We start from the raw sequence: 72,089 nt of genomic DNA on the forward strand, positions 1-72,089 counted from the left end.
GCACAAATAATGTTGTTATGAGCATTGTTTAGCAAGTGTTCTTGTGGTATGATTGAGAATCATTTGGGTATACTGGGTCTTAAGGTAGACTAATTTCCATTTTTTGTGAAACCTCCATATTGATTTCCAAAGTTACTGTACAATTTGCAGTCCTATCAGCAGTGGATGACTATTCCCCTGACTCTACATCCTCTCCAAAATAAGTTAGTTGTCCTCAGTATTTTTTATCTTAGACATTCTTTTTTTTTCTTTTTTTTTCAGTTAGACTTGTTTATTTAGGTATCCGAAAACACTCTTTCCACTTCCTCCCCTCCTCCCAATACCCTCCCGCTCCCTCCACTCCCTCTCCTCCTCCCTCACCATTCCCAAGAACAATCAGGGTTTCCTGCCCTGTGGGAAATCCAAGTTCCTCCCCCCTCCCTCCAGGTCCAGGAAGGTGAGCAACCAAACAGGCCAGGATCCCAAAAAGCCAGTCCATGCAGACGCAACAAGACCCAGTGCTATTGTCAATGGCTTCTCAGTCTTCATTTGGACCTTGGGGTCTCAGTCAGCCCCCATGTCAGCCACATTCAGAGAATCCGGTTTGATCATATGCTCGTTCAGTCCCAGTCTAGCTGGCCTTGGTGAGCTCTCATTTGATCTGTCCCCTTGTATCAGTGGGTGAACGCACCCTTCGCGGTCCTGACTTCCAGTAGACATTCTTACAGGTGTCAGATGGTTTTTCAGAATCATTTTGAGTTACTGTTCCCTGATGATTAGGGATGTTGGGAAATTCCTTAAAATTTCAGTCATGTGAGATTCTTCTGCTGAGAATTCTGTTTAGCTTTGTAACCCATTTTGTAATTGAATTATTTTGATGTTAATTTCTTGGGTTCTTCATACATTTTGGAGATCAACCCACTGTCAGATGTGAGGTTGGTAAAGATCTTTTCCCATTCTGTAGAAGATAATGATCAAAGGAGGAGAGAGATGGAGTAAGGGAGCATTGAAAGAGAAGTCTTGATAGAGTCACCTATGGGGTTAGGAAGAACCCCTATGGTGCTAGAGAAATTCTCAAAATCCACAAGAATGACCCTAGCTAGGACTCCTAGTAGAAAGGGTGCCCAAACTAGCCTTCTTATATAATCAAACTGGCAAATATCTCAACTACCATCATAGAGCCTTCATCTAGTAACTGATGGAACCAGATGAAGAAATCCATAACCAAGCACCAGGCTGAACTCCTGGAATCCAATCAAAGAGAGGGAGGATGGAATATATGAGAAAGAGAGGTCAAGACCACCATGGATAAATCTACCGAGACAGCTGAACCAAGCTCATGGAATCTCATGAACTCTAGACTGACAGCTGTGGAGCATTCACGGGACTGAACTAGGCCCTTATATACGGAAGACAGCTGTGAGGCTTGGACTACCTGCAAGGTCCCTGGCAGTAGGACTATAATCTATCCTTGGTGCATTAACTAGTTTGCTGAAGCACATTCCCTATGGTGGGATAACATTCTCAGCCTTAAGGATGTGGGATTCCCCTCTGTAGGATGTGAATATGTTTTATTACCATTAGTTATTAAAGAAGCTGCTTCGGCCTATGGCAGGGCAGAATATAGGTAGGCAGGAAAACTAAACTTAATTCAGGGAGAAAGAAGGCAAAGTCAGAGAGACACCATGTAGCTGCTGAAAGAGAAAGATGCTGAAACCTTATATGTAAGTCACAGACTCATGCGATACATTAACGAAAAGAAATGGATTAATTTAAGATATAAGAGCTAGTCAGAAATATGCCTGGATCATTGGTCAAACAGTGCTGTAATTAATATTGTTTTGTGTGATTATTCTGGTCAGGTTGGTCAGAAAATGAAAGAACAGTTCCAGATTACAAATGATGTGCAGTGTCTGGCATGGATTCACTTAAGACCTAAAAAAATCTTCAAAAAAATAAAAAGAGGGCTTCTAGACCCACAAAAATGGGAGCCACGTCAACTTCTTGGTAGCCACAATTTTAAAGATAGGCTCTGTTTGATGTTGGAGAGCAGAGGCATGGCTCATTTAAGAGAAGTCTTCCTGACTCGGTTTTAACAGCAAAAACTGCAAGGCTTCTTTAAGAGACAGCTCCTCGGTCAGAGAGATGTCATGGAGTCGCCAGAAACAGATGCTGGGAATTTTACCTGGTAAGCTGCTTCCACGTGGTGATATACAGATTAATAGAAATGGGTTAAATTAATATGAGTTAGCCAATAAGAATTTAGAACTAATGAGCCAAGCAGTGATTTAATTAATACAGTTCCTGTGTGGTTGTTTTGTGGCTAAGCTACCTGGACGGCCAGATGAACAAGCAGGCCCTCATCCAATAGGCACAAATGGCTCTTTTGGGAGGTCCTTGAATGGAGTTTGTGAGCAGCACACTACTTGTTGCTTAATTACTACAGAGACCCACATCATTCCTGGAGCTGGAGAAATTAGTATGGCTTGCACAGGATGTGAACATGCCTCCACTGTGTTAGATGAGGCAGAGTCAACAGGAAGAACCACAGAGTTAGTCCTAGCCACACCTGCTGCACATTTTAAAAAAGCATTCCTGGTCAGAAAAGAACTACAGATACACAGTAAAGACAGATTCAGACAAAAAATAAAAACAAAACGAGCCAAAACTCTAAATGGATCACAGTAACTTTGATAAATGTGCATGGGCTTAGGACAGAGAGGATACAAGACAGACAGAGTCATAGATTAAAAAAAAATAATTTAAGGATATTAAACTGAAGTTATTAAAAAATAGAATAAGAAACATAATTAGCCAGGAAAAGATGGAAAATGCACTAAGAGTCTGGATTATGTATATTTTGTGTTTTCTTTGAATTTCTTTACTGCAGAGAAACATTTGATTCTGGTGGCTACTAAGCTAAACTACCATATAAATATTTTAAAGGTATCTTCACTTCAAAATTTGACTCTAAGGCTATTTTAATTTGGAAAAGAGGTTCTGCTTTTGTTTGTACAGAAAATGAGAACCTGTGGATTCCTTCCAGACTAATGTGGCTTGGTGGAAGAAGACACAAAAAAAGAGCTCCATGAACACTAAAAGTAATTCACCCAATAAACAGCAGGAAGCAGCTTGGAGAAAAACTATGCCCAAATTCCCAAAATGATTATTTACAAATATTTTCATTTAAAGAAGATTGTTTATAAGTAGTTAATGGTCACAGTAAATCTCTTTCTAAATAAAGGGAGTATATGAATACTGTACATTGGTATGGACTTTGATTTATTGATACAAATTTAAGGCCAATTTTGTTGCACTGTATATATGTATTTCTGATCTTGTTTAAGGTATTTTGTTTGTGCAGTTCATTTGAAAATGTAGGGTATAATTAAGAAATACAGATTATTAAATAGTCATCTTTAATAATCACTCTCTTTTAACAATGTTAGCTAGGTTTTCTAGATATACCAGATATAACTTCAGTTAGGTAGATAATCTTCAATACTTCAAATACCTATAATATATGACATTTAAAATGTTTTAAGAACTTTTGACTTTCCTTGACAGTGAGACAAGTCTGCACCAATCACTTCAAAGAGGTTGATGGTCATTGAAGAAACTCATTGTGGAATGTGCCTTCAGTGTGACAAAGCTTGTCAATGGGCATAAAACTGTTCTTACCTGGACTGCTTAACAGTAAGCTGTATAAACTGGGCATGCAGGACTCACAAAAAAATGACTGATTAACTTGCCAAAAGAAGGTGTAAAAGTCCTTCAGTGTTCCTGCTTCATAAAATGAGTATGCCAGACATTCTGCAGGACACAGAAGAAAGTGACTGACAAATGGTCATTATAGGCTTTATGGAAAAGTCTGGCAGATACTATGGGCCTGTAGACTGAAGATGGATGCCACAATATTACCTGTACTGGCTGACTTTTTGGCAAACTTGACACAGGCTAGAGTCATCTGAGAGGGAAGAGAGAGCCCCAATTGAGAAAATACCTTCATAGCATGGGGCTCTAGGCAAACCTACAGTATATTTTCTTAATTGTAACATGAGGGGGGCCTGCTTGTTTGGGTTTTCTGTCCTGCCCAGTTCCCACAGCTGTTTAGTACCAAAGAAAATCGCACTGAGGTCTCCATAAGTTATAAGCTGATTGACCCATTAGCTCAGGCTTCTTATTAGCTCTTATGACTTATATTAACCCATTATTCTGATCTATTTTAGACATATGGCTCGGTACCTTTTTCAGCTGGCAGGTCACATCCTGCTTCCTTGGTGGTCTGCACAGGACTCAGAGGAATCAGCTTCCTCCTTCCCAGAATTCTCCTGTTCTCTTTGCATCACCTCTACTTCCTGTCTGGTTTTCCTGCCTATACTTCCTGCCTGGCCAATCAGCATTTATTTAAAACATGATTGACAGAATACAGACAATTCTCCCTTACCATTAATTAAACACTGAGGTACGAGCACCAACCCTTTGTGGATTAAGCCATCCCTGGGATGGTGGTCCTGTGTTCTACAAAAAAAAACAGACTGAGCAAGCCATGGGGAATAAGCCAGTTAGCAACACTTCACCGTGGTCTCTGCATCAACTCTCAAATTCACGTTTCTGCCCTGCTTGAGTTCTTGTCTTGACGTACTTGATGATGAACAGTAATGTTGAAATATAAGCCAAATAAACCTTTTCCTCCCTGTCTTTCTACTTGTCATGGTGTTTCACCACAGCAATAGGAGCCCTATAGGAGGAGACTCTTCATTACATTTAAATATTGGGCTAATTAGTTTTTTTAAAATTTTAGGTTTTGTTTTATGTTTCTTGAGCCAAAGACACAAAATGAAGTGAAGAACATTAAACTTTTCATATTTTAAGAGAATTTTAGGGATTGGGAAAATGGTGATTGTTGCTTTTTCAGAAGTCCCAAGTTCCACCCCTCAGACCCTGGTTGACAGATTCACAGCATTCTTTAGTTCTAGTTCTAAGGATCTGGTATCTTCTTCTGTCCTCTACACCACAAAAAATGGCATACTCACACAGATACACACTTAAATAAGACTGTTCAAACATTTTAAAAAGAAAAAAAATTATTAAATAATTTTAACTTACTACATTTGAGCACAAAGGCATATATTTTTTAATATATCAATAAGTAAGAAAGCATGCTTTCTCCTTTATAACTATAAGTAATTTGACACTAATTTGTATAAAGAAATCTGTATTCTGGCAGTGCAATATACACTTCTATAGACAAAATGGTAATTTTCTCCCATCTTTCCCAAGTTGGACTTTGCTGCAGTTGGCAGGGGTTTTGTTGACCCTCTTATCTTTTGCCCCTGGCTAGCCAGCCTTATCTTAACCTTTCTGAAGTTGCCAGTTAATAGTCCTTAAGATTTTGGCTCCTGCTCCTACTTAACAAACTAAGTACATATCATTTGTCTTCTTTCGTCAAGGTGCCACTTAAAAGGAAGAATCAAAACTTCTTTATCCTGCACCTCAAATAAGCTGAAGAGGAGGTAGCAGCCTCCATGTTGAAGAGTTTGTTATGTTCCTTCCCGTTTGTTATGTTCCTCGCGATTAGCACTCTCTAGAGCTTTCCATCTTCAAGATGTTTTGCAGGCATTAACTGCCCCCTTCTCACCCCATCAATATTTTCATTATTTTTCAAGAAGTATGATGGATCTTTAACTCCACATGACCTTTGAACTTTTAGAAAGTGAAGTTATTGATGATGCGTACCCTCCTGGGGTCAGTTTTTTCTGTTGGCAAGAAGCAACATATGTCTTGAAGCTCAACATTAATAAAAAATAAAATGCTCTCCAAATGGGCTTCAAGAACTCTTTATAATACACTTTCCTTCCCTCACCTTTTTAATCACCCCACTTCAGCTCTGTATGACAGTGTAAACATATCTCTTTCTCCAACATGTGTGGCAACACAAAGGCAGTTGATCCATTACACCTTAGTGCAATCCGATTGCTGGGAGAGCACAGGAAATTCATTGAGATGTTTTAAAAATTGAAAGAAAATACTCAAACAAATAAGCAAAATCGTATAGGATACATTAATAACAGAAAATGCTGTCTGTGGAGACAGCATGTTTACACATGGGGCACAAACTCTGTTAGTAGTGAGGCTGGCTGTAAGAACTATTCACACAGGAGAATTAAGGTCCAGACATGAGAGATTAACCTAAAAGATATACGTAGAGTAGAAACTGAAACCATGTTTGGATCTAAGAGAACACCTAAGAGGTATTACTGAAATATGAGACACTTTTACTTTTATTATAAATGCTACCAGTCAAGCCCCACCTGTTGATGAGTAAATCAAGAAGAAATATGTTGAGCCAAGTGACTAAGAGAACATGAACAGCTTTCATTTACTTAGATATAAAAGTTCTCTGTGTCAAAGGGTATGACAGGTGGAGTTTTACAATAGAAACCATGGTTATGGGTACAAGGACCTGGTCTCATTTGTAGTTTCTTGGTTTTGTATACACGTCTTTATGGGGGATTTGTCCTGCAACCACATAAGACTGAGGCCTCTGTTTTGGAAAAGAAAACTGATCTTTTCTTTTATTTTTCAACTATTTTAATCAAAGATAGATAAGCTTTAAAAAGTTTTGCTTTGAGCACAAAAATTAATACTAAATGTTTAGAAAATTCTCCAATAATGATTTAACTCAGTAAACATCAGTCTTAACTAAGAGTTAATATTTTGTAAAGCTTTATACTTTTTTTCTAAAACACAAATATAGATTTTCATACCCTTTTGCTTCCAGTGTCTGTTTTCTTTCAGTTTTCTATCAAAAATATCAATCTTCTGCCTTTTCTAAAGTCCATCGACTCAAACCTATTTCACACTAAGCAGCTCGACATCTCTAATTATTTCTCAGAATAGATAAATGTTATTAATTTGGTGATGGTAGCAAATGTTTGGCATTGGACTTTCTAGGGGATATTAGGTAAAATTTGTTGGAAGTACGTTTCAGAGTCTTCTCTATCCTTTGCACTGATAACAAAGTTCAGCGTATTTAGGCCTAATTGCTCTGTGGGGATCAAAGGCATATTTCTTTCTCATCTTCTGGTACAGTTAGGGATCAGAAAGAAAAGTAACCTGATCCTCCAGAAAGCTGCTATGGGTCAAAATGGAGTGTGAGAACTCACGTTTGAGCCAGAAAAGAGAAGAAAACATGAACTTCTAGTCCTTTCCTTGCAATGATGGCTTAGGAAATAGATGATCAGTGAGGGTAAAAACGACTGTAGCACATAGTTAACTTGGCAATAACAATCCCTACTTATAGGATGGCACAGAGAAAACTGTCTTTATAAGTTGCATGTGTTAATTGAATTTCCAAACTGAATCATAAGATAAACAGACCTTTGTCTGTATTGTACTCAGTCATACCTACACTTGAACTGCAAAAATCACTTACATGTTTACATGTGTGTGTTTTAAAAACAATATATGAAACAACTTAAAATCATACATGACAATCATGATATGAAATAGTATTTAGGTTTTTTAAAAATTATATGTCTATGTGTTTTGCAAGAATTATGCAATATGTGCATAGCGAAAAAGGCCAAAAGAGGGCAACAACATCCTTGCAACCGTTAATTACAAGCTGCTGGAGCCACTGAGTAGGTGCTAGAAAATCAAACTGAGGTCCTCTGGAAGGTCAGCCAGAGCACTTTACCACTGAGCAGTCTCTCTAGATCTTTGAGAAGAATTTGTAAGAGTGACCAAAATAATAATGAAATAATACATATTCACAATAAATGGGTACCTAGGATTCATTTCATATATCTAAGCTAAGAACACATACACTCTATCCTTGTATATTTACAAAAGACTCTCAGAAATTTCCACTGAATTCTCTCAAATAACACCTTCCAATTCTTTTCATTTATGTCTAAGGGATGCCATAACTTCCAATCCTAGGAAGTAGACTTTCTACGGTATATTATTCCAACAATATATACAGAACAAGAGCTGACATTTACCAAACACCTACTAAATGCCAAGGTTAACTACTTTATTTCTCTTTAAACATGGAGTGCTCATGGGTTTGTGTGTCATATTTGCTTATGGGCTTTGAGGCTCATCTCTGCGTTCCTCTAGTTTAGTACATGTATTACTAAAGTGAGCACACACACACATATTTCACACAAAATCTCTTACCTACAGTTAAATTCTAAGGGATCAATTTCAGTTGAACTCACATTATTGATGTGACAAACTGCCACAGAAGGGTTCAGTGACATGATAAATGTCATCCAAGCAGTAGCACTTTGGAGTATGTGCTCTTGATCTTTATCATGCTACTGATTTCTACAGAATTAGAGTCAAATTTTACTTGTATAAATTATGAAACACATGTAGATACATAGAGTTATATGAGTAGATAATAAATTAGATGGAAATTAGAAAAGATATGATCTCCAACTTCACTTAAACCATTTCTATTTTCATTGATTGCACTTCATTTACTCATTTCAGGTCAGTATTCCTTTGTAGCTCCGTCATTTTATTTTCCTAGATCAAAATGTGCTCTATACCTCAAACCGGACATTGTTTGTAAAAACTTCACTATGTACCGACAAGTATTAATAGAATTAATATTTTGGAAAGAATGTGACGTTCTAGTTAACAGATTTTAGGAAACAAAGGTTCTATTAAGTAACAGGTAGTGATTTTTCTTACTTTTCAAAGCATAGTATTCCCACGGTAATGGTCATTTCTCATTCTCTCCCTTCTTATTCTGTTCCTCTACCTTCTCTCTCTTCTCCTAAAAATTCCTCAGCTGGCTATGAGTTAAGAAAATAAGTCATTTTCCAACATTCTGATGATGTAGAACTCTTATATGCCGACTGATAGACAAGCTAACTAAAGCAATAAAAACACATCCAAAAGAATTATATCAGCAGCAGTTCATTTAAGGTATTTTAATATTTAAAAAGAAAAATATTCAACATATTCATGTAATATATATGCAATATATACACATCTATATGCATTTATACAAACGTATACATACAAATTATACCAGAAACAGCTCAATGTTCACACGTGCACACACACACAAACACACACACACACACACACACACACACACACAAACTATACCATAAACACATCAATGTTCACACACACACACAATTTAAAACCAATCAAGCTTAGGGATATTTCAGTGAGCCATTGCTAGTTCTTGTGTAACAAACTTTGAGTTTTTGCTTATATTTAAAATAAAAGACATTTTAAGAATTCAGCATCTAAATTAATTCCAACTGTCAGTGGAATTAATCCACAGTCAGTGAAAGTGACTGTGCTTTCACTATCCTGTGGGTAATTTTCTTCAGCAGCTTTCTGTCTCTCTTCCTTCTCTTAATAGGTTTAGTGAACCAATTTAACATCTGCTAGATTGTAAATATTTGGAACAATATGTAATTGGGAGACCAGCATAGGGTTTTCCTGATCATAATGAAATACGTTTGATGTTAATAGAGACAACAAAATGCCAAGAAGAATCCAAGGTTGAGGATTTAATCTGTATTGTTTCATAAACTGAAAGGCAAGTGCAAAAGTAAATGGAATGTGAAAAAAGTTTCTTATCACTTTCAAGCTACCATAGTAATATTTTGAAATATTCTGATTTTACATGTTGTTAATCATGTTCAAATCACATCTTCTTTTTTAATTTCAGTAATTGTATTCTTCCATAGCTCCAAAATAGAATACATGTTTTGTAAGCCTACTTCAGTTAGGACCCACTCCAAGACTGGGAGGCCAGTGGAACTTGATTCATTCATGTCTTAAGATTCCCAGAACAATATCTACACAACTTCCAATGAACAGCATGTATTTGAGGAGCATTATCAATTTTAAAAGCTTTTGGCTCTTAGGATTTTCTTAAGATCCTTTGCCTTTTTCTTTTCAAAGAGTTTCAGTATGGGGACCTGATAAAGAAGGATTAATGTAGTTTAACAAAGTGAAAAACTAATTGAATCATTAACTCACCATTCATATTCAAATGTCTTCATCCAAGGCCTCCTTCTCTGTTTACACTTCTGCTTTGCCCCTCTGTTGGATTCCTTTCTTCTCTCTTATTGCGAAAAGTTCTTAGTCTCAGCCCTACCACTGAAAGGTCATGTGAAAATGCACGTGTAACCTGTCAAGAAAGTTGTGACTCAGTGTGCAAGCACAGATCTGTTCTAGACATTACGAGTCTCAAATTTCAGTGATTCCTTGGATAACTTAGAACTCCGTTACTTCATGTAAGCTAACATGGCAATATGCCTTGCTGTCACTCCTTTCAAAAATTAGTACTTGGTAAATCGGAATTACTTTCCCATATTGATTTTTGCATCTACTAGAAACTTCACAATAACTTAAACTTCATGCAGCATACAGTTGAAGAGGCAATCACGTTATGTGATTATGGTATACTCTGGAAACACACAATGCAGTTTCAAAATTCAGTTTAAGTAGCTTTTCACTAATAAGCCCTCCTCGGAACTGTATCTGAAGTCTTTCACTGGTTATGGAGACAGCAGCAAACTCTAAACACTAAGCCCATCCATCACTATAAGTAAGCACTTTAGCATCATGCTCAACAACGTATTTGTGCTAGTCTGATTTATTCTATGTTCACCAAATTCTTTTAAATATAAAAATTATGACCAATGAATATTGATGGCAAAGTACATTTTGCTGACTAGAAATAATCTATTAACTAAGAAAATAGCCCATGATCTTTTGTTTACAAATAAGCAAATTTCTTTATCAGTGCTAGGATTAATAAAATGTAGTTACTTTATCTTCATAAAAGTTGTAGAAACAAATGCTCTACGAAGTTTCTCAGACGTGTTTTGAACCAGAAAGAAGTGGTCCTCTTGAACTTACATTTAACATAAAGTTTACTAGGAGGAATGTTTAATCACTGGAAAAACAAACAGCTGGCTACTTAAACCAGATGACGGAAGATAAAAACTAAGTTGTAATCAAATGCAATTTTATTGTAAAAGCCTACCACTACAAGGCCTGCCAGAAAAAAATGGTTCTCATTTGGTTATTAGTGGAACCTGAACTGACCTGATACTTCAAGATGCTCGTCCCCATTTCTGATATTCTTTCCTTCACAGTTGTCAGGCACAGGCAAACTGAAGTTCCTGGAGAAGGAAGAACTTGAGTAAGTCAGGAAGGCGTGTGTGCAGAGTGCAGAGGAACCACTGAGCTAAGACACCCCACGCCCACACACAAGCCCTGGGTGCAGATTATGAGTGTATCAACTACAAATGATCGATCAGTCTCTAATTTTATTGTCTCACCCCAGAGACCGAATTTACAGCTGAATCTCATCACCAATACTAGTTTTTAGGACAGTTTTTGTATTGGAAGCAAGGCTTCCGATTGATCTACGTTTGTGGGTAACCAGCAGCATCAAAAAGTCTGGAAGTACGGTGTGTTGTGTTTTTGCGTCACTAGAGCAACGAAATTTCTCAACCCAAGGAAATGTGAAAGAAGACTTTTTTATTTTTTATTTGTGTGTGTGTGTGTGTGCTTTGTTGTTGTTTGCTTTTTAAACAAAAAAAAAAGATAAAACTCAATGAAAAAATACAGATTTGCGTCACAGAATTTAAAAAATACTGTGTTCCCACCCCCCACCCCCAAATTCTGTTCCTGTGTAGTGTCTGGCACTAAACAAAGGCAAACTTCTGCATGGCTGGGAAGCCTCAGTGGAGCGTTTTTATGATTCCCCCACACAATGCCAGCTGCTCCAAGCTTTGTGCTGGCACTGAAATCCAGGACAGGCCGCCAGACCAGGAAGGGGCCTTGAGAAGGTTCCAGAGGGTTGGATGGAAGGTTGCACACTTTTCTTTTCCCAGTCCACAGGTTTGCTCCTTCTACGGGTGCCTGTGAGGAGCATTGTTCATACAAATTGCTCTCTGTCCCCTTTCAGACTTGATTTCCTGAATCCAGGCAAAAGAGGACTGACTGGCAGTTTGGATACATCGCCATCATGGCAGAGGCAGATGTCTTATGCACTCCTCTTTAAGGATTCAAGCCCATAATATTACTAATAACTACACAGGCTTGTTTGCATTCCCCATGCCACATATAAATGTCAGAAGCAATGACTTGCAGCTCCGTTTAATCTCGTGACAGCTTTATTATCATTGGTTGGCTGAACTTCAAGAAAAGTTATGACAGTGGCGAAGTTCTGCAAACTGCCGCACATATTTCTGTAATTAGGTAAAGGCGAAGCACTGCGCTTCGAATGCACAGCAAAAATTATTCGCTAAACACTTAAGATTCCGAGATCTATCTGGTTCCTCCCAGGGTAGCTTTTGAAGGATGATTTACAAAGCACTTCTTTTTCCACAGCTACTACGTTTCTCCACGAAAAGCCTTTGGAGCAGCAGCTCAATCTGACAGTGGTTCTTCTGATAAAGGGAATACGACCCTACCAGTGTGAGAAAGTGGAAGCAGGGAGCAGGCAGAGGTGCACGTTCCAATTTCCTGTTTTGAGCTCCATACCCTAAAAAGGATTGCGTCTCTCCCATGAATACTTTAGCATAGAACGTGGGTTTTGTGTTGTTGTTGTTGCTGCTGTTCATAATTCTGGAGTCAAGATGTTCTGATAAGACACCTGAAATGCAGTTTTAAACCCACATAAGCAGAGATATTTGTCTTTAAGTCAAATATCAATAGAGTTCATGCTAATAATTATTAGAAATAGTGTTTTTATTATTTTATTAAAAGGTCATATCCTTCAATAATCACCTGGAGGACTTTTTTCTTCTACTGTAGCAATATCTTGATGAAAAAAAAAAATCCCCTTCATTTGCTTTCATTTGTCGACCAAATCATTAACATCATATGACTGTAAAACCTTGTGACTGAAAACAACACAGCTTTCGTTTGAGGGTTTTGTTTTAGTTTGCTATTTCATTTTAGGTAACGATCAAAGGCTAGAAATGTTCAACCTTAGCGTTGTTTTTAAATTAGTTTTATTTTAAATAGGAGTCAATTTGAATATCATTTCATAAACCATAGAAAATAAAATAACTTTATTTTATAAATAGAGTATAAATCATCAATTCACGTTTATTTTTCCTCTCATGACAAGGTTCTATGCCTCATTTTATTGGGGAAAAGCGAAGAAAATAATCTCATTTCTTCCTATTTTCTTGTTTTATCTTTTGCACTCTTTTACCTTCCTTTCTCCTTCCTTTCCCTCCACCCTCCTATCCTATCTCCTTCTCCATGCCTTGTCTTATTCTTTCTTCTCCCTCTGCACCTTTCCCTTCCTTCCTCCCACACTGTACACCTTGGGGCTTGATTTTAAATAGAAATGCATACGTTATTGAAAAAATATAAGTAAATAAAATTTAACAATTACTAAAAACTAGAAACTGGAGTCTTACAAAACCAATGTCGTACTCCAGCACCATCATGAAGGCTGGCAGTGAGCTGACTTGAAACAAGGTTCAAATCCTCTGTTGGAATTTGTCACCAAATCCTGAATGTTAAGGAGAAAACAGAACCAACACTGGGGAGGAAAGTAGATATTCTTGATCATAGTGAGCAGATTTAATTCTAAGATATTCTGAAGGAGACTTCTTACAGTGCCTTGACCTGAGCAGTCATCCCATTTCCTCATTGTTGGTGCAAGCAAGACAAACCACACATTCCTGTTGCCTGTCTTCTCTATAGGACATCTATAGGAGCTATAGATTCCTGACCCAGTTACTTAGTTACGTCAACCCACAAACATGCTGGTATATTTTAGATTTTGATCTGTCTGGATAACTTCAAGAATATGTGGTTTCCTTCTAAAATTATATGTATACTGTACGTTCAAATGGTCTTGTATCAGTACTGTTTCTTTCCATTATATAGCAAACTAAATACCTGATTCTTTTTCTAATTCTTCTGGTTTAACAGTCATAAGTATATTTTGAGAGATCTTACTTATCCCTCATTCAGAGTTGGTATCTTCTAAAAAAATGAACTTTCTCCTTCATTCCTATTAAAGTTCACCATTTACAAAGTTATTTCATAATCAGTGGTTCTTGACCTTCTTAATACTGTTACACTTTAAAACACTTCATGTTACGGTGAGACCCCCCCCCCAGCCATAACATTATTTTCTTGATACTTCATAACTGTAATTTTGCTACTGTTGCAAATTGTCACAGCCCACAGTTTGAGAGCTGCTACATTAAGTAAAAAGCACAGAAAGAAAGAATTTTAAGTACTTCATCTATAAAGGAAACCAGCAGAACATTTACGTGATTAATTTTACTTCAAATATTATATAAATATTAGACATTGGCTTTAATTTTAGTTATATGTTTGAGATAAAATACACAGATAACATCACTTTCCTTTCACAAAATATGCTCGAAATGACTCTCTACTTTGAGTAAAATGAGCTTCGGTAAGATGTTTTTATTGTTTGGTTATTTGGCTTTCAGAATAAATGCTAGTACAACTCAAATGCAGAAGGTATTGATTGTAAATTTATATCAAAGGCGTATAAAATACTACCTCTGCACAGAGAAGTATTTGATTTCTCTGAAATTCATTTCTCTGAATCCAGTATTTGATCTGTTATTAAAACTCATTAGCTCTCCAGTATTTTTGTTTATATTTCATATTATTCAGAACTAATATTAAAACCCCTCTTGAAAGCTGAGAGTACTGAGAAATTATCAACACAAGTATGGTCAGTAATTTACCTGCCTTGATGTAACCTTGAACCAAAGCGTGCGTGTTAATGAACTTGTCTCTCTCGATCCTTCTAAAAGGGAGAATCTAAAATGCATGAATAGTCCATGAATTTGGGAAAAAGCAATGAACGAAATCAATGGACTTATTCACTTAAGAAGTTATCAGCCCTCACTTGGAGAAACAATTGTGGGTAGCAGGATTTCAAACTCAAAACCAGGAATTTTCTTTTAATTCCATGGTCCACCACACAGAAGGCACTATATTATTATGTGTGACATAACAAATTTGTGGTTTGCTCTGTTTCCCCCTCCATGCCTGTCTTTTTCTTCCCACAGTGTGGAGTAATGTTAGTTTCTCTACTAGCCTTCCTTCTATGTGAACCTGTCTCTTGAGGCTTTGCCCAACTCTCAGTACAGGATATCATTTGAACTAAGCTGGTTACAGACTACAGGCTACTGGTGGATGGAATGTGATACAAGTCACGCCACTTATATAATGGGAACAGGTGCTAAAAATGAACATCTTTCTTCTAACAGCATAGAAAATGAGTATTTACCCTGAACGTTCATGCTTCAATTTTAGATAGCAGAATTTGATATAGTGATCTGTCCTGACATAGCAATGGAATTCTCTCTCTCTTTCTCTCTCTCTCTCTCTCTCTCTCTCTCTCTCTCTCTCTCTCTCACACACACACACACACACAGAGGGAGAGAGAGAGAGAAAGAGAAAGAGAGAGAGAATATGGTGTTTGTAATGGAAATAAATCACTATGGCAATACTCAAGAATAGTTTGCGTTTATAGATTCATATAATCAATGCAATTATTATATTGCAAAGTTCTTAGCCAGCTGAGGAAGTATTCATGTGATTTTGTGTCTGTACATGGGGGTAGCTAAGGATGCTTCTGCTTACGTTAAATAACTCTTAAACTCCTTTCTTCATTCTCCTTCCTTTTCCTCTCCACCTCTACTTTGTTTTAAAGTTTTTCATATTTTAGATTGCATTTCCATGCCTTTTTCTTCACATGCGTAGTGATGTTTCGAACAAAAAGAAGACCACAAATTTTTGTGTTTTCAAGTGGGATTATATATTTGGTGCTTTGGAGCTTTCTTTTCTAAATTAATGTATATATGACTTAATCACATATCCAAAAGCAGAAAAATCTTGTCGTGGCTATTACCAATTCATTCAGGAAGTTTCTTTTTCTGGATATTGAAAATGAAGCTTTTCCTTTCTCTTACAATGCTGGTAGAGTAAGATCTTTATTCACATACAATTGTATGTACACAAGATTACTAGGTAATTGCACATTTATCTGGACAAGTACATGTATAACCATAATACTTACATGATCACAAATATATTTCATTAGACTACTCCAAAGGGCCATTTTTTAAGGATGACACTTTGAAGTTTCATTTTACTATTTTATCTGCCAAGTTAAATTTAAAAAAAAAAAAGAAAAGAAAAGTGTCCAATACTTTGCTTCAATTTGCTGTATCTGAGGTGGCATCTTGTCATACAACCCTGTGATTGCTATTTTGCAGTACTGAAATCACAGCTCATGGATCGAGTTCTCCCTTGTCACTTGATCGAAAAACCAAACTGACTACAAGCCTTATGGGAACTAAATTTAAATCATTTCTTCCACTGTTCAAAAGAGGCAAAATGAGGTGCTACGGAGGAGCGTATAGCTTCTTTTGCCTGTAAGTTTCAATTCAGCTCACAGCACTGACACTGTTCTCTTACGAGGTGCCTGTTCTTCTGAAGGCACAAGCATGTACTGTCGGCCTTCAGACTTGAGACGGAATTGACAGTGTTGATGAGAAGGGTGGCTTTGGTAAAAGGGGAGGCTATGCATATAGTTAGACTAGAGCCCAGCGAAGCTCTTTATTACTGCATTCCTTCCCTGTTAGTCCAGGAGCTTGAGATAGCAGACACATAATTACACTTGGCACTCACCAAGACACAGCTGGGAAAGCAGTGTAGCGCTGGATGTGCTTTCTCCTCTCTTGTCAAAGCAGCCATGCTGGCAGGCAACCGCACGGTGTTGCCTGCCTCAGTTCTCTGAGCAATACAAAGAAATGAGTTTCACCTGCTCCTCGCTACCTTTTACAAGCACAATAATTTCCATGGAACTCACAGATTAAGAAGGATCTTCCTTGGCAAGTGACTCTAGTTGTAACCCAGGGCACAAGACTGTAAGGAATGGCAGTAGCGATTCATGAAAACTGAAGTGGATGAGTTTAGGGTGGGTACTCATTGCTAACGGAGAATGACTTCTGACTCTCTAAAATGAAATGCAAGACACGGGTGAGTGAAAGTTAGAACAATCAGAAGGGGTACTTGGGTCCTAACACTGAGCAGCAGCGACTGTGGTTATTGTCACAGTATACACATCTTAATGAAGATTAAGCTGTCTGCTATAAGAATATCATGGACTACGATAGCAAAATTATTCACTATGAATGCCCTACTGAGCATAATAAGAAAAGGAATATCCACTTTGACAACCTTAATATTAGCTTAGCTGTCAGAGAGTCCTAAATTATAGGAGATACTGTGAAGTTAACTGTTAAAAATTGTAGAAACGAACACCACTAGGTTCTTTCCACCACCACCACCCCCAAATCTATAAGATTCCAATACTCCTCAAAATTAAACATATGTGAAATAATGATTCATCTAATCTCCATTTTATATATCCTGGTAAGCCACATTGATTCCAATATCTGCATGTAGTGAAATACTTGCTTTTAAAATTGTATTCATTTTTATTTTGCTGTGTGTATGGTGGTTGTATGTGTGTGTGCATATATGTATGTGATGTGTACATATGAAGATCCACGGACAACTCTGCATAGTCGGTGCTCATCTTTCTTCTTTATTTCGGTTCTAGAAGTCAAATTTGAACTGTCAGATTTGCATGGCAAACACTTTTACCTCCTAAATGCCATCTTTCATAAATTTCAAGTCACACATCTTTTAAGAACTTATTTTATGCTTACTGTTTGAGAATCTGATGCATGAATATAAGTTTTAATCAAATCTATCCCCACTCGTCCCTCTCCAATTCTTTCCAAACTCTTCCTCCACCATCACTTTTCTCTCTTAGCTACATGTCCTCTTCATTAAACCCACTGAAGTGAACTTAGCGCTGCTAGTGGAGTACACGTCCACTCATGTGTGTGTGTGTGTGTGTGTGTATGAAATAATTTTATATATATATATAAATATATGTATATATCAAGAGGCTCATGAGACGAAAACTGACACTCCATCCCTCAACAGCCATCAGTCGACAATAGTTTCTCAACCAGGGTTGGTACTCATGATCTCCCCACTCCACCCTAACACCATGTGTTCAGAAACTTTTCCTGACTAAGCCACACTTTGTTTTTTTTTTTTTAACAGTATGTAAAGTGCTTTATCCAGGAAACAGTGGGAAGCATCCATTCATATTTCAGACGTTGGAGTTTATCAACCTTAGAGTTACATCTTTAATTCATTTTCAATGCAATATTAAGTAATTACCTTTTCTGAATTTGCATTTCCTTGCATATATTGCATGGTTGAGAACAACTCTAATGCCAGTATTGCAAATTGTTTTGAGGCTATCAAATGTAATGATTATTAAGTCTTAGAACAAGTTGCAAGGCAAGACGCAGCAGGTACCTAATAAATATCAAGCAGGGTTGGACAATATGTGTTTATTGTGCTGAGCCCTCCCATCTCTTATTGCTTTAATACTTAATCACCATGAGTCACAAGCCACAGCTGTGATGATTCTGGAATGTTCTAGAATTTAAGTCAAAGTGACCGCCCCAGTGTAATTTAGCTATCATACTCGCTGTCACTTAGCTTGTGAAGTGTTTCTTTCCTTATACATTTATTTGTTTATTATCCAATCGTTCTCCCATCCATCTATTTAGTTATCATTTTGTTTTTTTTTTTCTTTTTTAAATTGTGCAGTTAAGGGTTTTTCCATCTGTCACAGAAATAGCAGCCCTGTAAGAATGGCAAAGCAACTCCTACCACAGAACAGAGAGCCCCATGGTGACAAACCCAGCAGTGATGATAGTATGTCTTGTACAAAAGCTTCAAAGAAGGTTACAGTGGTCGTGAGAACCTTCAAAATAAGCATCGAATGCTTTCGTGAAAAAATTTGAAATGTGTGGCAACATATAACTTTTGTTTATGCTCCATTGTGTAAAACTTCAAAAAAAAATGTTTATTCCACATAAATAGAGGCTCTCCACAAGCTCTCCCTCTGTCTTCCTCTCACTCTTGAAGAACTGAGTGGGAGACCCCACAATAAAATCATTTACAAATGATTACAAATTCTTTCGAATGTATTTGAACTATTTTTATTGTTTTAATAAAACATATTCTATTTTTCTCTCTATATCTGAGCATCCAGATGAAGTAGCCACCAAAGCAAATATAACACCCAAGTCTGGGACGTACTACTAGTTGAAACTAAGATTTACTTCTGTACAAATGCCGTGTGGATTTCACAAGCTTAGTTTGAAGAAATGATGTGAAATATAGCACTAATTTTCAAGTTCAAAATATCTTTGAATTCAAAATATCTTGAATGACAAGAGCTTAAAATAAGTAAAATAAATTGGATTTTTTGTTTGGAGATACTAATGCTTACATTTTTAAAATGTTGGGCTGGCAATGCTCAAAAACATTAAAATATAACTTATATTTGTCTTTTATTTTTATTTTTCTGTTTATTTCTACAAATCATACTGCTGTAGAATTTAGCATTTCAGGTAAAAAAAAAGGATAGTTTAGAAATAAAACTAATTTCTGCTTTCCATTCTCAGTGTAACAAAATTCTCTTCTTTCTGAGCATAAATAGAAAAACAACATTTATTACAGAAAATTGAAACTAAGAAATAAACATTCTGTTAAAACCGTCTCATCCACCCCATTCTTGAGAAAACAGAATTTTAATAGGAAGTCCAGTCTAAAGAGAAAAGCTGAAATTAAAGAGTCAAAAACCCAGAAGCTCTGGAAAGAAAAGGGAAAGGTATCCCGCATAGTTTCTGGGAACTGATAGCAGCAAGGACAAGAAGTAGCTGGACTGTCTGGCTTCCATGCAGCTATGCCTTGAGTTCAAGATACCAGAGAAGAAACTTACAAAGAAAAAAGACTGACCTTAGTGGATTTCTAGTTGAGACATTCTCTAAAATAATAAACTTTTCAGTCACAAAAGGTACAAATGTAAGCAGAATTTCCAGCCACCTTTGGAATCCCAGGAGGAGTAACGACTATGCGAGAGAAGCAGCAGGAGGTGGCATAGTACTCTTCTATCTGCTTGAGGAAATTAAATTTGTAGAAGGTGGTGAAGCATGCTTTTAATCCCTGCCCTCCTGAGGCAGAGACAGGTGGTTCTCTGTGAATTTGAGGTCAGCCTGGTCTACAAAGTGAGTTCCAGGACACCTGGGGCTATACAGAGAAACCGTGTCTTGAAACACCAAAAAAAAAAAAAAAAAAAAAATCTTTGGAAGAAAATAGTATCATAGAGATTAAATGTTAATAATATGTTACTAAACCCTTTATGAATTGAGAGAGTTTTTGGAAGACACTGAAATTCTCTAACAGAAAAATAATAAAAATATGTGCAAAAAATGATTTTAAAGACTTAATGATCTCAATAAAATATGCAATTAATAAATACCATTCACAGTGAAATGATTCTTTTTGAGGAAGTTGGGGGAGGTACAGGGTTTGTCTGTAGCTTTGGAGACTGTCCTAGAACACTCTCTGTAGACCAGGTTGGCCTCGAGCTTACAGAGGTCCAACTGTCTCTGCCTACCAAGTTCTGGAATTAAAGGCATGTGCCACCACTGCCCAACATGAAATAATTCTTAATGATAGTCTGCTCTAGTCATAGACAGGAGCTTAGCATAAATGTCATCGGGGAGTCTTCTCTTAGCAACTGATGGAAGCAGATCCAGAGACCCACAGATAAACATTAGGTGGACCCTGGAGAATCCTGTGGAAGAGGAGGGAGGAAGGAACCAGAGGAATCAAGAACACCACAGAAAAATCCACAGAATCAGCTAACCTGGACCCAAAGTGGCTCACAGAGATTGAATCAACAATCACAGAACCTGCATGGGACTCATTTAGGTCCTTTCCATATATGTTAAGGATGTGCAGGTTAGTGTTCTTGTGCTAACAGTGAAAGCAGGACTCTCCCTGACTTTTTGCCTGCTTTATGGAATCTTTCTCTCCTACTGGATTGCCTTGTCTAGCCTTAGTAAAAGGGAAAGTGCCTAGTTCCTTATTGCAACTTGATATGCCGTGTTTGGTTGTTATCTTTGTTATGATTGCCCTTTTCTGAAGGGAAAGGAGGAAGAGTGGATCAAGGTAAGGTTGGAAGGGGAAGAGATGGGGAAAGCTGCAGTTGAGATGTAAAAAGATAAACTAAAAAAATAGGAAAAAAAACAAAAGAAATGCCACTGTTGGGCTACAAAACATTCTCTGTGTTTAAAGGTGCTTAATGCTTTTGTAGAGGAGGTTAGTTCAAGACCTAGAAACAATATGACAAGTTACAATCACCTGTAACTCCAGTTATAAGCGTTCCAACACTTTCTTCTGTCCTCCTCTGAGGATTCTTGTGTAAACAGAGAGTGTATTTTTGTTTCCCAGCCACCCAGACCTGAATAATAACACAAAACTTTATTAATTACAACATTGTTTGGCCAATGGCTTAGGGGTATTCCTAGATAGCTTTTATATCTTAAATTAACCCATTTCTACGAATCTTGTATCACCATGAGGATGTGGCTTTCTGGTAACATTCTGGTGTCTTTGTCCTTTGGCAACATGATGTCTCCCTGACTCTGCCTACTCTCTACTCTATCTATCTATCTATCTATCTATCTATCTATCTATCTATCTATCTATCTATTCAGATTTCCCTCCTGGCTTTATTCTGCTAAGTCATTGGCCAAAGCAGCTTTATTCATCAATCAATAAAAGTAACACAAATACAGAAGGACATCCCACATCATTTCCCCTTTTTTGCCTATTTAAAAAGGAAAGTTTTAACTTTAACATAGTAAAATTGCATATATAGAACAGTTATGAAGGAAGAATTATAGTTACAATATTTGGCCCATTTGTATCTGGCAAAATTAAAGAAAATATTCTATTATTCATTTTATCTTTATGAGTCTAAAGTTTCACATCTAATTTGTCTTTCATCATAACTAAGGAAATCTATAGCTATAACTATCTGTCTTCAACTCCATCACGGAGCCTAGTAGGATATAATATTACCTAAGTAAACAGGAAGTGCACTGTAAGCAACTTTCAAAGTTCTAGAAATGACAGAGACATCTCACAAACTGGACAGTCACCCAAAGTTCTATTGTATTTTTGGGGCATCCATTTTCAGCCTATCGACCCATAAAACCTGGCAGTCTTTTCAGTGATACAGAAAATTTGAAGTTCTGTTTTGCTGCAGGAAAATTGTCTGTATTCTGTCAATCATGTATTTTAATAAAACGCTGATTGGCCAGGTAGGAAGTATAGGCGGGTCAACCAGACAGGAAGTAGAGGTGGGGCAATGAGAATAGGAGAAGACTAGGGAGGAGGAAGCTCCCTCCACCATTCCTGCCCAGACCACCGAAGAGGCAACATGTGAGCTGCCATGCTGAGAAAGGTACTGAGCCATGTGGCTAACATAGATAATGATAATGGATTAATATAAGTTACAAGGACTAATAAGAAGCCTGACCTAATGGGCCAATCAGTTTATAACCTAATGTAGACTTTGTGTAATTTTCTTTGGGACTTGCCGGTTGTGGGGTACCAGGTAGGACAGATACCCCAACAAGCTGGCCCTCATGCTACATTTTGCCTTTTACTCTCAAAGTTTGCCAGTTTTTTTCCCTCTGTCCTGCAGAATGTCTGGAAATGTCTTCTGTGAAACAGGAATCCTGAAGGACCATCCTGTCTTTTAGAAAGTGCAGCAGTAATTTTTTTGTGAGTTCAACATATCAAGTTCATATAGCATACCATCAAGCAGTCCAGGCAAGAGAAGTTTCTTGCCCAAATGGCTCTCCTTATCACATTGAAGGCAAATACAATAACAAGTTTCTTTAATGACCATGAACCTCTCTGAAGTAATTAAAGCTGCCAGAAGAAGACATGTCTCATTGTTAAGTCCAAGTTCTAAAAACATTTTAAATATCATAATCTCTAGTTCTTTGAAAGATTTGAGGAATAATTATCCATCTGAAACATATCTCTGTTTGTCTAGAAAATGTAATTTACATGCCATAGGTTTAATTATTAAAGATGACTATCTGTTAATCCATAATTTTTAATTATACATTATATTTTACATGAACTATATAAACATAATACCTTAAACGAGAGTAGAAAAATACACATAACAAATTTGACCTTAAATTTTATCAATATGCCAAAGTCATACCAATATAAAGTATTCATTTCTATATCATATTTCTATTTTTTTCTTTAGAAAGACCTTGACTGTGACCATTAACCATTTATAATCAACCCCCTTTAAATTAAAACAAAGACTTATAAACAATATTTGGAAATTTTAATGTAGTTTTTTAGAAAACTTCCTGCTGATTTAGATGTTGCTAGTCAGCTCTTTTATGGGGCATCCTGTGTAGTTGATCCATCTCATTCAGCAGTCCTGAAACTGCTGTGGATTTTGGAGCACCTAAGCCACTGCTTCAAGAGGTCTTGTTTGATCAAAACATATTAGCCAGTAAGGAATCCACAGCTACTTATCCTCTGCTGAAACAAAAACAAACCTCTTTTCCAAAGTTACATACCCTTATACTTACATTTTGAAATCATAGTATTTTTAAAATACATAGGTTGGATTAAAATTCAGCAGTGTTTATGATCAAATGTCTTTTAGCAGCTGCTACTACTTCCTCAGCATCAGTCACAATAACACACAGTATCCAAATTCTCTGTGTATTTTCCATCTTTATGTGTTTTTTTTAAACCATTTCTTTTATTTTTATTCATAATATTTGTGTGGGTTTTTCTTGAGACAGGGTTTCTCTGTGTGTCTTTGGCTGTCTTGGATCTCACTCTGTAGACCAGGCTGGCCTTGAACTCAAAGAGAACTGTCTGCCTCTGCCTCCCAAGTGCTAGGATTAAAGGCGTATGCCACTATACCCAATTACTCTATTTCTTTTTTTAAGGATTTTCTCTATCCTTTTTCTTTTTTCTCCCAAGATTACATATATTTTTAAACATACTGTAAACTGTTTAGAGCATTTTTTTTTCTGTCTAAATCTGTCTTTACTATATATCTCTATCTTTCTCTGGGCCTTTAATCTGCTAAGTAGTATGGCTAGGATTAAAGCAGCAGCTTTGGTAGCTGGCTCCATCACATTCCTTAACTTTTTGAGAATCTAGAATCATGGTGGAGGTACTAGCAGGAGCTATATTTATTGCTACAACTCTGTGGAGATTTTAGGTCCATGCCACCACCAAGAAGTCTGATGTCAGCTGCTCATGAACACCACTTATGTGTTTGATGGCAGAACCTCTTAAAAGAGCTATGAGGTTTGTGTGTGTGTGTGTGTGTGTGTGTGTGTGTGTGTGTGTGTGTGTGCTAATGTTGAATCAGAAAGCTTTTCTTATAGGAGCCATGCCTCTACTAGCCACCAGCAAACAGAGACTACCAGAAAAAAGATAATAATCAAGAAGCTGTGCTTCACTCTATTATTGTATGTTTAAAATCCACATCAGACCTATATAAGATTAAGCCAGTCAGCATTCTGCCATGAAGAAGGAAAGGAGCCCATAAGACCTTCCCATGCCTGACTGAGCAGTTATTGATGATTCATAGCTTTGGGTTAAGGAGAGTCAGTTTCCTTTAAGGATGTCACTTCTGTTAGGTCAACCACGCTTCAGGGGCGTGACCTAACACCTAAGTGTATGTGGCCAGCAGAAATTATGCTTGGAAAATGGTTAAAAAGGAGAATGAGGATATAAAGTTGAAAAGTGGTAGTGAGGTGGGAGAAGGTAGAAAGAGTTAAAGAGTAGGAAGGGGTTAAATGTAATCTAAATACATTGTATAAAATTCACAAATAACTAATACAAATGCATGTAAATAAAGGAAATATTATTTGAGCCCTACAAGCAGGGAGATTGATAACCAGATGTAATTTATAAAAAGGCATTGCTGGATAATTTTCTCAAACTGTAAAATAAAGCTTACAACACAATCAAGACACACTACATATATAACTAGGATAAATACGAGGATAAACTAGTACATTTCAAACATTAGAAAACAAAACTAAGACCATGGGATAATCTTTAAAACATTGTGATTTTTGGATGAAGGGTAGAAATAACAAGAATATTCACTTTCTTCAGGCAGTCATACCGCAGTTTTTCAAATTGTGAGTCTGGATGAAATTAGTCTTCAAAAGTGGTCAGCAAATCTCTTAATTCCCTGTCTTTGGCAATGCTGCTGCAGATCAAGATATACCTCTTACGACCCACAAACTAATCCACAGAGGGAGATAGTGTGATTGCTGTAACAAATTATAGTCATTACATGGGTGTACTGAGTTAAGTGTGAGGACAATAACTACCAAAAGGAAAGAGCAATAATAAATGGGAACATAGAAAGATAATACAACTGTGGAACCAATTTAAGCATAAGTAAAACTGCCCATAACTTTGGCTTATGTTAACAATGGATAATGCTGGGAAATTCTTTGCAAGAAGGAACCAGTAGAGTAATTAGAATAATACGCATTTATTTCCTGTCTACTGAGGGGGAAATAACAGGTAGATCTTTTTTTGTTTGTTTGTTTTGTTTTTGTTTTTTGTCACTCTTTTCTTCCTTGCTTTTTGCCTTTTTTGGTGTTTGGTCTTTTAGGGGGTGGTCCACCACCCAGCTCCCAAATAAATTCGCAAGACTTGCTATTATTTATAAATGTCTAGCCGTAGCCTGGCTTGTTTTTATCCAGCTTTTCTTAACTTAAATTTTCCAGTCTATATTTTGTGTCTTTAACCTTTTTTCTGTATACCTTCCATTCCTTCTTACCCCATGGCTGGCTGTGTAGCTGGGTGACTGACCCCTGTTGTCCTGCTCCCATATTCTATCTCGCTCCTTCTCTGTTGCTCTTCCCTTCTCTTCCCAGATTTCTCCTCCTACTTATTCTCTCTGCCTGCTAGGCCTGCTTATCCTTTCCCCTGCCTTGCTATTGGCTGTTCAGCTCCTTATTAGACAAGTAGGTGTTTTAGACAGGCAAAGAGTCACAGCTTCACTGAGTTAAACAAACACTGCATAAACAAAACCCTTAAAATAATTTTCTACAACATAGATCAGCCTTACCAAATACATATACATATACATATATATGTATGTATATCAAAACCCAAGTCTTCTGGAAACTGTAAAGAAATATTGCACCGGATTTTGTCCTTGTCTTTCCATTTTTTTCAAACCCATACTGCTTTAACAGTAGCAATACAGTAGAAAAGAGCACCTCTTCACTACAGACAGTATATAAATGTAAATAACAACCACAGAAAAATTAAAGGAGAAAATGTCTTTTATCAAGCATTACCAATAAATGCCAATGAGAAGAAGAAAGAAATGAGACAAACTGAAAACTCCTATATATGCACAACAATTCATATACTCTATAAATATATTGGTTCTATCACTGTATGGTGCCCTGGGAGCCTGGACCATGTGAGAATTTACTGTTCTAATAGCTAACCCCTTTGGACTCAAATACTCTCTGATATCCACTCCCCCATCGTTCATTTATTCTAAAGTTATATATTAAGTACTCATTGTGTGATAGGCACCATTTTTAATATGGTGCCTTAATTAATGAGATGGGAAAAACAAGTAGTGTAAAGTAAAGAAATTAAGCAGAAAGGGGACCAGAAATGAATGACTTACAGGGTTAGATAGTGTAAAGAAGAAATAAAACAATAATGTATAAATAGTAGTGGACGAGGAAAGAGAATTAGGTGATAAGGCAAAAACATGGCTGGTAAGGTCAAAAAGGATGCCGATATTATGGGAGCAGAGGGATCTGATGGAGAATAACAGGAGATGTAACCAGGAGGACGGCTGGAAGAAGATTCACCAAAGTTTTGCTAGAATACTAAGTAAACTTTATTTGAAATGAACTGGCATGTCAAAAAGAATCCAGCAAAATAGGTCTATTTTAGTGGGTGTATCCTAAAGGAACACTTTTAGCCCACCAAGAGGGAGAGCAAGAATGGGGGCATGAGGCTACTAAGCTTTTAAGATAGTGGTAGATTATTTTAGAGTGGATGTTATACTCGTGATGAGAGATGCTGGGTCCTGTAACCACTGTTGGTCTCTAGCAGTCCACTTATAAGCTTCATCCTGGGAATGTGCAGTAGCTGGAGTCAAAACGTTCCATTTTCAAAGTCTGAACTATTCTCACAATAGCTACTTTTGTGTGAAACCAAGACAGATCTCTTTAGAAAAGCGATGCAAATAGCAATCAACACACAAGTCCTGACATTTCATGTAACATCCAAGATACATGAAGCTAATTATGTTTCTCTTACATTCTTTTCAGAATTTCTTAGGGAGCCAACACTAAAGTGACACAGTATAAAAACAGACCATATATTTATATTAAATTTCACTAATGGGCCAGAAGCTGTGTTAGACACTTGTAATTCTAACAATCTGGAGGTAGAGGGGGGTTGAACATTCAAACTCAGCCTGGGCTACACAGCAAGAGCCTGAATCAACAGTGATAAGTGGCCATCTTTGTAAGAGGAGAACAAAACGATTATTGATTAAATTAAAATTGTGAGAAAATTCCTAATATACCCATGAATCAGCTGCTTTCATTCTCTAGCCTGAATAACTTTTATAAAAGTCGCCTAAGGAGCTAGCTGCATTTCCACAGTTGACAAATTCCGTGTATCTTTCTCTCTGTTCTAGAAAGACCAAATCTAAAATGGAAGCAATTTGCAGAGAGAAAACACAGACTTCCAAACTCCCTTGGGTTTACTATTGCTGCAATGAAACACCAGGACCAACCCAAAACTTGGCAAGCAAAAGGATTTATTTGGCTTATACCTCTACATCACTGTTCATCAAAGAATCAAGTTAAGACAGAAATTCAAAACAGGGCTGGAACCTGGAGGCAGGAGCTGATGATGAGGCCATAGGGGGGTGCTGTTTACTGGCTTGCTCCCCATGACTTGGTCAGCTTGCTTTCTTATAGAACTCAGGACTACCATCTCAGGAATGGCACCACCCACAATGGATTGGGCCCTCCCCCACCAGTTACTAATTAAGAAAATGCCCTATTGGCTTCTCAACAAACAGACTCATCTTTTGGAGGCTTTTTCTTAATTGAATTTCCCTCCTCTGAGATGATTCCAGCTGTGTCAAGTTGACATAAAACTAGCCAGCATACAAACCCATAGATTCCTTAAAATCTTTGACAATTAGGATATTATTGTATTAATAGCCCAAGAAGACAAAGTTAAAATGAGATGACTAACAAATCTTCTGAAGTCTGCACTTCTAATCTCAGTCACAGTGTTTTCCAATGTAGCAGGAAGGATTGTTTTCTGCTAAGAGATTCAACCACTGAGCACATACTGAAAATTTTTGTTTATATATTAAATAGTTTATCAATACAACAGTGGTTTACACTTTGACCTCAAATGCTATAATTTTTATCTCATGTTCTTTCCAAACTGTCAAATGGTTTGCATTTATTTCTATCAGTAATTGCAGTAGTCATTAAGCAAAGAAATTTAAAGTACATAAGTATAAATGTCTTTGCAGTATAAAAGATTTCTTTGGAAATGTCATCTCATCTCTTGTTGAGAAAAACTTTATTTTTAGTTAAAAAATAAAAAGAATAACTTTACTCTCCCTCAAAAAGAACTTTTACCATATGAGGTTAAATTAAGAATAAAACCTTTCAGATAGTAGGAGACAGAATAAGCAGGACTCAAGAGGAGGTTGGAGGCCTCACAGGGCCCCTCCCAGAATTCCAAATGAAGATAAGTCACAGAACAGCTAGCTTCCTGTGCCTTGGAGACACCAACATTTTCTTCTTAGTTTAATTCTTAGGTAATGCTAAGGATTAAAATGCCAGAAAGAAAATGAGAGGAGCCTTAAGATAGAGAGTGCTCTGGCCTAAGCTGGGAGGCCATGCATTATCTTCTGTGAATAGCCTCACAGGATAACACCACAGGTCTAGTGGGAAAGAGGCTTTGCACACACCACCCATTGTTCAGGCTTTGTTGAACCAAAATGAGTCGAGACTTTCTTTTGCAGCCATTCAGGGAGGAATGGAGAGAGGAATGCCATTGGCTCCCAGCAGAGCATTCAATGGCTTCATCTTCCAGGATTCCTCTTCTTTAAGAGGAATCTAGTGGGGAGCAGGTGGGCCCGCAAGGGGAGGCGAAGCCATGAACGATGGCACTTCTCTCTTGATGCATGATACAACATTTCTAGTGTGAAAATGTGGTTTTTTTGTCACAGCAGAGCTAACAAAGTTGTGATGGCATCACACATGTTATATTGAAAATACTGGAAGACCAAGGTGAGGAAAACTCCCCAGAAACCATGATATTCTCCAGAGACCTACCGCTCATATTTTCAAGAGCCCAACAAATAGATATGTGACCAAGAGTGTCATATTGTATTAAGGCAAGAATGAAGAAATTACTTAAAGTTTTGAATCCTCGTTTCCAACTTCCATCCAACTGGCCCATCTCCCAGAAGGCTGGGAAAGGAGAAATAAACAGATGAAAACTATGCATGTTTGGGAATGGCTATCTGTTGCAGATTAGCACTTTCCTTGCATGCATGATTTTGGCATAGCTTGCTATTTATAAGGCTATTTATGTATATTCATTTTTTTATTTTAGAAATATGATCATCCTGTAATTTTGAACTATATTCCAGGGATGCACTTCTCAAAGCTTCAAGATTGTGTCAAGCAGCTATTTTACAGCTCTCTGGGTTTCCACTAATCAGCAAAAGTTACTGGCCTTAGAGAAAGCCAAGTTCATTGTCTTGTAAAATACTGTGGGTATTTATATCACAGTGTGATAAATCTGAGAGAGAAAAGAGAGCGGGTAGGAGATTTTTAGATCTATTACACCATTTAACTCAAAGAATGTTTATATGACCCACTGCACAAAGTTTAAATACATGAGGCGGCTTTGACTGTTAACTCCCTGAACTTGCTGGCAGAGCAGAGTGAGAGAAGACCTTTCTAAGCAGGGCACTCTGGTGGTGGTGTCTGCCTTGCTGTGCTTTGTCTTGTTGGCTGATTCAGACATCTGCTCAGCCCTATAAACCTCCCCCCACACAAGCACAGTCATTTTGTTTGTTTAGAGCTGGGGAGCATTAAGCATTATCGGGTTATTAGTTAAGTCTGTTTCCCAAAGTTAGATAAGGAAAATTTACTGATAAAGCCAATTCCCAAGGAAGGGGGTTGCCTAAAGCCACTCGGTGTGTTTCTTTGACAGTCTTCCTTTTAAAAACTGTGCATAAACACAAACACACGTGCAAACACACACACACACACACACACACACACACACACACAACAAACTGTATTTTTTATTTTAAATGCAGGCTTGATAAAATGAATAAGATACATACTAGTGTTAACATACTCCAGGTAGGATTGAGGCCTCTGCTTGCGCCACACATGCACAAAGGCACACAGGCATTTTCTCCCCAAAGACTTGCTGCAGTCAAGGGAACTAATTCTGCTTGGTAAGGAGGAGTCAGGATGACAATCCGGTGCCTCTCCTCCCCAGACTGAGGGAGAGATTGACCAATCAAGCCATGGTTCACGGGAAAGTTTCCACACATAAGGATTCCGGGTTTAGGTAAAATAAATAACTGGTTCTTAAAGACTGCAAGGGCATGCTAGCATTTATCTCTTGGCCTGCTCCAAGTATCCCCCTCAGTGTCTTCTTCTCGCATCCTTTCCCTGGCCACTTTCCATCTGTTCAATCCTTGGCTCCATTACTAATGTTCTGAGGGAAATCGAAGCTTGGCAGAGGTGAGTTCCCACTCAGCCAGGATCCCACCACTGCTAGGCCTCTTTCCAACTCCCTCTCTATTGAGGCAAGTCTAAATTTAGCCTGTTGTTGCTCTTGCTGTTTGTTCAGAAATGGCTTGCCACCGCAGGTCTAGGGAACAGGGCCAGCGCGAGCTGAGGTGTTATTCTATCGGCAATCAGCAAAGGCGCGCGTCCATGATTCCCAAATCCAACGACACAACCCACAATGCCACCGAATCGTGTTGTCATGGCTTGGAGTTTACAGATTTTAAACTATGATGCAGATGAAAGACTTAGAAACGTTTTAGCTAAGTTCAGCCAAAATTACTTTGATTTTAAAAATATGTTTACTTGAAATAATCTTAAAAGGCAAAATACTCTAAGATAAATTAATAGGTTATAAAAGGACAGGGAACCTCCCATAATGAACCAAATTGATACTGAGCAGCCAAAGCTTTTCCTGTGGTATTGAAACGTGACCACTGTGTCAGCATTAATGAGCCTCAATAAGATACGCCCATAGCATTGGGAACAGAGGAAAGAAATGGGCTGTAAATCATTGCCATGGAAAAGAATTTATAATCCCTCGACCAAATTTCTCCTTCAGTTAATAAAATGACTCTTTTCTCTTTTCAACAAAATTTCTCCCTGAAGTTATTGGTCCTTTCTTTCTTGGAGACTTCTCTCCTTTTGTCCCGTGCAAACTTCAGCCCCAGCATTACTCAGAAACTGCTTCGTTCAAGGTTTCTTGTCTGTGTTTCCTTTTGCTGCAAAGAAATAGCAGAAGGTAGGTAATATATGAAGGAGTAAAACTTCTTCCACTTGCTCGCTGTACTAGAAGTTGGAAGTCAGAGCTTTGGTGTTGCTTTTGGCAAGGGCCTCCTACTGCATAATGAGGTGGTAGACAGACTTACCTGGCAACAGCATATGTGAAGGTGACAGACAGGCAGCGAGCAGGTGTATGTAAAAGAGACAAAATGCACAGGCAGCTCTCTTTCAGAGCAACCCACGCTCCTAGGAAAGTAATTTCAACCCTAGCAGAAATCCCTGTGCCCCAAAAATTGACTGTGTTCCCCAAGAAGAGCAATCTCTCCAATTAATCACTTCATCACTTCTCAAAGCATTCCCTTCCCAAACATGCTACAACGTCAATCAAATTTGAATTGACCTTAAGAGCAACCATCGATTCCAGGATTTTGTGTAGTTTGAATTTGTTCAGGTCTTGGGCACACTGCCCCAGTCTCTGTAAGATCATATGTGCCCCTGCCCTTTGTGTCTGGGAGACTCTGCTTCCGTGGAGTCACCTACCTCCTCTGGTCCTTAAAATTTTTTCCAATGCTCTTCAACACAGATTTGTAGAAAGAGTTTGAGAAAACCATCCCATTTAGGTCTTAGGGCTCCAAAGTAAGTATACTTTTCAGGACTTGCCTGAGCATTTGAACACAATGAATGGACTCCATGTTTTCTATATGCTTCTTGTTTTGTTAGTCTGGTATTATTTTTGTCTTCTTAATCTTTGCTTATTTGTTTTGATTGTAAGTTTTTTTATTTGCTTGTTTTGCGTTTGAGAGAGACAAAGAAATGATGTAAAGTTGATTGTATAGGGAGGTGAGGAGGATCTGGGAGGAGTTTGACAGGAGAAATACAAAAATCAAACTGTATTGTATGATAAGAAAATAAATAGCAGAAAGAAAAAACATATTAAAAAGCTACAAGAATATATATATATATATATATATATATATATATATATATATATATATATATCCTAGCATCAGTATCTACATTTAGATTGACAGATTTCATGCCATCATGCCATGTTCTGGACATTCCTGTAATAGATGTGCTAGGGTTATTTTTTCATTCTTTTTGAGGATGGGCCTTTTCAGGATGAAATATTTTGTTTCTTCCTGTAACAATATGACTGACTACTCTCCACCTCTCAAGTCTCTGATATTAGAGGACCACGGTATCTCACTATCCCATAGTTCTGTCTGCTCACCCCATGTCTGCATTCTAGTTAGTGTACAGGCTTAAAATACCATTTCCCCCAAAACAGTTTCTGGCAGTTCTTGAAGTTCAGTCTTGTTTTATTTGCTATGCTGAACCATCTCACTTGAGAGAGAAATGCAGATATAAAAACAAATGTGTCATGAACAGGACTCCGACTGTTTCCTTTAAAATATCCACTCTCCCTGTCTTAACTGTTTTAGTAAGTCAAACATCTAGCCTTGCAAGTCTAGAAAAATCTCTCCAAATCACCATGATTCCTGTTTTACTCAGTCTCTAACTTCCATTTTTCCTGGCAACAGTTTGGTTGTATCCTGAAAATGTATTCAGGATCATACTTCTCATTTCCACTGTCTTCACACCCGAGTTCAGACATCAGTACCTCACCTGAATTACCTACAGAGTTCCGATATTTTATCAGGAATGGGCCATATAAAATAATCCAGACATGTAGGGCCATGTGAATCAGATAGGATCACAACTCTATTTAACCCCTCCACTCCCAGTGGCTTTCTGAACCCCAAACCCAAATTCCCAGCAATGATTTAAAACATACTCTTCTACTTTCCAATTTCTCCCAATTTCTGTAGGGCTCCAAACTCGATTTTACCATAAAACCATTTATTTAGGCTTTTACCCTACTGATTCTTTAACCTAGAATATTTTTCTCTCAGTGAACTACCTGTCTATTTTTCTCTGTGCATTTAGGTCCTAGTTCAGACATAGTGCTGGTGGAAATTTTCAACTTTACACAAACCTTCAAATCTCTGTAAACAGAGATCCTCAATTGGCTCCATCAGATTCTCCTGTAGGTAAGGTTGTGGGGCATCTTCCTCACTAACAGTTGAGATGGAAGGGTCCAGTCCACCATAAGTGGTCCCACCCCCTGGGCAGGTGTTACTAGGATGTATAAGAAAGCAGGGTGACTGATGTTTTTGAGTTAATCTTGTATCCTGCTACATTACTGAAAGTGTTTATGAGTTGTAGAAGTTTCGTAATAGAATTTTGGGGGTCACTTATATAAACTATCATATCATCAGCAAATAGTGACAGTTTGAATTCTTCTTTTTCAATTTGTATCCCCTTGATCTCCTTTTGTTGTCTTATTGCTCTAGCTAGGACCTCAAGAACAACATTGAATAGATATGGAGAGATTGGACAGCCTTGTCTTGTTCCTGATTTCAGCGGGATCACCGTGAGTTTTTCTTCATTTAGATTGATGTTGGCTGTTGGCTTGAGAGGTATATTGCCTTTATTATGTTTAGGTATGTTCCTTGTATCCCTGCTCTCTCCAAGATCTTTATCATAAAGGGATGTTGTATTTTGTCAAAAGCTTTTTCAAAATCTAATGAGATGATTATGTGGTTTTTATTTTTCAGTTTGTTCATATGGCAGATTATGTTGACAGATTTTCATAAGTTAAACCATCCCTGCATCTCTGGGATGAAACCTTGATCATGGTGGGTGATTTTTTTTGATGTGATTTTCCAGGATTTTATTTAGTATTTTTGCATCGATGTTTATGAGTGAGATTGGTCTGTAATTCTCTTTCATAGTAATAACATTATGTGGTTTAGGTATCAAGAAAGGAAGAAAGAAAGAAAGAGAGAGAGAGAGAGAAAGAAAGGAAGGAAGGAAGGAAGGAAGGAAGGAAGGAAGGAAGGAAGGAAGAAAGAAAGAAAGAAAGAAAGAAAGAAAGAAAGAAAGAAAGAAAGATGAACAAACCATGGGGAGTAACCAGTAAGAAGCAGAGTCCTCTATGACCTTTGCTACAGTTGTTGTCTCCAGGTTCCTGTCTTGGTTTCTCTTAATTGTGGAGTGTGTTCAGGAAATAAAAGATAAATAAACCCTTTACTTCCCAGCTTGCTCTTGGGAATGGTGAATTTTTATCACAGTAATAGACAGCCTAAGAAGTCACCCTTCAAAATGCTTTTGCTCATCTCTACTTGAACCACATACATACAACAGCACATTCTTGCTTTTGTGGTAGTTTTTTCACCATTAGATTTAGTATATATTTTACCTATTGATTCCTCCTCACACTCACTTAAATAGAGTTTTCCACGTGTTGGGAGGTGGTGGCACATGCCTTTAATTCCAGCACTTGGCAGGCAGAGGCAAGTTCAAGGCCAGTCTGGTCTACAGAGTGAGTTCCAGGACAGCAAGGGCTACACAGAGGAACCCTGTCTCCAAAAAAAGGAGAGAGTCTTTCATGACTGAACAAGCCCTCTTTTATTTTACTTTTTCCTGGAACTTCACAGCAGAAAATGTTGCCAGCCTCTTAGCAGGAACTTTGTAAACATTTGTTGAAGAACTACTTAAGTACATTAAATATAAAGAATATAAAATAGCTCTAAGTGAGAAATTACACAACTTGAGCCAGGGTGGTTACCATGGATAGTGTGGTAAACTGCAGGGATAAATACTTGCTTGAAAACACTGAAATTCTTGTTGCTGTTTATTTCCTGATATGAATAATTGTATTATATATATCCATTCATTATAACTGAATGCATCAATATGCCGGGACGACTAATATAAGCCCCAACATCCATAAACTTTATCTCCCTTCAATGTATAACTAAAATTATTCTAAACCTAGAGAACTGGTAGTCAGAAAATGGAATGGAGATAGCAGAAAAAAATTACAGAACACTTTGACAAATTTGAAAATAGATAGACAGGGGATAAAACAATGATCCAAGGACAATGTATATTCTAAATATTATGTGAGACAAAAATGTATTAGAGTATAAATATATTAAGTATATATGTATAAATTTCCATATTTAGTGTCTGTTTCAAATTCTAGTTGGGATGTGCCTCAGTTTAATTATTTTGTTATTTTTCACTAAAGATAAACTCACACTTGACCACTGCATAAGTAACGAACTGATGTACATTGCTTGGAAGTTTCCAGTGTGAAAAAACATTCTCTCTCTGTTGATAGTAAGCCAAGAGAGTCCTATCCTCTCTGTAAATTTCTTTTACTTTGTAGTACTAGAAGCTAAAAACATCACAACCATAGTTCATCCACCTTGAAATTCACCTTCGCTCTTTTCTGCACGAAAGAATACTGTTTAGTCTATAGCAATATCAAAGGAGAAAAATAACTATCTCTGTAGGTAAAATAATTAACATTGCATTGCATCTAGTGGAGTTCAGTTTATCTTACAAAGACCTTTCAGCTAGCTTATTAAATGCCAAGCAATGTACGGTGTGTACATCTAATACGATCCCCAATTTTGACTGAACTTAGGTTAAAATTTTCTACATACAGTGCCCAGGCATCAGGTGCACCTTGCCCTTGGCTTTGTTAAGTTAATGTGTAAAACTAGGACAGTGTCACACACAATATGTCACCTTGGATGAAAACGGCACTGTTGGTAACTTCTCTGGGCTACTGTGTGCTGGGTATTTTTATTCTATTTTCCATTTGAGTTCATCAAGATGTACTCATTGCCTAGATAACAAAACCAGAACAGTCGACGACTTACTTCATCTTTTCAATGCAATTCCTGATCTTGCCTTCTTCGTTGCTAGCATCATTCACTTCCTCTAGAATGAGTGATCTTTTCCTTCATTCCACCTGATGAACAAAATTATGGGAGTCTCAAGAAGCTATTTGATTCCTTGGAGTGTTTTACAGGAGTGTATTGAATAAATCATGTCTCCACACAAGTGGTAACCATACTTAACAAGAGGATGAACTTCCAGTCTTTATCCTTCAAGATAGTTTACTTCTCATTGGTTCTGCCATGCCATGCCTGTAGCTATGTTCTGATTTCCCCATGCAACCTATAACTCTACAATCTTCTGAATATTAAATGAAACTTTGCTAAGTTTAAAAAGACTGAAGTTCTGGTGAAGACCTGTGAACTCCTACCACCTCTCCCTCTGGTCAAAATAATCAGGTCTTTACCAGGTTCTGTCGGTATCTGGACATTGCCGGCTAATTTTTTGCAACCCTATCCAATCAAATGTCACTTTTTGTACACCTGTCTATAGTCCTGGCATTGTGCTGAGCAAACCACCTCTCCCTCTGGTCAAAATAATCAGGTCTTTACCAGGTTCTGTCGGTATCTGGACATTGCCGGCTAATTTTTTGCAACCCTATCCAATCAAATGTCACTTTTTGTACACCTGTCTATAGTCCTGGCATTGTGCTGAGCTTTTGCATAGACAGAATTCTTCCTGTCTTTCAAATCCACTTTTGGACTATCTTTCTTCCCCAGGCACTTGACCTTTACTAATGTGAGGCTTCTTTGCTTTCTCTCAAGAGTGTCTGTCACAAGAACCTTTCTCTTTTCTTGGCACATTGCATTGCTCAAGAAAAAAAGGCTTTTCTGTCCCTCTAATTTCTAAGATATAATGGGATGGAACAGGGGTAATTTAGCAGGCAACAACTAGTAAAGAGGAGAGGAGGCAGAACAGTTTAAATATAAGCATAAAGAGAGGAAAAGGATTTCAGAGCAAAGTGTTTTATACAGACCTGACAGTGCCCATATATACATTCGCATGTGCTTTAGAGATGAAAGGGCCTGTCCTGTATGTCACATCGTTCACACTCTATTGTGTTACAAATACTCAGCAGATGGCATTGCCATGTCAGAGACACAGTCATGATCCTAAAGTGTTCTCCTTTATCGGCAGCACGTCTTCAAGGAATCCCTGGCCCTGACTGAGAAGGAGGAAGACAGAGCAAAGTAGAAGCTTAAAACAACCCAAATCCATCCAAGGGCAGAACTATGAGAAACGCCAAACTCTTCTATTAATGCCTTTCAGAGGATGTCTTAGGAAACAAAATAAATATAAGATTATAAAGTCTTCAGTGACTGAAATCTCACAGTTTTCATATAATCACACTAAAGGAGTCAAATGAAGGATACGTTCAGAAACTAATGGACTTTATAATTTGTTCTTGCCCTATATATTTGGACCACATTTTTCTTTCCAATTCTACATAATTTTCCATATTTAATCTACTATTTATCTTCCATAATATTGCTTCATTCATTTTAATATTTTGAGAATGTTAAACATGAGAATTCCATTCTTTTATCTCAAATATCTTCATTGTTTCTTAAACATTTGTCAAGATATATATACCTCAGAAAATTGCATACACTACCTTGTTCCCAATGATTGCCCTTAATAAATATTTAGTTGATGACTACATTAGAGAAGTCACAATGCCAGGGCAAGAAGCCTCCTCTCCAAACAAGGTATTGTCTTAGCTCCCTAAGCAGATGTGAACTCTTTCTCAACTCTTTTTAATTGTATATGTTGGCTTCATCTGAAATACCCTTTCAATCCTTTCCTTCCTTCCCAAATCCTATTCATCTTCAAATCCTTGCCCAAATTCCTTTGGTTCTGTGAACCTTTCACTTGTGCTTTTAATGTGATATGTTTAACTCCATTTATAAACCTTCCTGCCACCTTCTGAATTTAGCACTTAACTATATGCCATCTCCTTTTCTTCTCTAAACTTTCAAAAAGAGCAATGAAAGAAACAAGGACATCTAATTCAATATCTTCAATCTTTCTCAAACATTTCCTATCATCAAATATTTGTTGATTATTCGTGAGATAACTGCAAATGATGGAGTCACTGAGGCCATCAATGTTGGGCCAGTAAGGAGTAAAGAAATTCAGTGATGGGTAATGCACTACCAGTGACCTCAGTGACTCAGGGCCAGTCTTTGACCAGATAACAAGAAAAGGTAATAGTCTGGTGCTTTGCAAATTGCAATGTCCAATAAATATTTATGAATTCATATATCAATCAATTAAGTCCAAGCTTATTCCCATGCTTACTAACAATAGCAACATCTGTCTTAGAGCTATTCAAACAACGAAGCTACTGCATTTATTTTCCAGATTCTTGTTTTAGCCTTGTGAACAAACATCATTGAAATAATGGCTTACATCAAGCTTGTTATCAACATTATATAAAATCCTGGAGTCATAAGAAATTGTTTTTATATAATAATTTCTATACACGATTTTATTTATTTTCCAGACTCTTGTTTTAGCCTTGTGTACAAGCATCATTGAAATGATGGCTTACAACAAGCTTGTTATCAACATTATATCAAAATCCTGGAGTCACCAGAAATTGTTTATATTTAATAATTGCTATGCACTGGCAAAGCTGGAAATGCATCAAAATATATGTAAAAGTAGAAAATAAACAAGCGTGTCATGGGAGATGACAGAATTGTCTTATTCTTTGGAGAATCGACAATAACTTGGCATGTCTCAGTGAACAGAAATCATACTGACTATTATGTCAGAGATGTAGCTACAGATGCAAATCAAGATAGAACATGTGGAATTCAGTGAGGCATCTAACCACAACCGCACAACACCATTAGTTCATTCCTTTTTTCCGAATGGCTGACCACTCTGAACCTTCTTAAAAGATAAAAAATTGTAAATGCTTTACAGCTGTTTTCTTTAGTGATGCACTGTGGCTAATTTTACAGTTAGTGAACCACGAGCTGAAATCACCACTCACTGCGACCTCTCCCTAGACCACGTTCCTACTATTCATTATTGCTATGCTTCTTGCACACTTGCTATGGCAGCTTTATTGGCAGTTCTCCTCACTTGGTTGTTATCTGTACACATGAAGGACACAGAGGTATTCTTCATCTACAGTTAAGTCTTGAGAGTTTGGCGAGACCTGAAACATCAATCATCAAGGGTGTATACTAGATTATGACTTCCCCACTACTGGAAAACATGTTTAGAATTTCTTAGGAGTTCATCATGTTTGTCTTTTAAAGTCAACTCCTGATGTTTAAAGTCCACCATGCTTCATGAGGAAGTAAAATGTGAAGCTCTGTGAAGTCCTCACTTTCCCAACATTTCTCTCTCCAAATAGTGTCTGAACTACAGGGTGCAGGAAATGATGAAACTTTTCTCCACATTGCCGGTGCCTCTACACACTGCACAGCACTATTGTGTTGTCTGTAGAGAAGTAACAATCACAGAAGTTAACTACTTACATTCAAGCATTAGCCATTTGCATCAGCATAGGACCAGCATTATTCAGCTGAGTTCAGCATCTTGAGATGCCATTTGCCACAAGTGTACAACGTTTCCAGAGCAAATCTGCACTAAGAAAGTACTATGCAACTTTGTGTGAACTTTCTATTGCAGAGTCCAACTACACATCTGATAAAGAGCTAAGATCCAAAATACAAAAAAAAATTAAAAATTAGATATCAAGAAAATGAATAACCTAATTTAATAAAAATGGAGCATAGATCAAAACAGAAAATACTCAAATGAGGAAATTCAAATGGCTGAGAAACACTAAGAAATGTCAGACATCCTTAGCCATCATGGAAATGCAAATCAAACTAATTTGAGATTTCTTCTTATACTCTTCAGAGTTGTTAAGAGCAATAACACAAATGACAATTCATGATGGAGAGGTTGTGGAGCAAAGGGAACATTCATCAACTATTGGTGGGAGTGAAAAACTTTCACAGTCACTATGGAAATAATTGTGTTGGTTCCTGGGGAAGATGAGAATTGATCTACGTCTAGATCTAACTATTCCACTTTTGGATATAAGTCCAAACAGTGTTTTTATTCTATCACAGAGGCACTTGCTGTAACAATTTCTTTGCCATTCTATTTATACAATCCAGAGATTGAAAGTGATCTAGGTTTTTGTCATCAGAAGAATGGATAAAAATTGTGGTACATTTACACAATGTAGTATTGCTCAGCAATTAAAAACATGAAGATTTATAGAAAAATGGATAGGGAAAAAAAACATCCTCAGTAAGTTGTCCAGAACCAGAAAATGATTATGGTATTTATTCACTAATACATGGCTATTAACTGTTAATTCAATAATAACCCAGCTACAGTCCATAGAAGCACAGAGGTTAAGCATGGAGTAAGAGACTTAGACAGGCAGGGTGGAGCTAAGAGCAGATAAATGTCATTAGGAAAGAGAAATAGAGTACATAGTGATGAATGAATGTGGTGGAGGGCCTGGAGTGAGGATCTGTGTGGAGGGGGATGTAAGAGGGAGATAAAAGAGGGAATATGGGAAGGAAGAGCTAAAATTAAGGACCATTTATGGGTTAGTATGGAAACCTAATACAACAGAAACTTTCTAATATATACAAACCAACGAAGGCAATCTAGCAGAAACTGCCAAATAATGGGGAAAACAGACCCCCATCGGGCCATCCTTTTCTCACCAAATGAAACTTACAGTAACAGGATTGGGTTACATTTAATTGAATTTTTAGTTAAAGAATTCCTTTGTGAAACCCAAACAACACAGACTGTTGCCAAGACTATAGAATGCTCTCCACAAACTGACAACAAGTCCTCATTGAGGAAGACAACACTTAACCCATTGAAGACTGAGAAATTTAGTTGGTGGCTACATAAAGCCTTTACGCCCACATACTAGCACTTTTGGTAAGGAAATGTACTCTGCACGCTACCAAAAGAGAAGAATAAACACCAACAGTTGAACTGACAATGGTGTACTTTAACATGAAAAGGCCGGGCCTGCTTGTTTGTGTTTCTGTCCTGCCTAACCCCCAGCTGTTTAGTCCCAGAGAAAAATCACACTGAGATCTCTAAGTTATAAAACTGATTGGCCCGTTAGGTCAGGCTTCTTATTAGCTAACTCTCTCATCTTGATTAACCCATTTTTTTCTGATCTATGTTAGCCATGTGGCTCAGTACCTTTTTCAGTGGGGCAGCTCACATCCTGCTGCTTCGGTGATCTGGGAAGGAGTGGGAGGAATCAACTTCCTCCTCCCCAGAATTCTCCTGCTCTCCTTGCATCATTTCCATTTCCTGTCTGGTTTTCCCACCTATACCTCCTGCCTGGCCAATCAGCATTTATTTAAAACATGATTGACAAAATATAGACAATTCTCCTGCACCACTTCCCCCTCTTTAAAAAAAAAATATCCATAGTCCATTTTTTGGGAATGTGGGCATAGTATTCCAGGCTACTTCCAGCTGGTTGGGAGCACTGATAATCTTATGGGGACCTAAAGAAAATTTAGAGTTATGATCAAGTCCTGACTGAAGTATCCTGTGAGTCTTAATTATCTCAGGCAGCAGTCTTGAATCTGTTCTGGATGAAGAACTCAGACATCTGGGCCATTTGTTCCTACTGGAGATTTCTCAGGTGGTCTCCCTTGGTCAAAGATGATTTTTCTTAACTCTGAATAAATCCAGAGCATCTCATTTTCTGTGGAAACAAAAGCAAAATTTCTTCTCCAAAGTAACATACCTTTTGACTTCAATTTTGAAGCCAACGTATTTTCAAAATACCTATCTTGGATTAATTCTACAGCATTTATAAGCAATCTTTTAGCAGCTGTTGCTCTTTCCTCAGCATTCAAACATTTTAAAGAGAACATAATAACATACAGTATCAAGATTCTCTGTGTATTTTCCATCTTTACGTGACTTTATTTTAACCTCTATTTCTTTTATTTTTACTTTTAACTTTTGGCTTTTTGAGACAAGTTCTCTGCATATCTTTGTCCTGGAATTCCCTCTGTAAGCCAGGCTATCTTTGAACTCCCAGAGATCTGTCTGTCTCTGCCTCCCCAGTGCTGGGATTAAAAGCAGCAGGATGTGAGCTGCCCAACTGAAAAAGGTACTAAGCCACATGGCTAACATAGATCAGAAAAATGGGTTAATCAAGATGTGAGAGTTAGCTACTTGTTCTTTCTTTCTTTCTTTTTTTTTTACTCTGAGAACTTTAACCTTTAGCCTGTATATATTTTTAACAGAATGTAAACCATTTAGAGGTTTTTTTACTCTTTGAATTTCTCTTTACTGTATCTCTCTCTTTTTCTGACCACATGGGTCTTTAATTTGCTAAGGAATATGGAGAAAGCAACACTCAAAAGCTCCTATGGCATTTCAAGGTCCTTGCCAGGAAGCAAGCTGCAACATTGTATCCATAGTCTGGACTGCCTGCTTGAAAGTCAAGAGTTTTCCCTGGCAGAACAGCCCAGAAAGCCGGCATTTTAAAACAGCACCGCTTTTTTCCTGCTAAGGCTGAAAATCAAAATGCTTTACTCTAGTCTTCCCCAAGTTTTCTCAAGCTTTCTCAGGCTTTCTGTGGATTCAGTTATCCACGTGTGTGCCATTATGTAACAAGATGGAGGCTGGGCCTGCTTGTTTGTGTTTGTAGGTTTCTGTTCCACCAGGTACCCCACAACCACGTTGGGCGCCATTCTGTAACATGAGGGGGCCTGCTTGTTGGGGGTTTTCTGTCCTGTCTGGCCCCCCAGCTATTTAGTCCCAGAGAAAAATCACACTGAGATCTCTAAGTTATAAAGCTGATTGGCCCGTTAGGTCAGGCTTCTTATTAGCTAACTCTCTCATCTTGATTAAACCATTTTTTCTGATCTATGTTAGCCATGTGGCTCAGTACCTTTTTCAGTGGGGCAGCTCACATCCTGCTGCTTCGGTGATCTGGGAAGAAGTGGGAGGAATCAACTTCCTCCTCCCCAGAATTCTCCTGCTCTCCTTGCATCATTTCCATTTCCTGTCTGGTTTTCCCACCTATACCTCCTGCCTGGCCAATCAGAATTTATTTAAAACATGTTTGACAGAATATAGACAATTCTCCTTCACCAGTGCACTGTCTGAAAGATCTGCTAGTGTAGTGGTGGTACAAAGTTTATGGGAGTAACCAACCAGTATCTGGTTTGAATTTAGGCCTACTCCACAACATGGAACCCATACTCTTTAGGTGACCAAATACCTTAGATTAGATAGTCCAGGGACCAAGGGTAAAACAATATACTATTGTTCTAAATAAAACAAATAACAATATCAACAAAAATGTAGCAATAAAATTTACTCCTGTTGACATTTTGCTATCCTCATAGATCAGCACCTTGCTCATTCATTATCAGAAAAGCATCCTACTGTAGCAGACAAATAGTATGCAGAGAATGAGAGACCCCAGAACACACTGCCCTAAATGGGATGTCTCAATCAAATCCTTCCATTCATGGAGCCCTGAAGAGGAGTAGGCAGAAAGAGTGTAGAAGCTAGATGTGGTGGAAGACACCAAGAAAACAATGCCTTCTAAATCAACATGGTCAGAGTGCATACAACTCATAGAGACTGAGGCAGCATGCAGAGGGCCTGCACAGGTCCACAGCAGGTCCTTTGTACATATATTATGGCTTCAAGTTCAGTTATTATTTTTTTTATTGGATTCCTAAGAGTTTTTGTTTCTTTCACTTTCTCTTGTGCTCAATCTGTTTCTTGTACCTTTTTCTTATGCCCTTCCACTTCTGTTTCTTTGGTAGGTTCTATTCCAATGTGACAGTTTTTGTTGTATCATTGTATTATATATAATATCATTATATCATATATTCTATTGTATTCTTATCCTTTAGAAGTCCGTTTGTTTTCTATATGTGTTGAGGCCTTCGATCCATGTAGAATTGAGTTTTGCATAGGGTGATAAGTGTGGACATTTTCTGTGTTCTTCTATAAGCAGCCATCCGGTTTAACAAACACTATTTGCTATTGATGCTGTCTTTTTTCCAGGCACTACAGTGTCTTCTCAACTCCATTATTATCACAGCATTTTCTCCACTTTCTTGCATCACAGCATCATAATAGGGCTCTAGTATGCTAATTGTTGACAGATTATCTTAAAATAAAGAAGTAAATCAAAGCTCTGTTAGGTCCATGCCAGGACTGTGTGCAGTAAACAGAGGAAGGCATTGGCTAATGCTAATGGATGATGTCATTAATATTGCACAATAACACAAAAAAACAGAGTTGCACCCATACTCTTACCCTACATCAAAATAAATTTGACTGGATCAAAAGAAATAAAAATATAAAAGAGGTGAGGTAATAACAGTCAAAAGTTTTTTTAAAAAAGGCAACAAAGAACTTCATACTCTGAGAAAGTCTTTTTATTTGTGGCACAAACCCTGAAACCACAAGCAAAGGAGGACTAAAAGTACCTTCACTGAAGGTTCACCAAAGACAAAAGAGAAAGTTTTATCACTTCAAGTCTCTGGTTTCAAAAGACATTTGTTGAAAACTGTGTTGATAGTACCGTAGGAAAAGAGATCCAATGACTTGTATGGGACCGCAAGTAAAACTGATTCCAGCAGATGTACTGGACAAAATATCAATAACTGAACTCAGTGGGTAGGATTACAAGTCAAGGAAATGGCATTGGCTTACACATCTACCCTACTTCCTTCCAGGTTCATGCTCAGTTACTTTTCTTATACTGCTTGGAAGTATCTGCCCAGAAATGACCCGGCCCACAGTAGTCTAGTCTTCCCCTCATCCACAATAAAAAATAATAAATGCCACATAGACATAGCAATAGGCAATCTGATGGAGACATTTCCTCAGTGGATCAAATTGAAAGTCAGAATTAGTCATCAAAATACCTATCAACAGATTGTTCTCTGGACAGAGGAGAGGGTGCCTGAACCGGCCTTGGCCCATAACCATACTGATGAATATTTTGCTTATCACCATAGATCCTTCATCTGGTGAAGGATGGCGATACAGACGGAGACCCACATTGAAGCACCGGACTGAGCCCCCCAAGGTCCAAATGAGGAGCAGAAGGACGAAGAAAATGAAAAAGGAAATAAGGACTGCGAGGGATGCTATCACCCACTGATACAAGGGGACGGATCTAATGAGAGTTTACCAAAGCCAGTTGGACTGGGACTGAACGAGGACGTGATCTAACCAGATTCTCAGAATTTGGCCGGATTCTCTGAATGTGGCTGGCCCGAAGTCTTTCTGAAAAGCCATTGACTATGACACTGGGACTTGTTTCCTCTGCATATACTGGATTTTGGGGATCCAGTCTGTTTGGATTCTCACCTTCCTGGACCTGGAGGGAGGGGGGAGGAACTTGAACTTCCCACAGGGCAGGAAACCCTGACTGCCCTAAGGGATGAAGAGGGAGGAGGAGAGGGAGTGGGGGGAGTGGGAGAGTGTTGGGAAGAGGGGCGAAAATAGAAACTTTTATAATTTAATAAAATTACTTTAAAAAAAACAAAAAAATACCTATCAACAAATGAGTAGATACTGAAAATGTGATCCATATACAAAATTAAATTTTATTCAGCTATAAAGATTAAATAATTTCTCAAATTTGCAGGGCAGTGTATGGAACTGGAAATGATTCTACTGAGCGAGTCAACCCCAATGCAGAAAGACAAGTATCAGTGTTCACCCTCATTTGTGGTTACTAACTTCTAATGTTGGTGCTTGTACACTGGTGTGAGAGTAAGTATGTATAGAGCCCACAAAATTGAAAGGGGCCCAGGAGACAGCTTTAAGAAAGTAGGTAAGAAAGGTAATAGAACATGTGATATGAAAGTGGAAAAGGAATTAATGGGACAGAAGGCTGTATGGAGAAAAAGGACACAAAGGGAATAGGCAAAAGGATAGACAGAACGAAGGAACTAGCCAAAAGTAAGGACCAGTGAAAATAGCATAGGCAAATCTGCTGCTTTGTCACTGAAAAATGCTTCTTAAGTCTTCTATTACAGTATGTTATACTCAGAAAATTATGCTAAATTATTCACTACACATTAGTAAAGCTATGTTGTTTGAAGACAGTTATTTGAAGTATTGGGTAGAAGATGAAAAGATTGAGAAGGTATTTTATGTGTCCAGCAAATGAAGGAATGCTGAAATACATTTTGGAAGGTCTTTACAGTATAATAACATACTGATGGATTATTATGTGACAGAAAATAGCAAGGCCTTATATAAAACCACTACTGAGGCTCATGTGGATAAATGTAGCATGCTACTATCTATATATAGCAATGTGGTGTCTATGTAGTGGATGCTTAATGTGCAGAAAATGTTTCTGGAAATTTGTATGATTTTGCTTCCTGATCAGGGATCTTTGGTAGATGGAAGGCAGGAATATAGTTTACATCCTTTTTAAATTTTATAAAACTTCTTTGATTTAGTACTTAGATTATTTCTAAATACTAACTCATTTGTTATTGCTATTACCATAATCTAATTTTGTGAATATTTTGCTATTTCTCAAATGATTCTATAATAAGGGCTTCTGTATTATTTGAGGTAACCTAACATAGTAGCATGGTTAAAGAGATAACATCCAATATATCCCAATATAAAACAGCCTATTTTTTTTTCATTAATTTCAGTTTCAGTCTAGGAAGGCATCCCTGGAAATATTTTCTCTGGAGCTCAGAAATTTACAAGCAATTCTGTTTCTTCATGGGACTTTTTTAAATCTGTTTTTTATATCTTCTACAAAATAATCAATCAGGCTCATATACAATGCTGGAAAATAAAAAGTTATTATATTGCTATAGGTTGTGTTTAGATACAAATGATATATTATCAGGAATAGTGTAGTGTATTTATCCTTTATTTAAATTCACGTTAAGATTGGAAAATTGTGTCTGCTTGAGGACCAGGCCTAAGTACCACATTTCCCCTAGGCACCCACAGCAATATACACCTGCCTATCAGCAGCCCAGCTTCTGCATGGGCTCATGATTTGATATGATTAAACACACTGACGTTATAACAATGGTTCTCATCCCGTGGGACACAAAGTCTTTGGGGATCCTTTCGTGGGGATCACATGCCAGATCTCCTGCACATCAGATATTTACACTACATTTCATAACAGTAGTACAATTGCAGTTACAAAATAGCAACGAAAATAATTATATGTTTGGGTATCACCAACCACAAGGAAACCTATTAAAGGGTCTCAGCATTAGGAGGGTTGAGAACCACTACTCTGTAAGATAACTAGGTCCAACAAGCAGGGGCAAGTTGAAGATGTCCACTGTACTGTCTCTCACAGGCAACAGACCACTAGTTGCATTTCCTCCTGTTCTCTGCTTGTAAGAACAGTCTGTTTTTGAAAGAAATGCATACTACCCGAACCAGCTGTTTGTGTGGATCCTAATCTCCTTGAAGCAAGGAAAACCGCTAAATTCATTCTTCTTTACTGTTTTTTTGGGAGCAAAAAGCCATGACCTGAAAGCCAACTTCGGCCTCTTCTCCTGTATTCCACCTATTACACCATGAAAAGTCACTTCACTTAGATAGGGAAGAAAAGGATTTGACTTTAAATCTGAATATGAGGTAGCTCCACTTGAGAAAGAGGTGTGCATTGTTCTTTTCCCTGTGATAGGGGAGTTCAGCCAATCATATTCTGTTTTCGGGGCATGCCACCCTCAGGCAAAAGCCTGCCTATAAACCTAGCAAACATGCTCGCAAGCTCTCTTTTCACCTGCCTCCTGAGTCCGGACAAATCGGTTGGATTCTTGTGTAAGCTGTTGTAAGTCTTACTTCTGTTTATTAAAGCTGTATATTTTGTATCAAGATAGTCTGGGGACTTTTCTTTGCCAATCGTCCTGCAGCTTCATATGGCGCCCGAACGTGGGCCTTTTTCCCCCTCGTTGCGCGGGGCTAGCGGCCTGAGCGCACACCACACCTGGGGTCTAGCCAGTTCCTAGCCGCATTTGTGGGGCTGAGCAACTAACTTCCTTGGCTTTTGCTACCCCCATTGGGCACTGTCTTCCCCCAGCACTCAATCTGTGAATTTAACCTCTGGATTTGAGAGTATATATTTTAGAATTTTCTTTCCCGGTCGGCGCCATTGCCACGTGGATTCAGGTGTGCACCCGCAACTTACTGGCAGACAAGGGTCATTACAGGTAAGATTTTTCTTTTCAGTTGAAAACAAATAAATAAATACAATTTCTTTTGATTGAACATGTCAGAAAATATTACTATCCAAAAATTCAATGGCCTTTTTAATTGCACCATGGAGGATATCCTCCATGAGGTTTCTGATATTCCTCTTACTTGGTTATTTCTGGGACTTGTCACTTTTCTGGTGTTTGGATATGTTATAAAAACGATGCAGTCCTTCAAGATTGAATCAGCAACACTGAGGGCAGAGATTAAAACCTTAAGGACAATTCAGACTGACACCAACCTCCTCAAAAAAGAGTTTGGAGTTTTCAAGGAAGAGACTAGATCTTTGTCTGATATGACTTGGTTGACTGACCAAAATATCAAGTAGGTACAGTCTGATATTGCTTCTTTAGAAGGGAGCTTCACTGCTCTCAAGGAGGGGACAACCAAAATGACTCGTAACCTCCAGTTCATGACTGTAAGTGCTGAAACATTAGCTGAGAGGATAAAAACCATTGAATGTGAAAATTGGACTTTATCAAAAGGGTATGATAGATTAATTGACAGGATTTCCATACAAGAAGGCACAGTACATGCCATGAGGATTATGTCCAAGGAGGATATGGTATCTCTAACGGACAAGCTCCACGCCTTAGAATTATCAAGGAAGGCAATAGTGTCCAGGGAGGAAATGGTGTCTCTGACCTGACGGACAAGCTCCATACCTTAGAATCGTTAATGAAGGCTTTGGAACATAATACTGGACAGGAGATTCAGGATTTACAGAAGGCAATGGTGAGCAGATTTAATAAGATTGAGGAAATCCTAGACTCTGATGAACAGGAGCAAAAGGTAGAAAGGCAACATTTACCTCTGAAAACTCTGAGTCTACACAGAGTTATACCTGCCTTTCCAGTAATAACATCAGAAAAGATAACTGGCTCCAAAAACCCTAAGGTCATTAAAGAACATACATGGGAGCCTATACGTATGAATGATCTGAAAGAATTTTAACAAGCAATTGTGAATTTTGGACTACATTCATCCTTTGTTAGAGAGATGTTAAAATCCTGGGCTCTCAGCAACAGGTCAACCCCTCAAGATTGGAATCAGCTGACCTCTGCTGTCCTGGAGAATGGACCTTTATGGCATTTCAAATGCCTATTCAAGCAAGATGCCAGACTTGTACAACAACAAGAATTGGCGAAAGGAATTGAGGTTTCTCTAGATCAAATTCTAGGTGGAGGACTTTACTCTGATCCTCAGGAACAATCTCTTTATGATGAAAACATTTTATCCATATGTGCCATAGCAGCTCTAAGGGCCTAGGACAGGGTTCAAGACTCAGGTCAGAGAGTAGAATCATATATCAGGGTAAAACAGGGTCAGAGAGAACCCTTTAGTGACTTTTTACAAAGACTAACTAAGGCTGTACAAATAGGGATACCTGATCCAAAAGCAAGAAATATAGTAATTGAGTCTTTGGCTTATGAGAATGCCAACGTAGAATGCAAAAGGATCCTGCGGCCTTTAAAGATGAGATCAGCACCTTTGGATGAATGGGTATTACATACAATGAATGTTGATACATTTGATTATGGAAATGAAACATGGGTGCAAGAAGCAATTCCCAAAGGTAAAGGAGACATCAGATTACAAAATGCTTTCATTGTGGCAAAATGGGACACATGAAAAGGAACTGCAGACAATGGAATTCCAGGAATAATGCCTCTTCTAGGAATAACAGGAATAGGAGGACTCAGCCTTCAGGTTTATGTAGGAGATGTGGAAAGGGCAGGCATTGGACGAATGAGTGTAGGTCAACAAGAGATAAACAGGGCAACCCGTTGCCATCAGGAAACTCAATAGGGGGCCTCTCGAAGGCCCCCAATGGCAAATGTGGTCCAGTCATTTCCGATCACTGCAGAGAACATGCCTCTTCAGGGAAATTAGAATGTCCCATGCCTGCTGTTAAAAGCAATAATGGCCTGAAGGATGAGTTAAATGTGGTGAATGAATCAAGAAATATAAAAGGACAAAGTAAATGAATATTCTGGCAGACTTCTATAAATGAACAAAGACCAAAGCTAAGAGTGTGTGTAAATGGCAAATTTATTACTGGCTTACTGGACACAAGTGCAGATGTAAGTATCATTACTCCAGAGTCTTGGCATCCACATTGGCCTCTTCAGGAGGTAGATATTCGGTTCCTAGGAATTGGAACTGTATCTCGGGTAAGACAAAGCATGAGATGGGTCAATTGTATAGGTCCAGACTGACAAATAGGAAAACTAAGGCCATATGTAGCCAATATTGCAGTGAATTTATGGGGCCGTGACCTATTGCAACAATAGAATACCCAAATTAACATTCCTGCTGCTTCTAGAGCCTATATTCCTGAGGTAAATAGTACAAGACATTACAGATGGTGGAAACCAGCCATTAGAACTATACAAGAACATAACACAATTGATGGCCCTTCAGAGATACCAACAGCCATGCCTCTAAAATGGTTGACTGAGAAACCAATATGGACTAAACAAAGGTTCCTCAGCTAACCTTTAGCTGAGGAAAAGTTACAGGCTTTAGAACAGCTGGTGCAAGAGCAATTAGATGCTGGACATATAGAAGAATATACCAGCCCTTGGAATTCTCCTGTATTTGTTGTTAAGAAAAAAATCTGGTAGATGGAGAATGGTGGCAGATCTTAGAGCTATCAACAAGGTTATTCAACCAATGGGCCCTCTGCAATCTGGAATTCCTCTGCCCTCCCTGTTACCAAAGGGATGGCTTCTTATAGTTATTGATCTTAAAGATTGTTTCTTCACTATACCTTTACAAGAGAAAGATAGAGAAAAGTTTGCCTTCACAGTGCCTACTTATAATAACTCTCAGCCTGCAAGAAGGTACCAGTGGACCATCCTCCCACAAGGAATGTTGAACTCTCCCACCCTGTGCCAATATTTTGTAAGCCAACCATTAAAAATTATACGCAAACGATTTCCTAAGTCCATAATATTCCACTATATGGATGACATCCTGATCTCTGATCAAAACAAAGATACCTTAGAAAGGCTGTTTGAAGAAGTAAAAATAGTGTTACCTATATGGGGATCGCAAATTGCTCCGGAAAAAATTCAGAGAGGAGATTCTGTTAATTATTTAGGTTATAAAATAGGTTTACAAAGAATTAAGACACAAAAGGCACAAATCAGGAGAGACCGGTTATGAACTCTTAATGACTTTCAAAGATTATTAGGAGACATCTCCAGCCTACGACCGGCTGTTGGGATAACACCTGATCTAATAATTCATTTAAACAAAACCTTGGATGGTGATAAAGACTTAAACAGTCCCAGAGAATTAATGGCTGAAGCAGAAAAAGAACTGACAATGGTTGAAGAAAAATTACAGGAGGCTCATGTGGACAGGGTAAATCCAAAGCTTAGTTGTATTCTTGTTATATTGCCTTCCAGAATTTCTCCTACAGGAATTTTGATGCAAAGAGATGATATTATCTTGGAATGGATCTTTTTGCCACACAAACTAAGTAAAAAATTATAAACTTATTTGGAAAAAGTCTCTGAATTGATTATAAAAGGAAAATTGAGACTTTGTCAATTAGCAGGTATAGACCCAGCAGAAATTATAGTGCCTTTCACTGCTGATGAGATAAAAAAGTTGTGGGAAGACAATGAACCATGGCAAAGAGCTTGTCCTAATTTTTTGGGAGAAATCAATAACAATTACCCAAAAAGCAAGAGACTTAATTTTATAAGGAGGACTTCTTGGATCCTTCCTCAAATTGTCCGTGATGCTCCAATAACCGGAGCCCATACATTTTATACTGATGAGAATAAATCAGGGAAAGCAGGTTACAAATCAGAAGAACTGAGTAAAGTGGAACAAAGTCCTTATGATTCTGTCCAGAAGGCAGAATTATATGCCATTTTTATGGTGCTTAGGGATTTTAAAGAACCTCTTAATATAATTACTGACTCACAATATGCAGAAAGAGTTATTTTACATATTGAAACTGCTGAATTTATACCTGATGATACAGAACTGACCTCATTGTTTATCCAGGTACAAGACATGATCAGGAACAGACTTTGCCCTATGTATATAACACACATCCGATCCCATACGGGTCTGCCAGGTCTTCTAGCACAAGGTAATGCAGATATTGATCACTTATTGATTGGTAGTGTGCTGCAGGCATCTGAATTTCATAAAAAACATCATGTCAATAGCAAAGGCTTGAAAAAAGACTTTTCTATTACATGGCAACAAGCTAAGGAGATTGTAAAGAAATGCCCTACTTGCTCCTTTTATAACCAAACACCATTGCCTGCAGGGACTAATCCAAAGGGTATTAAAAGGAATGAAATTTGGCAGATGGATGTGTTTCACTTTCCAGAATTTGGCAAATTAAAATATGTACATCACACCATTGACATGTACTCAGGTTTCCAATGGGCAACTGCTTTAAGCTCAGAAAAAGCTGATTCAGTAATCACTCATTTATTAGAAGTTATGGCCATCATGGGTATACCTACACAGATAAAGATGGATAATTGTCCAGCTTATGTTTCTAGGAAAATGAAACGATTTTTTGCTTATTATAATATTAAGCATATTACAGGTATACCATACAATCCTACAGGTCAAGCAGTTATAGAAAGACCAAATCGAACTATAAAAGATATAGTGAACAAACAGAAAGGGGTGGAAAATACCCCCAGGAATAGGTTACATAATGCTTTATAAACCTTGAATTTTCTTAATGCTAATGAGAAGGGAACAACGGCTGCAGAAAGACATTGGATATTGGAAAAGTCTGCTGAATTAAATCAAACAATTTATTTCAAGGATGTGCTGACATCACAGTGGAGATGTGCTGCGTTGGGGAAGGGGTTTTGCTCTTGTTTTCACAGGAGAGGAAAAATTGTGGATACCATCAAAATTAATAAAGGTTCGGTTTGAAGAGGAGAAGCCTCTTGGAAGAGCTAAATGATAACTCACTTACAAGGATAATAATCACACCAAAGGTAAGAGAAATATAAAGGTTGGGGGCAGGATTCTCTTCTTGTCTCCACAGGAGAAGACTCATTTTCAAAGGATCCAAGGGACCCTGGATAATTGAATATAGAAACCGCCTATGACCAAAAGAGGATCAACAATGAATCCAAATAGTTTAGGTAATATTACTATTTTTTTAATATGTACTAATGTGCATTTATTTATAAATATGTAGAGCTGGTTTTGGAGTTGGACAATGACTCAGTCCCTCTTCATTTCCAAGCCTGTTGATAAGAGATATCCCAGAGTTTCTGTCTCATGTCAAGAGCCAAGATACAGGACAGAATAAGTATAATTGATAAATTTTCTTTGCCTTTCCCCACATCTGTTTCTATCTTTATATATATATATATATATATATATATATATATATATATATATATATGTCTGTATATGTCTTCGTAGATAATGTTTAACTTTCCCATAACAAACAATAAATTTTCCTGCAGTAATCTTTAAAGCTTCTAGGATGAAGATGGGGCCCCACAACACCAACTCCACCTGGTTATTATGACGTCATAATGTTGATAGCGCTATTTTTTAGACCTATTTTTTGGTACTAGCTACTCAATACAGTTCCGGATGATGCACAATATTTGACAACACTCTGGCCAGACCTCCTCAACTTATTCAGAGACTATTTACAACTCTCTCACACCAAATGTTTATATGGGAATTTTACCATCAATTATTTTCACAGGACCCCTCTAAGAGAAATGTCGCCCCCGTGACAGCTGGAAGCAATTTTAGAGGACGACGTACCCTCTCCCAGTAGAATTTGCCCTCAGGTTTAGGAACATCATTTAGGGGTTGGTTATAATTGATATAGGGATGAGGGAATGGGGGAGGTATTTTATAAGCTCAGGGGTGTTTATCAAAAAAAGGGGGGATTGATTGGTGATGGGATAATAATATATTGGTATTTGTGAGTTATTGGTTTCAGAAAATTGTATCGGTGTTGATTTTTGTACATTGATATATTGAATGTTGTATGTGAGTATGCTTCTACCTCTATTTGTATTAATATATATACATATATTTACATTCCTACCTCTGATTAAGATATTTATACACATTGTTTACATATGGAGGTCATTGTCCTCACTCATTGAACAGTTGTTCATTCTCTTAGTCTTCAAGTTAGATAGATAGAAATCAATAGTCATATATGTTTATTATATTTATATTTAGGCTAATCAGGTTATTTAGATGCATAGAGATCATACTTAGTATAGATAGTATAATCTTCAACCTCTTTGATGAGCTGTGAAAAATGGCCTTTAATCTAACTCATAGTTCTATAGTAGTAAGACACAATCGCTCCTGGCATCACCGCTCTACTCCCGAGAGAACGTTGAGCACCAAAGACACTCCACATGGAGCTTGTCTTCTTCCTGGCAGAACTGGCCTTTGGGCAAAGAAAAAGCCCATACCTCAACCACTGACAGAATTACAGAATATCCGCAAATGGATAAAAGCAGGTTTGTCTTATCTTGCCAAGACAGGGTGAGAGAGTCCTAAAAGATTTCTTGCCTTTGAAAAATGGCATGTCAGTTACATCAGGCCTTAGCCAAAGTTGGTTGACTCAACATTACATACGAAACTTTGGGTGATTGTCCAGGTATTCAGTTGTCTCTTCCATTCGTTGCACATTTCAGAAGTTTCCCGCTTGTACTTCCGGGCTGCTTGAGTAAAATTATTTTCCTTCTCAGATCTTTGATGGAGTTGAAGATTAGATAGCTGTAGTTACCATCTACATTATTTAGACTCCCTGAGATAGAATGTTTAACAGAACTTTTGTTATAGGTTTCTTGCTTAACATTGTTTGTTGTTTGGAACTTTATATTTATTATTTGCTTCTATTGCATATAGTTGTATTTGGTTTGGTTCTGTCTTATTTTAGAAAAAAGGGGGAGATGATAGGGGAGTTCAGCCAATCATATTCTGTTTTCGGGGCGTGCCGCCCTCAGGCAAAAGCCTGCCTATAAACCTAGCAAACACGCTCTCTAGCTCTCTTTTCGCCTGCCTCCTGAGTCCGGACAGATCGGCTGGATTCTGGTGTAAGCTGTTGTAAGTCTTACTTCTGTTTATTAAAGCTGTATATTTTGTATCAAGATAGTCTGGGGACTTTTCTTTACCAATCGCCCTGCAACTTCATCCCTGGATCCAAGTCGAGCAGCATTAGCGATACTGTGTGAAGAGAATTCACTGTCTGCCAAACTCACAGAATGTCCCTGATTCCCAGCCTGTTCTGTGTGTCTTTACTGACCCCACGCTAGCAGAAGGACATCACCATGAACCAGCAAGTCTTCTCTCTGCTTTGTCATTATGGTTTTTTTTCCAGGAAAAAAGTATTTTCTAATTATAGTGTTTTATTTATATTCATGTGAGGATTAATATGCAGGCCCTCCCAGTCATCCCCCCAAAAGTTCAGCTATGTACATACAGGAACATCTAATCAGCTACAGTTTGTGTGTTTTCTTTTCTTTTTCTTTTCCTTTTTTTTAACCCAATGCTAATTGAATTTACATCGTCAACCTGATGCATATAAAAATACCTTTCAGTGTGAGCTATATGTCTCATGGAGCTGATTCAGCAGGTAGGGGTTCTTGATTTTTTTCCCCCTTGCAAAGTTCAATAAACATTTTGGAATTTGGGAGCTAGTATTAAACTTAATTAAGATGGAGTAGAAAAGAAAGGTCTTAAAAGGAGTTATTTTAAGATGCTTAGATTTCTGTAAGCCATTATACCAAGTAATTATGGGAGCTGAAAGAGTTTTGTAACTTTAATGTGTACTTGATTTTGTCATTTTTTTCTACTATGTCTTATCCCAGTTGTGAAGCTTTTTTTTGAAATCTGAAAGGCTTTGTGGGGTTCACATGCTTGCCCACTTGAGTTTTTTGAACTAGCCTTTCCATTTAAGGATTACAGGTAAAGCTGACCTGACTAATTATTCCCAATATTTTTTCTCCTCCTCTGCCTGTCAAGGGAAGCTCGGAGCAAATGTCCCTGCATACTGAGGCTATGCTTCTCAGCGACCCCACAATGAGGTGTGGCTGTATGGGTCAAAGGGACAAAATGCTTTCTTTTACAATTGTTTCTTTTTAGTGTAGTGCTATACCTCAACACCAAAAGGCAACAGACCAAAGAAGACATGTACGAAAATCTTTGAAACCATGGGCATAAATAATTGTTCCTCCTATACATTGACTATCTTGCATGTTTCATTATGTTGACAGAAGACTAATACATTGTTGTTGTTTATTTTGCTTTAATTGAAAGTCCTTCGTTTTTAAATGAATTTTGGGAAGAGATTTTAATGATTTTCAGTCCACACCAACTCCTGTATTCTTAAAATGATAATAAATTTTTTCCCTTAGTAAAGCTTTCAAAGTGTTTATCCTCATAATTTCAGATTCTGGATGTCAAGACAAGCAACTACATAATTCCTCCACACAGGTAGAATTGAAGTGCCAGGAATCTTCTTTGCACCCGCAGTTATTTTCTCATTTGAAACAGACTTTCTGGGAGATACTATTGCACGCCGTCTTCTCTCTCCCACTGGGCTCTTCCACAGGGATGCTCTTGCACTCCAACGCTCTCCCACTGAGCTCTTCCACACTTTTCTGTAAACTTGCCTCGCTGCAAAGGTTTACCGCAGGACCTCAAGACTTAGCTCTGCTAGGAATCATTTTCCTTTTAATTTAAGCCTTTTAAGGTCTTTCCTGTCTTCTGATTGTGCTAAACGCGTTTCTGTGTTTTGTTTGTTCTGCTGTTCTTTTAAGATTTTTGTGAGATGCATGAAGATATTTGGGCTTAACTACTTACGTACTTTCTCTACTCAAAACAAACTACTTTTAATTGTCAGGTTAGACATGACTAAGTCGCAGTCCTTACAAAAGGATGTATGTTGCAAAAATCTTCCCATAATTGAATAATTAAACACAGCTTGAGTTTCTTCTCCAGGCAAGTTTATAGTTTTCTTTTCATCAGTCTCTGATTTGTAACATACTGTTTCCTTTCTAGAAAAGAGGGATTCTGATAACCTTTCTCATTTAATTTGGGTATAAATGAGTTAACCTCAGGTTACCAGTGTAAATATTTCTCTATATCCTCCAAAGCAGTGCTTTCAAGTGTGTGTGTGTGTGTGTGTGTGTGTGTGTGTGTGTATGTGTGTGTGTATTCTGAATTACTCTGTAGAAGAAAGCATAAAGTAGACATGTGGGCAGGCCACATATCGCCTCATCAATCAAAACAGCTGTTTTCAATGCATGTGTACTGAGAGTGGTCATGAACTATCAAAACAATGCATGTTTTAGCCAAAAACATTTAAATAGAAGGAAGGGAAAATACAGTTTCAAGTAATGGTTGGACTTTATTTTTTCCTTTGTACTTCTAAACATGCATTGACTTATTGTTTATCCATTGCCTTAGTAAACTACATCTAATCTCACTCAGAAAAGTTCCGCAGAAATAGGATATACAGATAAACATTACACCCACTTTTCTTATCATCATTCTGCCTCTAGACTGCCACAATGAAATTTTGCTTGTTTTCAATTATAGACTGCCAAAGAGATGCAAATCTAATCTTACAGGACTTAAAACAACATGACACATAGTTGCACGTCACCACTGGGAAAGTGCCCTGAGGTCATCGAGGCTCTTCCCTGTGGCTCTCACATGGGACGTGATGGGCAGAATTTGGACCTCAGATTTAGATGCTGTCTCCAGGACATTTGCCTGGAGTGCTTAGATGACTAGGCCAGTCTCTCTTCCAATTTGGCTCATGGCCTCTCTCCCTGAGATATTTTTGCATTATAACAAAAGTTCTTCCATGGATCCCAGGTTCCCAGCAGCACAAGAGTCAAAGGTGACAGGAGAGGCACTTTCTCTATGTCTTGTCAGTTCAACCTAGTCACACACCCAAGCTGGACTGAAACAAAGGAAATGTGTGTGGGCATGGATATCAGGGGGGTCTGGGTTGACCATAAACCATGTTGGCTATAATCTTTGACAGTGCTCTCAGAAAGCACAATTAGGAATAAATTATATCTTGCAGTTCTATAATGACAAATAAATAAGTAAACAAATAAAAGCAACATAAAACAATTTCAGAGGCTCTCTACTGTTTTATATGAATCTTGGCTATTGATGGATGGCTGGTTTCATTTTAGAGAAGTACATTGTAAGCAACTTCTAAAACTCTAGAATGACAGAGACATTTTGATTCCTGGACAGTTACCCAAAGTTCTTCTGTACCATTGGGGCATTCATTTTTAGCCTACAGGCCAAGAGTATCCAGCAGACTTTTCCATGAAGCAGGAAATTTTAAAGCCAGTTCAGTCGTTTTCTTCTGTATTCTGAAGAATGTTTCACAGACACTTTTATGAAGCAGGAACCCTGAAGGATCATCTCACTTCTAGGCAAGTTCAGCAGTCACTTCTCTGTGGGTCCTGCATGTCCAGTGAAGCAGTCCAGGCAAGAGCAGTTTCTTGCCCAATGGCTAACCAACTCCATAAAGAGTCTCTTCAATGCCTATCTTCCTCTTGAAGTAGATTGGTGCTGCCAGGAGCAGATGTATCTCACTGTCATGAAAGTCCTAAATTTTTAAAACATTTAAATGCCATATTCTGAAGGTCTCTGAAAGATTTAATTATAGTTAGTATCTTGAAACGGAACCATTCCAGAAGTGAGTTTGATGTGAGATGGAAAAACTTTAAGTTCCATAGCTGAGATAATGGACGAAGAACTGAATAGACTGACCTTGTTTATCCATTTAGCAGCCATTTCTACAGTGACCTGAATGTTCTCAATTGTAGTCAAGATAACTAACATTTGTTAAATGACACCAGAAACCCTAATTAGAGCCTTATACACATCTGATTTATTTTCCAAAGAGACTATATTGAAGAATTATTAAAATTCTTACTTTCCAAATGAAAAAAAATTTCTACGTTTGAGATAATTTGTCTAAATTTTAAAATTAATTAAAAAGAATTTTAAAGTAGCAAATAATGTTTAAATTTTGGTTGCTTTTAGTCAGGAGATTTTTTTTCCATTACATCTTGTAATATTGTTGGTTTTCAATGTCATGAATAAAGTTGTTTTCACTCAGGTTTGGGTCTTGTTGTTGTTGTTGTTGTTGTTTGTTTTTGATGGACTGTGCTGGGTAGGAGAACTCTAAGGATAGAATAATAAATTAAGAAGGCATCAAGGAGCAAAAGGCACAGTATAAATGGCCACCTGTGTGTACTTTGTCTAGAGGGTACTTACTGAATAGCATTGCTCTTCTAGAGAATCTCAGTTCAATTTTCAGTACCCATATAGCAGTGTAAAATTCCAATTCTATGACATCTAATGCCTCTACTGGCATCCATGGGCACATGACCAAAACAAAAAAAAAATGGTGCATAGGCACACATGAAGGCAAAACAGCTATATACATAAAATGAAATAAAATAAAATATGTACCTGGAAAGGCACTTTGGCATCAACTCAGTAGATCACTGGAAAAGACATCTTCTTAGAAAAGGTAATATGCCATGTTTTTAGTACCTGAGGTCTAAGTAGATGTCGGGAAAATGAGAAAATAAGTCATGTAGTCTAAGGCTCAGTTTTTGAACTTGATTGCTTATATAGATAACTCAATTGGTAAATTCCTTATTTCTCAAGAATGAAGAAATCTGAGAACCCAATTCTGCACTCCAAGACTCAAGAATATATATAAAAAAAGTCACACACTTTTAATCCCAGGACTGGAGAGGTGGAGACAGTAGGATCTTCAAGGCATGATAAAGGTAAGCAAGCCTTGCTAAACCCCATGAGAGACCTGCTCTCAAAACAAAGGCTGACAGCCCCTAAGAAAGGACACTCAAGGCAGCTCTCTGATCATATGCACACACCTGTCATCAAGGATGGATGCCTCTGGGTACAGACCAATACAAAGTAAGGCTGTTGACCATGTGAAGAGCTGGAGGAGTTTTGATGCAAGATGAGCATGAATTAAAGTCTGTAAATACATAATTTGAGACATTCTTAGTACACAAAGTTGGAGACATTAATATGAAGTTGGATGCATACATTTGACTCTGCAAATAAATGTTTTTAGAGTTATTAATGTACAAAAAATAGTTGAAATTACAGAATTATATGAGACCATTCATAAAACAATACAAGAAAATAGAAAGGTTCTCTGTGTTAGAGGCAGCAAATTAGCCTTGGTGAAGTAAAAATCGTACAAGACCAAATCAGTTCAAGACTGATGACAGTCACTAATAGTAGAGGGAGAGCAGAAGTGCTCGACACATCACAATAGGGAACAGGAAAAGGCAGAAGTTTATCTTTGTGTGTTGGTTTTTTTTATATATATATTTTGTGTTGGTTATTGTAAGTTCGTTCTTACTTGTTTAATGTCATCGGAAATAAATGTAATAATGAAATTGTTTATAATGTTAGGAAATAAATAGAAGATGCAGAGTGGGTGGAGAGGGGAAAGGAGAGAGAGACTAAGATTGGCAAAGACAGTGGCAAAGTCATGACATGGGAAGAAACGGCTGGAAGACTGCGAAGCAATGTAGTGGCACACATGAGGCTAACAAGGGAGATTAGATAGGGATGAGAGGAACGAGACAGCTGGAGGATACCAGCAGAAGAATCAATACCACTCAAACTGCATGCATATGATTCTCGTGGAAGAATCAGAAGCAAAGACATCTGCTGGGTGTAACACGTTAAATATACTCAATATGAGCCAGAGTCAAGAGAGGCTAAGGCTTCAGCGGTGTGGATATTTGGTCACTAGCAAGAGCAGACTAGTGCTGTGTACATTCCTGGTCAAGTAGAATCAGATGACATTTTGAACTCAGTGGTATTTCAAATCCGTACCACTTGACATGACTTCCAATATGAAATGCAAGGAACTTGGAGCATGTGAGCAGAGAGTGACTTTTGTCAATAAATAAGACACTAAAACTAAAAGGCTGTATGTAAAGGTGGTTGGTGGGTTAGATTGTCTTTTAAGAGGAAGTTTACTTTTTGAAAAAATGTATATCATACATAGTGAAAACCTATTTCTGGTTTTGTTACATCTGAATTATAGTTCCCTGAGAATTTTATTGTCACTTACATGTGCTGTAGTATCTATTACAAGAATCCTTGGTCTCAGAATAGTTACGAAGATATTCAGTATAGCCTATTCCCTAATATGATATTCACTTGAAAGAGTGGTAGAAGTTGAAATTCTTCAAAGTTACTAGCAAATGACTACCATCTATGATACATTGTATGGAAATTTTCCGAACAATCTGACTTTTCTGTCTGTCTGTCTATGTGTATGACGAATGAAATAACCACAGCCTTTTTGAGAGAAATAATTAACAAATGAGACCTTCTGAAACAGAGAAACTTTTGTAAAGCAAAGGACACAGTCAACAAGACACAACAATAGCCTACAGAATGGGAAAAGATCTTAACATTGGACAGAGTGCTGATCTCCAAATTATACAAAGAACTCAAGAAATTGATCATCATGCGGGGGGAGGGTAAAAGGAAAGGGAGAAGGGAAAGAGGAAGAGAGAAGGGGAGGGTTGGGGAGAACTTGAGGGAATGGGATAGTCAAGATGGAGGAATGACAGATATGAGAGAAAGGAAAGAGATATATGGATTGAGGGAGTCATTATGGTGTTAGCAAGAAACCTGACACTAGAAAAATTCACAGGAATCCACATGATGACCTCAGCTATGACTCTAAGCAATAGAGAAGAGGGTGCCCTGCCATGTAGTCAGGTTGATGATCATCTAAATATCACTATAGAAGCTTCCATCCAACAACAGATGGAAACAGAGGCAGAGACCCGCATTAGAGCACCGGACTGACCTTCCAAGGTCCAGCTGAAGAGTAGAAGGAAAGAGAATATGAGCACAAAGATCAAGACCATAAAGGGTTCATCCACTGAAACAGTTTATCTGAGCTAATCGAAGTTCACCAATTCCAGCTGGGATGGGAAGGAACAAGCATAGGACCAAACCAGTCCCTCTAAATGTGGCTGACAGTTGTATGACTGGGGCATACTGAGGAACCACTGGCAGTGGCACTGGGCTTTATCTCTCCTGCATAGACTGGCTTTTTGGGATCCTATTTTCTTTGTATTTATACCTCACTCAGCCTAGATATAGTAGGGAGGGCCTTGGATTTTCCACAAAGCAAAGTGCCTTACTCTCTCTTAGGATTAGAGAGGGGTGGGGTAGGAGGGTATGTGGAGGGAATGGGAGAAGGGAACAAAGTGGGAGTTTGTATCGGTAACTTTTAAAAAAAAATCTAATAAAAATATTACTTCATTTTAAAAAAAGAACAAATAATCCAATAAAACATGGGGTACAGACCTAAACAGAGGACTCTCAACAGAGGAATCTAAAATGGCTGAAAGACACTTAAGAAGATACTCAACATCTTTAGCCATCAGAGAAATGCAAATCAAAACCTCTCTGAGATTCCATCTTACACCTGTAAGAATGGCCAAGATCAAAAGCACTGATGACAACTTATGCTGGAGAAGATGTGGAATAAAGGATACACTCCTGCACTGCTGGTGGGAGTGCAAACTGGGACAGCTGCTTTGGTAATCAGTATGGCAATATCTCAGAAAATTAGAAAACAACCTACCACAAGACCCAGCAATACTGCTTTTGGGTATATACTCAAAGGTTGTTCAATTATAACACAAGGATATGTGCTCAACTATGTTCATATCAGCTTTATTTGTCATAACCAGAACCTGGAAAAAACTTAAATGCACTGGAAAGTAGATAAAGAAGATGTGGGGTTTCTCAGGAAACTGGGAGTCAACCTCCCTCAGAACCCAGCAATTCCACTCTTGGGAATATACCCAAGAGATGCCCTATCATACTACAAAAGTACTTGTTCAACTATGTTCATAGCAGCACTATTTGTAATAGCCAGAACTTGGAAACAACCTAGGTGCCCCTCAATAGAATAATGGTTAAAGAAGGTGTGGAACATATACACATTGGAGTTTTACTCAGCAGTAAAAAAACAATAACATCTTGAATTTTGCATGCAAATGGAGGGAAATAAAAACGCTTTACTGAGTGAGGTATCCCAGACCCAAAATGAGGAATATGGTATGTACTCACTCATAAGTGGATTTTAGCCATAATTAAAGGACATTGAGCCTATAATTCATGATCCTAGAGAAGCTAAAGAAGAAGGAGTCATGTAGTTATTCTCCTGGATATTGGAAGTAGACAAGATTGCCAGGCAAAAGTTGGGTGCACGGGGGTGTGGGATGGTGGATGTAAGGGGAGATGGGTAGAGAGAAGGGAGAAGGGGAGGATTCGGGAGAACTTGGGGGAATGGGATGAGTGGGATGGAAGAAGGGTGGATATGGGAGCAGGGAAGTAAATATCTTAATTAAGGGAGTCATTTTAGGGATTGTGAGAGACTTTACTCTAAAGGGGTTCCCACGTCCAAAGAGAGGTCACCAGATTGTTCCTTGGGCAGCAGAGGAGAGGGTACCTGAACTGGCCTTGTCCCATAGACACACTGATGAATATGTTGCATATCACCTTAGAACCTTCATCTGGAGATGGATGGAGATAGAGACAGAGACCCACATTGGAGCACTGGACTTAGCTCCCAAGGTCCAAATGAGGAGGAAAAGGAGGGAGAACATGAGCAAGGAAGTCGGGACCACGAGGGGTTCGTCCACCCACTGAGACGATGTGACTGTTCTAATGGGGGCTTACCAAGGCCAGCTGGACTGGGAGTTATGGAGCATGTGGTCAAACTGGACCCTCTGAATGTGCCTGGCAATGAAGGCTGACTGAGAAGCCAAGGACAATGGCACTGGGTTTTGATTCTACTGCATGAACTGACTTTGTGGGAGCCTGGTTTGTTTGGATGCTCACCTTTATAGACCTGGATGGAGTAGGGAGGACCTTGGACTTCCCACGGGGCAGGGAGCCCTGACTGCTGTTAGGACTAGAAAGGGAGGGGGAGGTGGGGAGGGGGAGGGAAAAGGGAGGCGGGGAGGAGGTAGAAATTTTTTATAAATAAATAAATATATATATATATGTATATATATATATATAAGAAGATGTGGTACACTTACAAAATGGAGTACTACACAGAGGAAAAAAATAATGACATTTTGCAATTTTGGAGCAAATAGATGGATCTAGAAAAATCATATTGAATGAGAAAACCAAGACCCAGAAAGATAAATATAATATGTGCTCACTCATAAGTGGCTTTTAGACATAAAAGAAAGAAAAATCACCCTACACTTCACAATCCCAGAGAACCTAGACAACAAAGAGAACCTAAGAGCGACATATATGGGTAAAATCAACACAGGAACTAGAAAAAGACAATATCTCCTGAGTAAATAGGGAGTTTGAGGATCATGGGAGATGGTAGAAGAGAAGGATGGAGTAAGAGAGGAGAGCAGAGAAAAATATAAACTCAATCAAAACAACTGAAAAAAGGAAAAAGAGCATCAGTTGCTCTTAGTTAAACATACATCTCTCCAGCTCACAAGAAAGTTATTTAACGTACTCTATTTTTTCCTTTATTCACTGATCAGTATAAGTTTATTGAACATAAAATAACTATATTCAATATTAAGAACATTTATATATTCAATCTATAGCATAACACATGATTTTCCTAAAAATATCTAGTATAAGTTATTTCCTGCATTATACATCTAAGTACTAATTATATGTTAGATCTATATTAGTTAAAAAAAATCTTGTGAGTGACTCACCACTATTCCTCTGATACTTGGAAAATGGGTATTTGATGCATCTGTCCCTGTATAGAGTTGGCCACACTGCTGTGGGAGTGAGTTTGACAAACTATATTTTCAGAGACTAGATTATAAATATAAAATTCTACAACCTTTTTGATTTTCAGCAACAAATTTATGTTATTGCATGAATTCATTTTTATCTGTGCATCATCATTATATAACTGAATTCTATTTCATTGTGATTTTATTTAGTCATCTAGATAATTTAAGGCAAATGTGAAATTTGCCTGACATTTTCACAAAATTGACCTCGTTTTATTTTTATGGCTGGTTATTAAACAGCCTTCCCATTAAGTCCGTGGAAATTCTTGACAGTGCTGCATTTCATGTGTGAAGACAGATCTTATTGGAATAGATACTCCATTTCTACTGACAATGGGAATATGATTGCTTCAATTCCTCCAAATCTACCATTATTTCAGGCTTGGAGCACACTCATCCTCTAACTTCAGTAAACACAGGCTTCAGATACAGGGTACATGTGCATGTACATTAATATTACAGAAGCTTTTCTAATGATCTCTATTTCAGTGAATATGCCAGACAGAAGGCAAAACAAATGGTGACACCTTCACTAGAATGGAGACATAATGTTTTAATATTATATTATACTATACATTTTATTATATCTTACGAAGTACAACTGAGGATAATGAATCATGGGTCAGCTGAATCACTCATGATATGCATTACAAAGATTAATTATTTCATCCTTATATTAGTGATAGAAGTATTTGATTCATCCCTTAGCTATTTTTTGTTATTACCTTTAACAGATTTCATTACACCTTTTTTTGTAGAGAATTCCATTAGTATTGGTCACTTCAGCTGTAGAAACTCCCTCTCTTCAAACACACCCACTGAGAAAGACAGAAAGTCCACAAGGATCACTGTGTAACCATTGCTTAGGATCACCTTAAATCATGTATTATCAGCCTTCCCTTTTAGCGTCCATCACATCTACACATAGCTTGCCTGATAGCCCTTTTCTTTCAGATCCCCTAGAAGAAAACCAGAACATTTTCTAGTTGCCTATTGCAGATATCTAAAAGAATACAAAAGTTTTCTTTGGTATTAAGCTGGTCTGACTCCTGTCTGCTCTATATCAGGCTTTTAATGTAAGCCTCTTTTAGTTTGTAATCACATGTTCAGTGGCCCTTCAGAAATGTACAGACTTCCTTCCTCTGTTAGGACTCTCTGCCTAGAGTGGAAGCTGTTGTTGACAGTCAGCATACTGTGACTTCCCTTTGACTATTTTGGATTGCTTAGGAATTACTCTGTACAAGGATTATAATATGCAGGGACGTGGTAGCCAGTGATTCACATGCCAGCGGAAATGCAATCCATGGCTAGAAGGAAGCACTTATGAGCTGGCAAAGAACAAATGGCCGCCATTAGGAATGAGTGCTTATCATATCAAAGCTTTGGCACGCAGCCATGCTTAGAAGACTTAATCTAATGAGTTTCATCCACACCTACCAGATGTGATATCTTGAAATTTGCCAGCTGTTTACACAACTATGTATTGCTGGAAAAGTCTTAGAAATGAATGACATTTTAATTTTGAGTTGATTAAAAATTCATTTTAATGAACAGGACTGGTTTAAAAAATGATCTAAAAACTTATTTATCCATTATTCATGTTTACCAAGTTGTCACTGATGCTGTAAAACCTAATACAATTCATTTACAAGCTACTTTATGTCATAAGTTTCTAGTATGTCTACAAGATAATGAATCAACTATGAAATAGACCTATGAACAATGACACTCAGAAGCTATTTGCTAACATGCTTTATGCTTTCAAAATTCTCAGAGATTTAGGTTAACTTCTACATTGTATTTCTGAACTTCCCTCTTAAGAAAGGTCAGAAGTTAACTTAAATTAGGATGTTCCACTTGGATTAAAATATTCAGTTGACTTCCTGGGTTCAGCTTAGCAATAGATCTGATAATTGCATCATGAAAGGGAAAGGAGACAGTGTCTTCAGGTGTTAATACCAGGGAAATTTCATCAGCCAATAGCAGGAAGAAGACGACTAGAAAAGACTTAAGTTGAATTGCATGTTGCCAACAGTTCAAAGAGACCAAAGCAGGATTACTTGTAATGACAAAGCAAACACCATGCATGCTTTTAAACATAAATGAGGACAGAGTAGTTGAATGAACTGAAGATCAAAAAAACACCTTTTCAATGCAAGTACAGCATACTCTCCTAAAAGAACAGGCTTGTCCTAGGAGGAGAAGTTCACATTTCATTTATTTTTTTTCTAATGAGATTCTTTATACCAGTGGATCAAAATTCTTGCCTAATATGTCACATTCAGATGTGGGAATGTATAATCTCATCATTACAGACTGCAGCAGCCGAGCATCCTTCTGTGGTGGGTTCTGACTTGTTAGTGTTTGAATACTCACTGGAAGAAGAGTTATTTAAAGCTTAGGAGAAGAAATATGAGGCGGGGAGGAATTAAAGGCTAGCAGATACTTTCGGCATTGCATTTTGCTACTTTTCCACTATGTGAAAAGCCACTAGCTTTTTAATATATTTGTTCAATCACTGCATGCTGGTCATATAATTGTAATGTGTGACTTAATATTAAATATTTTACATTGGTAACTGTATATAATAGTTGCAAAATGTCTTCCCTCCGTTTTTGTTTGTTTGTTTGTTTGTTTGTTTTTTAGCATGGCCTAGTACTATTGCAGCAGAGTTAAGATTATTTTAGATCAGTGGTGTATTGTAAGTAGTTGGGACATACAAAACAGAGCTGTGTATAGCAATATAGTGGGGAATGGAATAAAACAAAAGGTTCTGTACATGACAAGATCATGTAGCTCCCAGGGATACAACTTAAACTCAAAGCATAGCAGAAATCCATTGAAAATTTTCTATCTACAAGAAATTAAAATTATTTGTGCTTTATGTGCTTGTTTGAGTAGCTAAATATAGCATTAGGACAGTGGAGGACACTGTTATCAGGTACATTATTCCAGGAGAATGCTGTGGCATGGGTGAAAGAAACTGCAACAAGGCTCAAAAGGAGTCAAAAGTGACAATAGTTGCTTACTGAATAGATGTGAAGGAGCAAATAAAAAGAAGAGTCACCATTTGTGTCTTCATCGTGAGAAATGCTTATGCCATTCCATAAAGAGGGATGACTAATGATAATTTAGAAGACATAAAAGCTTACTTATTGGGCTTGATTGCCTTTGAACTATTTTAAGAAATGAAAGTGATGATGTTAAATAGGACTTGACATATTTAACACTTTGAGCTACTTCCCTTCATCTACTCTTTGCTACCACCTTTATCTCCATCACCACCACCTTCCATCTAGCATCACTGTTGTCTCCTCCAACCTATTCTTTCCCGCAGGAGCAAGATGATTCCATGGAAAATGAAATCAGTGTTCTCAGCACTTGTCCTTGGAGCATCTACGAAATCCAGCCTGCTTTGACACAAACAGCCCGACTCAGCATGTCACTACTACTTGCAATGCACCACCAGATATGCTCATGCCTGGGGTGTGCTGCTTCATTCTGGAATGTTCTTTACCTACGGGGGTGTGTGATCTCTGCTCAATTGCTACTTCAGTCATTCCTGCACATCCAACTGCCACTGAAATGCCTGTGTGGCTGTAAAATAAATCAATGCTTAAAGGGACCAATGTTTGGCTAAATGCTATGCCACTGTTTGTCTTTAAATTCTTAAACATTCAAACAAAAGTACCAAAATTACACAGTTATGCAGCCTTCTCAACCCTCTTTATACTGGATTCTTTTTCTGTAGAATGCTTATCTGTTCTTAACTCACCACATTTTGTTATTTGATTATGACATCTTTTCATCCAAATTTCTTAAGGGTTTATTTTTAAATTTTATTTTGTCATTGTGATAATCACCTCGTCAAAAAAATTGGTGAGAAAAGAGTTTATTTCATCATATAGATTGCAGTTGATTATGAAAAACAACCAAGTCAGGAACTCAAGCAAGAACCTGAAGGCAGAAACTTAAGTACAGACCATACCTCCAGGCTTGCTCTCAAGGGTTTTTTTGAACCTGCTTTAAACTACAACACATGAACCAGCCCTGGCTGGCATCACACTCATGGGCTATACCCCCTCACACAAACCATTAATCAAAATGTCCTACAGACTTACCTCCAGGTCAGTTTGAGAGGGGCATATGCATTTTATCAACTAGGCTCTGTCTTCCCTCCAGATGACCCAAGTTTGTGTCAAATTGACAAAAAGATCACAGTTTGTCAACTTGACACAAATGGGTCATCTGAGAGAAGGGAACTTCACTGAGAAAATGCCCCCATAAGACCAATCTGTAGGCAAGCCTTATGGAAGTTTTCTTAATTCATGACTGATGTGTAAAGTACCAGCCCATTGTTGGTGAGGCCACCCCTGGGATGGTGGTCCTGGTTTCCATAAAAAAGCAGAATGAAAGGGTAAACCATGCAAAGCAAGCCAATAAACAGAACCTCTCATGGGCCCTGCCTACTTCAGCTCCTGCCTCCAGATTCCTGCCCTGTTTGAGTTTCTGCCCTGACAGCTTTCAATGATGAGCAGCAATATGGAAGTATAAGCCAAAAGCAAAACAAAATAAAACAAAAACAGACAAACAAAACCTTTTCTCCCTGACTTGCTTTTGGTCATGGTGTTTTGTCCTAACAATAAATACTCATCAAGATAACAGTATGTATTTAAAGGAGTTGAAAATTATGTCTTATGAATTATCAAACTGTGAGATGATACATTGCTGAATAAAAGAAGCCTATCTAAGCAGGCCATGTTCTGTTTGATTCCAGTCACACAACATTCTTGAAAAGACAAAACCGTTAATACAGTAAAAAGATCAATCTTTTTCAGGGTATGCAAGAAGTGGAGGGGGATGATATCTGTGGTTTTTGTCCTACCTGGTTCCTGCAGTCATTAGGTCCCAAAGAAATCACACAGATGTCTATATTAACTATAAACTGATTGGCCCATTAGCTTAGACTTCTTAATAACTCTTATAACTTATATTAGCCCATTATCCTTGTCTATGCTAACCATGTAGCTCAGTACCTTTTTGGAGAGGCAGTCACATCTTGCTTCCTCTGAGGCTGGGTCACGACTGTAGAATCTGCTTCCTTTTTCCCAGAATTCTTGTTGTCCAGCCTCTACTTCCTGCCCAGTCACCCCGCCTATACTTCCTGCCTTTCTAATAGCCAATCAGCATTTTATTAAAATAGAATTGACAGGGTATAGACCATTGTCCCACAGCAGGAGGAAGATTAAACAAAAACAGAATTTCCAGGCACTAAAGATACTCTGTAGGATACTAAAACAGTGCTGCATGCCTATTTTCTTAAAATCAGTGTTGCACCCATGATAAGCCTTAATGTGAATGAAGGACTTGGAGTGATGATTGGCCAACACAAGAGCACATTTGCTTTTCACTTACAGCAAATGCATCCCTCTGTGACGTGAAAGTTATTAATAAAGGGAAAGGCTATGCATGTGTGTGGGCGGAAGAAGGAAGTATGAAAACTTTTATCTGCCTTTCTGTTAATTTTGCTGAAAACCTGGAACTGAACTTTCAGAAAAAAGCATCAGCATACAATGAGAATAGGGCATTGAAAATGTTCGTAGCTGCTTGAAACGCCTATTCCATAGAAACTGCAAGGACATGAAAGACTTTTTGTAAAATAAGGAATAAATGACAAACCGTCATTTACTTCAGAGATCTGTCATTAGTATTTAAGCTGGTGGTGGAAGAGTTATTAAAGGTTGTGTGAAGGTTGAATAAAACTAAAAGGCATTCTTTTTACAATGACAGTATCAAGACTTCAGGAGACGGGGGTGGGGGGGGTCAATGTGGGGGAAAGTTCTTAAGTGCCAAGTATGAGGATAGTCAGGGTGGTGTGGTATGGTATAATGATGAAAAAGAAATTACACCCACATCGCAGTCGAAACAGAATAGGTAAGTGGTGCGGGAGAATTGTCTGTATTCTGTCAATCATATTTTAATAAAACGCTGATTGGCCAGGCAGGCAGTATAGGCGGGAAAGCCAGACAGGAAGTAGGAGTGGAGTAAAGAGACTGGGAGTATTCTGGGACACAGGAAACCCTCAGCCACTCCTGCGCAGACCACCGAAGAGGCAACATGTAAGCTGTCACACTGAGAAAGGTACTGAGCCCATGTGGGTAACATAGATAAGGATAATGGGGTAACATAAGTTATAAGAGCTAATAAGTAGCCTGACCAAATGGGCCAATCAGTTTATAACCTTATGGAGTCCTGTGTGTGATTTTCTTTGTTGCTTGCCGGCTGTTGGGGTACTGGGAGGGACAGAAACCCCAACAAGCCAGCCCTCATGTTACAGGTAAGAAGTAAGGGGAAAGTGAAATACATGAAAAGTTTTCAAGATAGACAATTCTGCACTATATTCTGTTTGTCAGCTATACTCAAGCACCTATTAATGGGCAAATTTGTTGCATGCAAAACTGTGGTGAAACTTTGTCTTTAACAAACAAAGCTTGCCTGAAGATCAGAGTGTGAAGCTATTTACACTAATTAGCCATAGAGGTCAGGCAGTGGTGGCAACCACCTTTAATCCTAGCACTTGGGAGATGAATCTCTG

Source organism: Myodes glareolus, chromosome 16 (assembly GCF_982192425.1).
Source record: "Myodes glareolus chromosome 16, mMyoGla1.1, whole genome shotgun sequence".
NCBI classification, from domain to species: domain Eukaryota; kingdom Metazoa; phylum Chordata; class Mammalia; order Rodentia; family Cricetidae; genus Myodes; species Myodes glareolus.